The 57,352-nt window shown below is 46.3% G+C and overlaps 6 protein-coding genes across 6 annotated transcripts; 3 read left to right on the top strand and 3 right to left on the bottom strand.

Moving 5' to 3' along the window:
• Positions 1 to 6,852: 6,852 nt before the first annotated feature.
• On the bottom strand, positions 6,853 to 7,726 carry LOC112877415 (putative ripening-related protein 4). The gene has a single exon (XM_025941719.1). The coding sequence runs from the start codon at positions 7,526 to 7,528 to the stop codon at positions 6,968 to 6,970; it is 561 nt and encodes a 186-aa protein (XP_025797504.1). The 5' UTR covers positions 7,529 to 7,726; the 3' UTR covers positions 6,853 to 6,967.
• A 5,602-nt stretch (positions 7,727 to 13,328) lies between these two features.
• LOC112872803 (putative ripening-related protein 4) lies at positions 13,329 to 13,907 on the bottom strand. The gene has a single exon (XM_025935847.1). It carries the CDS (start codon positions 13,905 to 13,907, stop codon positions 13,329 to 13,331), a length of 579 nt encoding a protein of 192 aa, XP_025791632.1.
• A 2,410-nt stretch (positions 13,908 to 16,317) lies between these two features.
• On the bottom strand, positions 16,318 to 17,234 carry LOC112877930. The gene is made up of 2 exons (XM_025942307.1): positions 16,890 to 17,234; positions 16,318 to 16,794 (listed from the first exon to the last, which is right to left on the bottom strand). Exons 1-2 carry the CDS (start codon positions 17,232 to 17,234, stop codon positions 16,459 to 16,461), a joined length of 681 nt encoding a protein of 226 aa, XP_025798092.1. The 3' UTR covers positions 16,318 to 16,458.
• Positions 17,235 to 28,082: 10,848 nt separating this feature from the next.
• On the top strand, positions 28,083 to 29,182 carry LOC112875651. Its single transcript, XM_025939583.1, has one exon. The coding sequence runs from the start codon at positions 28,271 to 28,273 to the stop codon at positions 28,952 to 28,954; it is 684 nt and encodes a 227-aa protein (XP_025795368.1). The 5' UTR covers positions 28,083 to 28,270; the 3' UTR covers positions 28,955 to 29,182.
• A 2,924-nt stretch (positions 29,183 to 32,106) lies between these two features.
• LOC112873913 lies at positions 32,107 to 35,616 on the top strand. Its single transcript, XM_025937008.1, has 9 exons — positions 32,107 to 32,204; positions 33,128 to 33,320; positions 33,447 to 33,717; positions 33,813 to 33,909; positions 33,986 to 34,116; positions 34,291 to 34,360; positions 34,442 to 34,556; positions 34,627 to 34,781; positions 34,875 to 35,616. Exons 2-9 carry the CDS (start codon positions 33,135 to 33,137, stop codon positions 35,458 to 35,460), a joined length of 1,611 nt encoding a protein of 536 aa, XP_025792793.1. The 5' UTR covers positions 32,107 to 32,204; positions 33,128 to 33,134; the 3' UTR covers positions 35,461 to 35,616.
• Positions 35,617 to 42,584: 6,968 nt separating this feature from the next.
• LOC112875798 lies at positions 42,585 to 43,493 on the top strand. The gene has a single exon (XM_025939771.1). It carries the CDS (start codon positions 42,624 to 42,626, stop codon positions 43,305 to 43,307), a length of 684 nt encoding a protein of 227 aa, XP_025795556.1. The 5' UTR covers positions 42,585 to 42,623; the 3' UTR covers positions 43,308 to 43,493.
• The last annotated feature ends 13,859 nt before the right edge of the window (positions 43,494 to 57,352 follow it).

Here is a 57,352-nt window from a genome sequence, read left to right as displayed (position 1 = left end):
ATGCACATGACTCAGATCGACAGCCAATTTATCTCCATTGGCCGGGACTGTTAACAGACCCCAAAGGTGCCACAGCCCGGCTCGCTATTTTTCTGACTAGCACTTGTTTTTTCTTTGAAGAGATACTAGCAGTTGTTTTCCTCTGCCAGGGGTTCCTTCTTAGCATGCACAAGCTTAATGCATCATGTCTCACTCCCCCCCCCCCCCCCCCCCCCAACCAGTACCAAAAGCGTATCAGTTCGATTGCTTGGTGCATGAACTCGGCTATTGAAATGATGTACTCTCGTCGGTTACACTAGATTTGATCACGCCATTGCGAATTATTGTGATAGTATCTGGATCAAGCGCTATCAAATACTAAATTCATTCCAATTATAATATCACAGTCATACTTCGCATAAGGCCAATCACAGGTTTAATTATTACATAAATCCATAGAATTTATAGTACGGAATTCATTACAAGCCTCTCGGCTAGAGCGAACAAGCAGAAAACGGAAAACGATAGCTAGGCTTCTGGCCGTCCTTCATCTTCTGAACCTCCTCCACAGGCAACTCGAGCGTAGCACGGGCTTTAGTCTTACCAACCATTATCGTTGGGGTCGAATTCCGGATCGGATCCTACATCGTACTAGGCTATCCCCAAGGTATGGGATAGATTCACGTCATCATCCGAATGGAAGCTTTAAAGTGGATTATACTAAAGGTATAACAAAGTTCAAGGGATTAAGCTGTGATTTCGTATGCATGTGTAACAACATATATAAGTATATAATTTCTTCCAACTTCGACTCGGGCCCTTCCGGCATTCCGAACTTCCGGTCCAACACACACCTTCGAAAACCATGAAGTTGATGCGAGGACTCCCTCTGCTCGCATCTCAACAGCCCCTGGCAGGAAGTCATCTCTAGAGGGAGGTAGAAATTATGAGTATCACTAACTAATAAGAGCAATGAAAGAGTAGGGTTATCTATGACCGAGGACGCGGCTATACGTACAGTTTTCATCCTGCAGGAGTTATACACCTGGACCCACTCAAATCGACGCCAGCCGGGGATCAGCGGACTGAGCGACGAAACACCAGTCTACTGAAATAGGACTAGGAGCCACAGCACCATCCAGCTTTCCCGGATTTTGGATGTATCCTCCCGCAAGAGATCACCCCGGGACTGTGAAGCCTCCCTTGCGTCTCGGGGAACGTGAGGTCAGCACCTCCTTCCCCTGCATCGATACCCGATACTCCTACCGGCTTGGTACCGCACTTGCTAGCCTCGAAGCGGGTCTACCCTCATAATGAATAAGTGGTGTGCACGCTTAACATAGTCCCACTGATCATAGTTACTCTCACCCGGTCCTCAATTGCCGAAGCGGGCATCTTCATCATATGCGTCTCCACCGCAATGGTCCGCAACTGCGCCCTTTACGGGTGCCCCAACACCTCAACCAAGTAACCAACAAGTTGTACCCGCCACAGGTACTCCATAGAGTGTGCCAAGATACACACCCCAAACCCTCGATCCACGACCGAGTTAAGTTCGTCCGCTCCCGGCTAAAAGCCCTATTCGCCAACTTCTGAAAAAAATGTATCTCCACTCATGGCAAGACTATCCATCCATTCCCACACATATACATGCAAAGCATAGCAAGGCATTTCATATAATATTCAAGTATAATAGGATTGCAAGGAGTACAGGTAAATAAATAGGCTATGTAGGTTCATCTCATAGTAATACATCATGTAGCGGTACCACATCTAGCAAGCAATGCCTATTAGGTAATCAGATCATAGATGGGCATGAACCAGGTGGTTCTTCGAAGTCCTCCTGGACTTCCTGGTGGTCTTGGTCGTCGATCAGCTCCTCGTAGCTGGATCCTATTCGTAAGTACGAGTAAAAGCAAGGAATAAAATGTAAAAGTACACAAAAGATGCCAAATAAGACCCAAATCACCACAAAACCTACTGTAACGCGTAGTTCATGATTTTAGAAGAATTATGGAACTGGTTTTATAATTTTCTGGGGTCCGGTTGATTTATTATGAATTTTCTAAAGAAAAACCTATTTCTAAAATTAATAACAAAAATTTGAAAAAGAAAATCACTCAGCAGTGACACGTGGCAGCACCAGAGCGTGCCATATGGCATGCTGACGTCAGCATGATGTCAGCAGGGGGTCAGTACCAGCTGACCTCAGCAGTGGGCTCTGCTGATGTCAGCGTTGACCGGTCAACGGGCAACGGGGTCAGCGGGTCAGGGGATCCCCTGGCCAGTCTCACCTCGAGGCTGACAGGCGGTGTCCACAGGTCAGGCTGGGAAAACGGAAAGGGAAAAGGGGCTCGGCTCCAATTTTTGGCTGAAAGTGATGGGCCGGCTCGATCTGGCCCATCAACTTGGCTTGGCTCGCAGGCCGGCTCAGTTACGACTAGGCAGGCCGGCTCGGGATGTGGCAGGCTGGCTTGGGCTTTGGATTCGTCACGGGCTGACGCATCTTCAGGCCCGGTAGCACCGTGGGTCATGCCGGGCTGGGCGGCTTCCCCTCCTCCTCCTCTTCTTCTCGCTGACTGGGCGGACCCACGCATTGGTCTCGGTAGAATCCAGTGTGGCAGGAATGTGTGCGCGTGTTCGTGTGTGTACAGCGAGTGTGTGTGTGTGTGTGTGTGCAAACGGACACGACGTCGCGGTGGCGTGCACGGTCACCGTGGCCGCGGCGTGACAACGGCGGCGGTGGCGGTGTGGCAAAAGGGTAGCAGCCTGTAGCAAGGCTTGGCACAGGTCGGTGTTGGGTTTGTGCGTGTGTGCGCGCCCGCGATGTCCTGGTCTCCCAGGGTCGCGGCTTGTCGCCGGTGAGGCAGCACGGCGGCGGGCCAAGGCAAGGGCTCGGTGGCCGATGGTTCGGGTGCGCACACACGCGTGCGAGTCCTGGCATCCCGGGACCGCGGTGTGGCCATGCCGTGCGCAGGGCACCAGCATTTCGGGCCTGTAACATGACGCGGCGTCGGGGAGGTGACGGCGGTTGCGGGGAGGACGAGCGGCGTGACGGGCTTCTGCAACAATGGCGGCACGAAGGCCGGGACAGGAGCTGGGGGTCCTAGAGCTAAGCTAAGGAAGGCTCATCAGCGGTGCCAGCAGCACAAGGGAGATGGGGAGCGGTGGCGGAGCTCACCGGTCAAGGCTGGGGAAGACGTGCTCGGGGCGGCGGAGAGGCGTGGCCGTGGTGAGGCAAAGCAGTGCCGGGGAGCGCGGGGTCGTCGATGTAGTCGATTAGGGCACGGGCTCGGTGAAGACGCTCCTTCGATGGCGGCAGCGTCCTCTTCCCCCGTGCTCTCCTTCTCCTTCCTTCTCCCTCATTCCTTCTCCTCCCTCTTGGTTACGGCGGCGGTGGAAGAGGAAGACACCAAGGCGGCTAGGATTTTGGCGGTGGCCTCGGCGAGGAAGCGGGGGGATTCTTAAGGGGTCGTGCTAGGGCTCGCAGCGCGGGCCCGAACGTCGAGGGCGGCAATGGGACGGCCGCGGAGTGGAGACGCGTGGTGCCATCGCACGGCGTGGCGTGGGCTAGGGTTTCGGTGCGGGCTTAGTGGCCGACACGGGAAGCGCGACGGTTTCGCTCCTGTGTCGCGAAGCGAGGATAGGCGAGGCGCGAGGTGACGCAGGCAAAGGGGGTGCGGCGGTGACGCAGGCGAAAGGGGGCACGGCGGTTTCGCGGTCTTGGCGCGGGGCGGGAGCTGGAGCATCGCGGGGGCGTGGCTGGAGGTAGAAGGGAAAGCTGACAAGTGGGCCCCGCTTGTCAGCTGCCCAGGTGAGGGGGTAATGGGACGAGGCGGAGGCAGCTGGCGGGCTGGGCCGTGCTCGCGTGGGCTGTGCTCGCAGGGAAAGGGGGATAGGTGCTGGGCCGGGCTGTGCTCGTGTGGGCTGGCTTCAGGGTGTTGGCCCAAGTTGGCTTAGGATAGTTAGTATTTGAATTTGAATTTGAATGGCCCATTCAAATTCAAATTCCACTCAATTGAATTAAATAAATTGGAAACAACTCAAATAAGATCCAACAACAATTTTAAACAAGGAAGATTGCAATTAAATCCAAATGACTCCAAAGTTACACATTAACAATATCGTCCTTAGTTCAATTTCGGTTAAATTTGCTAGGAATTTGGGGTAGGAGAGATTATCCTTACATTTTGATCCTAACTAAGAGCACGTACACGAAAAGTTTTTTTAAAATTCACAATTTTTGCAACATTGACATTCTAGGTAAAACCTGGGATGTTACATCCACCATATATTCATATATGATATTATACAATATCTGAAATTGCTATAATGTTCATTTATGATGCAAGTGGTTGGTAGGTTTGTTTTGGGATTTGGTTATACCACGTTCTATGGGAGAGACCGATCAGTTGTCCAGTTTGGTTATAAATAAGTACAAACTGAATGCAATAGAGGCAAACTATCTGCTAGAAAATTACCCATACGCATGTGAGATATACAATGTGCTGTGGATACAGGATACCACTACATTTAAAAGACCCATTCTTGAAATTTCACTTGCTGTGCAGCATTTTTACACAGCTATTTCTTTTCTTTTCTTTTCTTTTTTTGCAAGATAACGATCAACCAGATCTTTTCTGTAACATATGCATAAGTTTTGCAGCAAAATTAGGTGGGAATGACTAAACATCCTGATGTAGTGTTTTGGTATATATTGGGCTGGCAGTAACTGCCGCTACATGATGCAGATAAAAATTCGATTCATTATCATAATGCAACCTTTTGGAGGCTAGCTATTGCTTGGAGCTCATTATATTGTTTAACATATTTTCTAGGTTGGCTTCATAGTTCTCTCTGCTAGTATCCATTCTGGGGAGAATTATTGCAATCTGGTAAATGAGTACTCGTTCTACTTGCTGTAGAAAGCTAGATGCCAAGCAAATAATGCAAAAGCAGAAGGAAACAAGCTTTTTGGTGCCGAACAATATGAGGAAGCACTATCACAATATGAAATGGCATTGCAAATTGCTGCTGAGTTGGAATCTGCTGAGGATATATGCTCCGCATGCCACTCAAATCGTGCTGTATGCTTCTTGAAATTGGTAAGCTGTTTTTTTTCTGATTGCTTACTCCTTACTGTTGTGAAAATCTAGTAGTTCAGGTGTAGTTATGTATTTTTCATGAAGATGGGGCCCGCTTCCCTACTGTCAGTATTGTTATCCCCTTATTGCTATGCTTCCTTTTAACTGTTTTTCACATGCAGTAGCCTTGTCCTTGCATTCTTGTGTAAATTTGGTAGCAAACATACTTTTGAATATGATACCAGACTGGACCAGGTTTATCTGGTGTCTGGTACGAATCTTTGGTCGTTGCTTCTAGTTTTGCTAAAATGTTGTGCTTGATTAGTCTAATTTTCAACTGTATTGCACCATTGACCTTAGTCTCTTAGTTATTTACTTGGATCGGCATATCTATTGCATAAATTCAATCTTTGCCTCATTACAAGCGAACTCCAATGCTGACTCTCGTGTTACTAGGGTAAACATGATGAGGCGATTAAAGAATGCACAAAAGCACTTGAGCTCAATCCATCATACCTGAAAGCCTTGCTCCGGAGGGCAGAAGCACATGAAAAGCTTGAACACTATGATGAAGCTATTACTGGTCAGATGTTTTTCCTCCATAATGTGTTTTCGATGCGTCATGCGCCACGCGGGACGCCGGGGTCGCGCCTTTGCGCGCGGGGTCTGCCCAGCCTCGGCTTCACGGCCCCCAAGGACGCCGTTCCGCGGCTCGCTGACTGCTTTGCGTCGTCGTAGCCCGTCACCGTGCCGAATCGGCCATTTCCCTCAAAGCCCAGTTGCCACTCCACTCCTTTCCTCCTCGGTTTCCTAATTCTTTCCAGCCCACAGAGCCCACGGACCGAGCTCGTTTACGCCTTCCCTTCGCCGATTCGGTCCCTCGGCTGTGCTGCGGCGGCGGTACGGTGCACCCCCCGCGGCCGGAGAATGGAAGATGGAAGCCGGAGACGCGAGACGTAAACCTGCAAGCTCCCGGCGCTACCTCGGCGGATTGACGATCGGGCGGATCGCCGCCGCCCATGATTTGTGAGTGCGCTTCCTTGAGCCCCCTTGTGATAGTCGAGGAAATCGGTCGCCTAATTTTCCAATTTATGCAAGCAATATAAAAATCGATAGTAGTGCTGAAGATTGCTTAGAGGAAAAGGAGATTGTTTCAGCCTTCATTACTTCCCTTGAAATAAGCTTATGGATTAGGTATCAGATAGGGGTGAGCATCCGTGCGTACCATCTGTTTCCATATTTCGTTTGAATTTCTTCTAATCATCTGCAACTTTTGAGTCCCTTCATCATAATTCGAAATGTTCAGAGAAAGTTGTTTGGGGCTTTCGTCCGTGGATCTGCATTCATCTGCTGACATGAACGACTAGGGAACATATTGACTGAATTCTTATCAGCTGCTCTGAAATAAACACTTCGGCACGTATAACTGACAATCTGTGCACTAAGTTTTCATAATATTCATATGGATGAACGAAAGGAGAACAGATTAAGGATTTTAGATTTAATAGGACCATGATAATTAGGCCAATCTCTATTACTCATCAGTAGTTGCTTTTGTTTAACTTTCATAATTTTTTTGAAGAAGAGTACTGACTGAGGCACACCGAAGGTTATCTGAATTGATATATTTTACGGTGATAAAATTGTATGCTGTTGATGTCTTTCTTCAACTATTTGAGCTGCTCAGAACATTTAAACAGATGTCTTTTTCTCAACACAAGATCATAAGCCAGGACTGTATTCCACTTATGGGCTCATGGATTTACAGCAGTTGACAAGGGCCATAATTAAGGCATAATTTTTGGAACAGTGACATATACTGTACCAAGACATGGCTTATATAGAAGCTGCCAGTAGGAGCAGGCGAACTGCAATGCATGTCATGCTCATCACCGTGGCCTAGCTCAGACATCAGACCATGTGACCTTTACCTCTCCAATGCTTGCATTGAGCTTGAGAGCCTTCCACACCCCCGGCGAAGCGTTCAATACGTTGTTGCGGCATGGGGGCTCAAAGGCGTGCTCCTCGTCGCAGCCGTGAAATGAGTCACATTCATCAACGACCTTGGCCAGGACAGACCTTCCATTGGCACGGACACGGATCTTCTTGTTGCAGCGGTTCGTGCCGTCAAGTTTCAGCCAACCAGAGGACAATATGACCAGCAGTTCTTTGTCTCTGTGAAAGCGCATGTCGCAAGATGTGATCCTGGTTGCATCCTCACCACTCTCAAATCTATTGAATGTCAGGATAGCTGGTGTCTTGGCTGACACCAGGGGCGAGCACCTGAACTGCGGATAGCGCTTGCCTGCGACGCAGCATCTGTCCAAACCAATCTCCCTGTCGCAGTTTCGTCCCTTGCCAGGAATGAAGCCACTGGCATGGCAGGTTGCTGCTGAGACATCATGAAAGAGGAAGCAAGTGATCTGCAAGAGGGCAAACACAACCAGCACTCTAGTGTCAACCATATTTCTGCTCTCTTGCTAGCTGCCTCCCTAGTTTATGTGGGAGCTTGGGAGGCTTGGAACTCTTGGTGAGTGGCTGGAAGTATGTAGTCTGTTTAGCTTTATATAGAGCTCTAGCAGCAACCTGTCAGCAATTGCTATGCCTCTTGTTTAACTGGACATGTCATATGACGCCCCTTTCTTGGTTCATCACCTCATGTTTGCCTTGAAAAGCACACCTTTTTTTTTGTCTGTGCACGGCTGATATAACTGCATTACCCACAAATGTTAGGTCCATTATTACTGCTGCGAGCTTTGGTATTAGTGATTCTTTTTTCAAGTAAACGATAGCTGACATAAGTTTAACAATCAAATCTGATGCCCTTACGGTTCCTATAAGCTTGTGTTGTTCTGGAACCAAAAATAAATAGAAGACGTCTCCACTTTAAATTGAAAAAAAGTGTTTTCTTAATGGAAAATTGAAAAAAGTGTTACAAGAAATAAAATATGGATAGGAAAATGGAAAGCATGGCAAGCCGAGAGTATTGTGGTAAAATGCTGACCATCCTTTATGTGTTAGCTTGTAATACATCCTTAATATGATATCTAATATCTATAGCAGGGTGATTATCGAGAAATAAGCGTCTGAAATACTTGGGATTCCAATATTGTGCACTTAGGGAAGCTGAAGTGCTGAACTGAAGTGTCTTTCTTATTTGTGGATATGTTTGTGAAGCTAAGATTCCCTTCTTTTTTTTTTCTTTGCCCCAGCTCTTTCAGACTGACATGTGTCTTTGGTCTTGTGCTTTCTAGAAATTGTTACTGTCCCTTTTTAATAGTTTCATCTTTGGAACTCAATTTTCTATCCCAAGTAGCCATTCTGCTGTCTGCTCTGAAGACATGTTTCTTGTGATAAGATTTAAGATATTTTGTCATATGCACTGAAGAAAAAGCAGGCCAAGGCGCATAACACATTGAAATGTACTGTTATATCTTAAACTTCCGAATTTCTGTTTAAGTGATCGTGGATAATTGCAGGTGGTGTACCCTTTTCCTGATCTGTTTAGCATCAGTAAGACAGTAATGGTGTTTTAACGTAGAGATGTATTGTTTCCATGAGTGGCATTCAAAAATAGAGGGAAAGAGCACTAGTCAAGTAACTACATACATATTTATCTCCATGTCTTGCTAATGCTCTGGTCAAGCCCCAGATCATTCCACACTGCCAGTGAAGCATCGAGCTGAGCCATCGACAATGTTGTTGTGGCATGGTGCCTCAAAATTGTGCTCATCCTCGCAGCCATGTACAGAGTATAGAAAGGAAACCATCCATGAACTACACACACAAAAAATTAATGGGGTCATTCTTAAAATAGATTTCGAAAAGGCCTATGATAAAGTAAAATGGTCTTTTCTTCAGCAAACTCTTAGGATGAAGGGGTTCTGCAATAGATGCTGTACATGGATTGAAAATTTTGTTACTGAAGGTAGTGTGGGCATCAAAATTAATGGTGATATTGGGCACTATTCCAAACAAAAAAGGCCCTTAGACAAGGAGATCCAATGTCACCCATCCTCTTCAATATTGTTGCAGATATGCTCTCAATATTGATTAAGAGAGCAAAGGATGATGGCCAAATTAGAGGAGTCATACCTCACCTTGTGGATGACGGATTGTCAATCTTGCAATATGCAGATGACACAATTCTATTCATGGACCATGATTTAGAGCAAGCCAAAAATATGAAACTATTGCTCTGCGTCTTTGAACAACTATCAGGTCTAAAGATTAACTTTCATAAAAGTGAGATCTTTTGCTATGGAGAAGCAAAACATCATGAACAGGAATACGCAGAATTATTTGGCTGTGGTTTAGGGCCATACCCTTTTAGATGTTTGGGAATCCCGATGCACCATCATAAACTCCGTAATGTGGATTGGAGCGTTATTGAGGAAAGATTCAAGCGCAAGCTAAGTACATGGAAAGCCAAACATTTATCTTGTGAGGGCAGATTGGTGTTGCTAAATTCAGTTCTAACCAGCCTGCGCATGTTTATAATGTCTTTCTTCGAAATTCCAAAAGGTACCCTCAAAAGATTGGACTTCTATAGGTCTAGATTCTTTTAGCAAGGTAATAATGATAGAAAAAGTATCGCCTAGCTAAGTGGGATATCATGTGTCGTCCTAATGATCAAGGAGGTTTGGGAATAACAAATCTCTGGATTCAAAATAAATGCCTTCTTAGTAAGTGGTTGTTCAGATTATTAAATGAGGAAGGTACTTGGCAGACTTTACTTAGAAATAAATATCCGAGTTCAAAATGTTTGTCTCAAGTTCATATTAGACCTGATGACTCACATTTTTGGAAAGGTCTATTAAAGGCCAGGGAAGATTTTCTAGGATGTGGGACCTTCAAGATAAAAGATGGGTCACGAACCAGGTTTTGGGAGGACACTTGGGTTGGTACTAAACCCCTAAACCCCTAAAGGAGCAATTTCCCAACTTATATAATATAGTCCATTATCCACATGTTACAGTGGTGAATGTGATACATCAAACGCCATTGAATATCTTTTTTTCCGAAGAGCTCTAGTTGGGGATAAATTGATTGCTTGGTACAACCTAGTAGCTCAAATTTCCGGTCAACAGTTTTTGAATGGAAGGGATACTTTTACCTGGGACTTACATAGACATGATCATTTCACAGTTCGGTCCATGTGTCAATTCTTAATAAACCAGGATACGCCCTTTAGAAATAAATTTATTTGGAAGCTCAAGATTTCACTAAAAATAAAGATTTTCATTTGGTACCTCCAGCGATGTGTTATTTTAACCAAGGATAATTTAGCAAAAAGGAATTGGACTGGGAGTCAAAAATGTTGCTTCTGCAATTGCAATGAAACAATTAAGCACCTCTTTTTTGATTGTCAACATGCTAAAATTATTTGGCGTATTGTTCATATAGCTACTAGGTTAATCCCACCTAAGTCAATATCTCATATGTTTGGACACTAGTTAACTGGCATAAACCAGAAAGATAGATTACTGATTTCTGTAGGGGTTACTACTTTTATATGAGCGATTTGGTGTACACGTAATGACTTGATTTTTGAGAAAAAATAGGTTACCTCTTTTATGCAGGCTATTTTTAGGTGAGCATATTGGCTACGATTTTGATCCCTGCTGCAGCTTAAGGAATCAAGAGAGACTGTCCATTTGGCAAGCAAAACGCTAAAGGTCATTGCTTTGGATATCTTCGCCAACAATGGATGAAGAAGCAATAAGAGAATTTACTTTTAGTTACTTTCTTTAGTTGGTGTACATTTTTACTTATTATTTGCGATCAGCTTTGGAACTGAGATTGATGTAAAAATTGGTTGTGTGCGATTGCAGAGACCAGAAACTCTCCCTTTTCTAAAAAAATGTACAGAGTCACACCCATCTATCACCTTGCCGTACAGAGTTATGTGGTTGAACCATAGCTTTTGAACCAGCCAGTGGATAGCGCGCCCACCATCTCCCTGTCTCCGTGGTAGGAGTTGTGGAACTCTGGCCCAGGGTCCTTGCCGTTCTCGAAGCTCAGCGTCGGCACTGCTCTGCTGTTTGACATCACGGGCGGGGAGCTATGGTACCGAGGGAACTGCTTGCATGGACACAGCACTTTGGGTCGTTGCTCTTCTTGTAGTTGCCTAACTCGCCAGGAGGTAGCCACTGGTATGGCAGACAACCAAGGCTAGTCTGAAGTGAGAATGCAACATGGAAGTTGGACAGAGCGACCATAAATATGATCACCGTGACAGCCAAAGCTCCGATGGTGGCCATTTTAGGTATATTCTCCCCCTCTCTTTACTTGACGACGTATCTTCTTCTATGTTTTGGCTTTGTTGCACATGTGCTTGGGGGTAGTTGTGCGGCATTTACATTGCCATCTCGTCCCTAGTTATGAATATGAATTTATTTGTTGTTTGCCACAGCAATCTGTTATTGTGTTCAGATTAAGTATAATCTAAACTTGATCTGTTGACATGCTGTTCCGAATGGATTTCTGATGATCCTTCCAAATGATTATCTTGTTGATTAAGCTATAAAAATGTAATCAAGAATTCTAATATTAGTACGGGTATATTTATTCTACGAGTTAAATTTCAGCAGTTCTTTCATAAGAGGGAGGATTTCTAAACTTTGGACACTAGAATTCCATTGTACGGAAATCATAACTTTAGATGTTAATGCTCCAACTAAAATTTTACAATGCATGTCTGTACTTATTCCAGAATACAAGTCACTGGAGTTATTAGTACGGCTAGTTAAAATTTAATAGCACATGTGAATGGTGGCTTGAAATCTGTGCAATAACATGTGCTTGTGCAAGTTAGTTATAGTTTTTAGAAAAGGCTGCGAATTTCTGGATTTCACAGTTTGGAATATCAAACAAGTATCTAAGAATGCATGACTGTTCAACTTATTCCCACGAATAAGTGAAGAATCTTAGCCTTTTATATCGATAATCATGATGAGGTAGCTAGATGCAGCCATTGGTAATTGCTAGATGACCTATCACTGTTTATTGCAGGAGAAATATTACGGTGACAGTATGCTACATATCTCTGGATCGACTGCTGTTGTATGCCTGCTACTGCTGGAGAAGCATCCACAATGTTGTTGTCGCAGGACACTTCAAAGTTGTGCTCATCATCAAAGCCATGTCCGGAGTCTCACCAAGCTTTGGTGTTTGATGTCACAGGCGGGGAGCAGTGGTACCGAGGGTACTGCTTGCCATCGACGCAGCAGTCATGATTGTTGCTCTTCTCAGAATTGCTGGACTTGCCAGGGGGGTGTCGGTAGCCGCTGCTCGCTGACACCGAAGCTGGGCCGATGTGCGAATGCTATTGGGAGGTGGAGGGAGTGATTGTCACTGGCTCACTGCTGGGGAGGAAACTGTGAAGGAGAAGAAGGCGGAAAAGGGAAATACTCCGATCCAGTGGCGTCTGAAGACAGAGAATGAAGCAACTGTGTAGGTGTTAGGGAGTCCGGGTTGTGGACCACACTTGCCAGTGGCGGGTGTGAGTTTATATGCCATGGGTTGTAACTGAATGTTCAGACTATCTGTTTCGACGATCCAGAAACTGAGAATGAGGTCATGAAGGCATTCTTCCACCTCTCTACCCGGGGACCTTTCTGTTTAATCTTGATTTGCTCATGTCCTGGCTAGGATCTTGCAGGTCGGCTGGTGGCCTAGGGTGATCACAGTGATCATGAAGACGATGGTCATGGTGGCCACTGGTCAGGGATGGTAGCCATTTCATGTACCCTCGCTTATGCTCTCAATCTCACCTTCTCTTTGCTCTTTTACTTTTTTGTTTGGCCTTTGCTGCTTGTGTGCTCAGAGTTAGTTCTTAGCCCGTTAGCCGTGCATCAGTTTATATAGTCATCTTCACCACACAAGCAAAGGTCTAGCTGCATCAATAACAAGTTCTATATATGCCTAAACCGCCACCTATACAGGAATGGTAGACACAAGAATAATAGATCACAATATCATTACCAACAGTAGTACATTGAACATATGCATGAGTTACTTTGGGAGAAACATGAACTATATCAACGAACACATATAGCAGTGGTCACAATTTTTGGACAATGAAAAATGCTAAATGATGGGTTTATTTAGTAGCTACTCCATCACTAATACTTGCGTAACTGCATCGCAAATCCCATGAGCACGCATGCAAGTGAGAAGAACACACTCCTATGTGTGCACCTTCTTCCTCTCTCCTTGCTGAAGAAGCAGGCAACATCAGGCAGCTAGTGCGCGTTGCCCGGCTCAGACATCGGACCAGGTGACCTTGACCTCTCCGAGGCTCTCCTTGAGCCCCAGCGCCTTCCACACTGCCGGCGACCCGTCGACGACGTTGTTGGCGCACGGCGGCTCGAAGTTGTGCTCCTCGTCGCAGCCGGCCACCGAGTCGCACTCGTCGACGACCTTGGCCAGCACGGAGCGCCCGTTGGCGGTGATGCGGACCATCTTGCCGCAGCGGCGCGTGCCGTCGAGCTGCAGCCACCCGGAGGACAGCGCGACCACCATCGCGCTGTCCTTGTAGAAGCGGTGGTCGCAGAAGGTGGCGCCGCCGCCGTCCTTGCCCTTCTCGAAGCTGTTGAGCGTCAGCGTCGCCGGCGTCCTGGCGGACACGGGGGGCGAGCACCGGAACTGCGGGTACTTGTGGCCCGCGACGCAGCAGTCGGAGCCGTTGAGCTTCTTGCACTTGCCGGCCTTGCCCTGGAGCACGCCGCTGGCGCGGCAGGTGCCGCCCCCGCCGGCGCCGGGCTTGTGCTTGGCGGCATGGGCGTGGAGGGACAGGACCTGCAGGAGCACGAGCGCCGCCAGTAGCTTCGTGCTGGCCATGCTAGCTAGCTGCTCCGCTGAACCTGAACGGTGATCGCAGTGAACTACTCCTGCTGGTGCATGAGGTGCGTGGGATCCATGGGGTGCTTTATATAGAGCTCGAGGAACGTCGATTGCTAGGGAGTTTGATCGATTTTACTGGACAAGTTAACACAGACCCGCTCCTCGGTTTTGCTACCGGCTGTGTTGTTTGCATTGATTGGTTGGTTTGATAGTAGACTCTGAATTTTGGCGGTGAAAGCAGACTGGAACTGTCGTGGATTGTTGAATGCTGCCACATCTGAATTTTGTCTTTGCCTGCACGGGGAATAATACTGTGCTAATTAATAAACATCTAACATTTGGATGCAGAAAAAAACTTGCATTATTTTTTTTCTGAACAAACTCTGGATAGTTCTTGCTTAATTGGAGCTATGCTTGTTAGTCGAAGGACTCCGTTGGTAAACTCGAGCCTACATGTTGTTCCTTTTGCATTAAGTTGGCGCAAGCTGTCTTGTACAACTGGTGCAAATTGAAAGAACAGTTGCGAGATCATGTGTGATGAAAAATTGGCTAGATCAGAGGGCTTCGATCCTACAACGATGTTGAACACGTACAGCTATTTCAAATTGGGTGGTAGAAGCTTAAGATGGTGCTTTGGACCGTAAGATCATCATATATATTTTCTGCGCTGCTTCATGCTTCCGGTCCTACCGGAAAATTAAACTTCCCTGAAGTACTCCCATCCATCGCCCTTGTCTGAATATCCGAGTGAATGAGATTCCAAGGTATATGCACCTTGATCTCCCTCCCGAGACGACACGCGAATCCAAGTAGCGTCTCTCTTATCCGCGCAGCGATGTAGTATAGGAATCCAAGTTAGCTCGTTTGTCTTCTCCGGCTCGTTGGTGATTCATTCCATCCATGGCAATGGCATTGGCCATTTGGCTTGCGCCAGCTGTCCCAGGCGTTTCTCTACGTTTTTTTTTCCTTTTTTGGCTGGCTGTGGAAGTTTCTAGGACACTGCAAGGCGTACCAATAAACAAGGATCATCTGTTCGTGTACACGTCAGCAATTACCTCGCTGCAATTTTAGCCTTCTAGAGAGCTTATCAGAGAGGGCGAGAGGCAACAACAGGAGCTACGAGAAGTCGAGAAAAAGAAAAGAAAAGGCGTGGGCGAAAATACGTTGAGGGAGATTGCAAGGTGGTCTGCCGGGTCGGTATTCCATTTGCCGGCGCTGCGACCTGCAGATTCTCTGGGCTGCAGCGTGTGGGGCGGCCGCATCGTTTGTGCAGTCACAGTCTGATTGGTTTGATATCAAAATATAGGTATGCTAATTTTTTACCAAGATCTTGACAAGTTTAGAATAACACTTGGTTATGCGGACTACTTTTTTGATCTTCAATTAAACGGAGTGCTAAAATCTATAGACTTGCCCACATTTTGACACGGCATATTTTGAAAGCAAACCAATCAAATCCTCAGTTCGCGTACGCAACTATGCACGACATAGTCTAGCGTGGTCTTGGGCGACACCACACAGCTGATCGCTATGGGCAGCGGCGTCGCTGGGCAACATGACATGCTGCGATCTCTTCCTAGCTGTGGTGGGTGTATGCTCTGTGCAGGGGATGGTTGCTATTGGGGGCCTGATCCACGGCCTCCCAAACGAAGCCTAAAGGTGAATGGTAGCTTGCTCAGTTGGCTGCGCTACGATATGCTCTCTTCAGTATCATGCTCACCTTGCCACAGATCTAGCTGGCACTTGGGGTTGTGCGGAGGGGCAGGGCCCCCTTATGCTGTCGCCTGTCGCCCAGTTGACGCGCGCACCGAACTGATCCCGTCCGAGTCCGAACCATCCGCCCATAACGCTGTGTGCGCGCGCATCAAGCCCCGCCCTCGGCCCCTGCGGTTGCACCGGCGCCGGCGCGCCGTGGCGGGTTCGCTGCCGTACTTGCTCGCAGCACGTATTGGCTGAGCTCGTCCACGCCACGCGCGGCGCGGTGCGGCGCGCGGGAGAGCTCGGCGGCGGCATGGCCTGACCGCGTGAGGGAGCGAGTGGCGCACCTGCCACGGCCCATGCGGGCAAGATCTGGGCGAGAATCAGCACCGGCCCCAGGTTTGGGCCTGATATGAGGAATTATGAGGCCATAGCTTCTTGGGGCAAGTGTCAGGTCCAGTCCTCGTTTTCGGCTTTTGCGTGCTGATGATCGTCTTCTCATTGGAACACACTTCTTCACTGCTCAATTTTGTAAAGGAGGACGTGTTGGCCCATAAGCCATTGAGTAGCTTTTCTCTTAAATTATGGAGAGTAGTGAGTCATGCGTACTAGCAATTAGCAAATGAACTAGCAAGAAGAGCTCCACCACTTGTCCACTTGGACTAGCAAGGAAACATGATACTAATATTGCAAAAGCTCAAGCGGACAAACTTTGCTAGCTTGCCATGACGTCAATGCATGACTTAGCTCTGAATAAATTGGTACGCAGCACGCACTACAGTTTCGTCTGCTAATCCACAAAAACAAAGCAGTTTATTTTTTTAAAAAAGTAAACAAGCAGTTTATCGATTCACTCGTATTTGGCCTTGTAGTCCTGCCACAGCTGCTGCACGCTCTTCCCCAGGATCTGCGCGAAGAAGTCATCGCTGTACCCGTCCTTCATCTTGGCGTTGAGCTGCGCCACGAACCCCGGCCTGAGCAAGTCGCAGTAGTCCAGGAACCACGCCGTGACGTCGTAGCCCTGGTCCCACCGGTCGCCCTGCCCCGGCTTCACCCAGTGCCCCGGCGCGTACCCCGCCTTGAGCCGCACGAAGTCGGCGATGCCCTCGATGAGGCCGCCGTTCGCCTGGCCCTGCCCGTCCCACTGCCACACGTGCGCCATCTCGTGGTACAGCACGCCGGTCACCTGCAGAACATTCAGTAGCCGTCAGGCATTCGTTTGCCTGCCCGGCCGGCCTCGACAACACATTGGATGCCCGTGCCCCTCATCAGCCACGTCACCTCTGTTTTGACGTCGCCGGAGTAGTTGCCGACGTACGGGGCGCTGAGGGTGATGACGTCGCCGCTGGCGAAGGCCGGCGCGCCTCCGACGTCCGCGACGACGAGGGTCACCGCGTCGACGGGCTTGCGGTCGGCGGGGCTGGTCTGGTTAAAGGCGCTCCAGATGAAGGTGGACGCGTTGGAGAGCACCTGGCTCGCGTAGGCGAGGCCCACGGCCTGGTCGAACCGCTGGCCGCCGGCGGTGCCGGACGCCGCGTCCGTCGCGTTGAACGTGACGGCGCCGGCCGTCGTCGCGGCCAGGGCGATGAGCAGGAGGGAAGCGGCTGCGACGACGTGAGGCTTCATCGTTGTGCTAGTGCTGTAGCGCTCAACTACTTTATTTGCATAACAGGTAGGCATGGACTTGCATACATATATAGGAGAAGTGTATATATAACTCGCATGTTGTTTTAATTATTTTCAACAGCCGGCAGCCCTGCGATCCAGTTCCTCCACTGGGCAAAACTTTGTTGCTACTGCTGGAAAACAATGGGGTGAAGCCAAAGGAGTGCGGACAAATCAGCCTCGTATACGCTTTACAACCCATAATATGTAATTGTATATATCGAGTTCTGTCAAAATGCCGGTTCAGGTCGGGTCAAAGAAAAATTTGGTTTTTTCTGCTCAAGCCTAACCTGATCCGACCACCAGGCTAGATTTTTTGGCTCGAGCCCAACGCGACACATGGTCAAGTCGGTCGGGTTCGGGCTAGGTCGAATTAAATTCGAAATTTTATAGGTAACTTTTGGGTTGGGTTGGACTTTTTTTGAGTTTCCGGTCAAAATATTCAGCCTGTGCCCGACCTGATTTTTGTGATGGGTCCAAAACTTCAATCCAAGCCCGGCCCGCATGTTGATCGGGTTGGATCGTGGTTTTCTGGGCAGGTCAGGTTTGGCGGCCCATGATGATGAAATGGTGAATCCGTTGCCAATCATTGGGTATTCCTGTTATCAGCGTTGTATTTTTTTTTCGAGGAGATTTAGACGTGGATGAGATCTTCAGGCCATATAAAGATAATCTAAACCACCGAAGGCTTGGAGCTTGATCCACTGTCGACTACATCTCTGGCTTCTTGTAGCAAGAGGACCAACAACAAGGTATCACTGATTAATTGCTTAGTGACTAATCCTTTAGCCAAGAAATCCAAGTATTCAAAAAAGGACTTCTAATTTTGCAATTCAAAATATTTCTTAACTAAACTCAATTCTTCGAGCAGGCAGAAAACAGACTAGCATTTGGAATTAGATACTCAAATGATCACAATCGACAATGATCCGCTTGTGAGCATTATGGTGATGAGAAAATAGAGTAGCATTTGGAAACAATAAAGTCCTGAAAGGCAGTACGTAGTGTCATATTAGTTTCCAAATCTAAACTCTCCGAGAAGAAGCTAAGATCTGACCAAAATATGGTCGGTACATCTATACTATTAATCGAAATTCTTTCTCACCAAAATTAGATCTATCATACTCCTCACGGATGTCCTACTTGACATGCCTAAAAGTTTGACGAAAAAGGGTGGAGACCCATTTTTTGACAGAAGAAAAATAATTCCACCCAAAAGCTAAATTTTTTTTCATCAAAGCCTTCTACATACCCACTCGGTGTATCCGCCGCATGGAGCGCCCTCACACGCACAATTAAGGAAGAAAACTGATCCCCGCGTATTTATTTTCTTATGCACAAATAGGAAATAGGAAATAGAGTAGTATAAATGGAAGGGTATAAATTAAGTACTATAAATTCTTTCCATACTAATATCCCTATCAATCAATCAAGGGGCTAAATGTAACATCAAGATGCGCATAATTAAGAGAGAAAATTAATCCCCATATATTTCTTTCCTTATGCACAAATTCGACTTATGAATATTTCTTTTCTTACTTATGAATCACTCATACGGTCAAATAGAAAATATAGTAGTATAAATGAAGGGGTATAAATTAAGTAGTATAAATTATTTCCATACTAAATTAAGATATACCTATCAATCAATCAAGAGGCTAATTGCAGATGTCCTTATTGCCGCAGGAAGCCTTTCCAAAAGCATGACATCTTCATGTCTTCCATCTATGCACCTATAAAGCTATACACCTCTAGGGTTAATCATTCACCTCATTGTTGCCGCTGCCACGTCAAGAGGCTGGTACCAACTAATTTTTTCTTACAAAATAGGACCTCTCCACCGATCGGAAGACACCCAAGAGGACGTCGCTTCCAACGCCAAGATCTGCCTCCTACCCATGTTGCAATATTTGTTGTAATAGCAGTTTTATGTTGTTGGTTAGGTAGAAGGTGTTGTTCATCATGGTATTGAAATCATATCTTAAATCACCGGCGTAACACATCGTCCGCGTTTCTCTGGTCGTCTGACGTTCCCCATTCTCCCTGTCCCTCCTAACGTCGCACATTGCATGGTCGTCAGCACCAGCGCTCGTTATCCTGAAGGTCACTGGCACCCATTTCCTTGGAGGTCACTGGCGCCCCTATCCCGCTAGAAGCCAGCCCTAGAGGTGCGAATTAAGCTGCACCGGTCATTTCGTCATTGGATGCAATGGTGCACAGAAGTTTGTAGAGGTAAGATTCTATTATCCATTCAAATATTTTATTGATTTTTTTTTCTTATCTACATTCATGCATTCGAATGTTTACTTGATCACCCTATGTGGATCCTCATGATCAGCGTCACTAGCGTGCTACTCGCCACCGTTGCACCAGAACACCAATCAACATGCCCTGTATTTCATGCTGACAACGAAACATCGAGCTCTTTGCTAAAACCGCTAGAGGTAAGATGTTGTTCTCATTTAACTTTTGATATATTTTTTAATATGTTGCTTATAGGAAACCATGTATTTTAGGTTTATGTGTTTATAGAGATCCATGATCCATGTAGTTTTTTTATTATAGCTCTATGCAAACTGTATATTTTGATCAATTGAATATTTCCTAACAATGGATGGCTATCGACCATTTGGAGATATCACAAACACGTTGAATCATCATAAGTGACAATTACATGAGGAGCCTGTTATCTATGATGTTGACGAAATATTTTTTTCTTATATCTTCTTTTAGTAAATTATTATTATAAGCTTCGTGCTTCATGGTTATGATTAATAAACAAATGATCTATTCATAGTTCTTTTACAATTGTAGGTGATTCCACTGATCAAAGGGGAGCTAAGCGGCAAAGGGCAAGGGAGAAGTACGCAAGCCTGTCGGCTGATAAAAAAGAAAAGTTGAATGCAAATATATGGAAAAGTTACCATCGTAAAAAGGCTGAGAGAGAAGCTGCTCCAAATAAACTCATGTAAACTCCTATTGGTAACAAACCAGGCTAGGCATTTCTTCCTATTAGCGCTGGCTCACCACGTCTCTGGCCAATTTGTTGACTAATTAATTCCATAAATATCCACTGAAAAAAATATGCTTTTATATTTAATCAAGAGTTGTCTTATATACGTACTAAATGTTGCTTCCCTTTTAGATTTTTAGATAGCAAATATAATTGGTTATTCCATCACGCAACAAATAAGATTTTTTAAATAGTAGTTCGATGCAATAATTATTTTTAAACAATTTGTACATCTTCACTAGTTATTCAAAACACCCCACAAACAAGGTATTATGAAAACACTATATATGCTAAATCATGGGCCCAGGTACCTCCAGTGTATTACCGCAGTAAATTACGTTTCAGTACGTAGTACATGTACAATAATGCTCTACTGTACTCCCAGTGTCCCAATATTAGTAAATTTGACATTGGACTTAGTTAATACATATTTATATTTTAACAGAATGCATAAACAGCTCTGCAGCAAGCAGCAACGAACGTAAGCTGTATCTAGTAACCAGGTCAGTGTCTTCCATTCGACCCCGTCAAGGCGGGCAACCGCTGCCGCCGTCCTGGACAACTCCGGAAACCCGGAGCTGTCACGAGGTGCCCGGCCGGGTGCTGCGGTCGAGACTGGACGGCGAGCGACCCAACAATCCGAACCCTAAAGTCGGCAGCAATGGCGCAGCGGCGGCGCGTGAGGAAGACGACGGCGAGCGACGCTTCCTTCTGCGATGGCTCTCCTCGCAGCCGTGCGCGGCATAAATATATTTCGGCCCGAAGGCTTGGAGCTTGATCTGCTGTCGACTACATCTCTGGCTTCTTGTAGCAAGAGGACCAACAATAACAAGGCATCACTGGTTAATTGCTTAATGATTAGTCCTTTAGCCAAGAAATCCAAGTATTCAAAAAGGAACTTCTGATTTTGTAATTCAAATTACTTCTGAACTAAACTCAATTCTTCCAAGTAGTCAGCCATAGCCGAGCAGGCAGAAAATTAGACTAGCATTTGGAAATAGATACTCAAATGATCACAATCGACAATGATCCTTGTGAGCATTATGGTGATGAGAAAATAGAGTAGCATTTGGAAACAAAGAAATCCTGAAAGGCAGTACGCAGTGTCATGTTAGTTTTGAAATCTAAATTCTCTTAGAAGAAGCAAGCATCTCCAAGAGGCTCCGTATCTCAGCTCGCCTCGGAAAAAAAGCGAATCACCGCCGAAATCGGCATCCAACGGCTTCGGCATCCTCCTCACCAAGCTATCCGGCTCGGCAAAGGCTCCCCTTCCCTCGGCAAAGTTGCCGAGCGAGTCGGACTCGCCCTCCCGCACACGCGTGTCCTGCCTCGCTTCGCCGGCTGCCTCCCTGCCTACCCTGCCTCCTGCTATGGCGGAGCCACCAGCAAAGAAACGGAGCTTCTTGTGGGGCGGCTTGCTCCAGCCGACCCGCTCACCGACGACGATGACGAGGACTTGGAAGAACGGCCCGGAGACAGCCACCGCCGCCGCGGCCGGCGGATGCAAGGCCACCCTCTCCTCCTTGTAGAATTTGAAGTTGCCGCTGGCGTCGCCATTCTCGGCCCCGCTGTCGCAACCGCTGCCACTCCTGCCGCCGTTGCGCGCAGCCCTGCCGTGGCTGGCGCCGGAGCGCGACCGGGACAAGCCTCGACGGTGACGCTCGCAACGACTTGCGAATGGCCTCGTCCTTTTTGTCGCCGCCGCCATGGAGGGGGAGGAGAGGGGAGGCGGGGAGGAAGAGAAGGGAGGGAGGGGCTGGCCGCCATCGAGGGGTGGGGGGGGGGAGGAGAGCGCGAGGGGCTAGGGCGGAGGGGAGGGGAGCGGAGAGGAGAAGATGATAAAGAAGGGGAAAGGAAGGGGATGGCGCGTGGGACCAACACGTCAGTGTGTGTGGAGGAGGAGAATTGAAGGAGCTGTTGGGATTGGGATTTGAAGAGTGGGAAATGGAGAGTCTGTTAGAGCAGGGACCTCAATATGAGAGGAATCTTTTTAGAGAGTCAAATTGAGAGTTAAATAGAGAGCTAAAAACGACTAGACTCTTGATGATGCTCGGAGGTCTCACCAACATTATTCAAAACACCACCACAAACAAGGCATTATGGAAACACTATGCTAAATCATGGGCCCAGGTACCTAGCTAGAGTGTATTGCCGCAGTAAATTACGTTTCAGCATGTAGTATTACGTGTACAATAATGCTCTACTATACTCCCAATATCACAATACATTAGTAAATGTGGAATTGGACTTAGTTACATATTTATATTTTAACAGAATGCAAAAACAGCTCCGCAGCAAGCAGCAACGCACGGAAGCTGCATCTAGTAACCAAGGCCAGTAGTGTCTTCCAGGGAATACAAAACCGCTCGATAATCGCGATTATCGGTGAAATTTATCGTTACTGATGCTAGCTGAGAACGTAAACCGACTGAAATTTCGCTAGATTTCAATGGAAAATTCAAAAATTTAAAAAATTTTATAAAAAGTAGAGAACTTATTTTTATAAAAAACTAGACCTTCTCTTGATTTCAGAATGTTGTCACATATTAAAAGCAATAATTGTTTGCTTAGGGAAAAAATATTTTTATCTAACTACCTGTTACGATCCACTAACCCGTTAACCCGTTAACCCTTCCACCACACTGTAGCCTCACGAGGACCACGGTCACTCTCTCTCCAACCTTCTGTCCAACCTCCTATCCCTTATTCCTTTCCAGTTCACTTTCCCCTGCCTCTCACTTTCCTCACATGCGCGCAAGCACGGAGCATCCCTTGTCCCTTTCCAGTTCACTTTCCCCTGCCTCTCACTTCCCTCACACGCGCTCCAGTTCACTTTCCCCTGCCTCTCACTTTCCCCACACGCGCGCAAGCACAGAGCAAGAGAGCGGGCGATTTCAGCTCCGTTCACTGATTTTCGTGCGATTAAGGCCGATAATCAATGTATGTGCGCCGATTATCGATGATGTTGCAGCTGGGAGCGAGGGAGCTGTGATCGTGGCGTCGATAATCGAGGTAAATCGTTGATTAGCGATTTGTATCGGATGATTTTCAGTTCAGTTTAGCTTCTTATTTATCTGTACTCATTGATTTGGCTAAATATATTATAGTGGTATAGAATATTTCTTGAATGGTTGGTTGTATCACAGATTTAATATGCCTTATGTTGTTTGTTAGCACTGTGTTATCCTACTTTTTGTTAGGTTCTCCAAGTTAGCTGTAGGTGTTTTTCTGATATATGTTTGTGAACTCCGCTTGCTGAACTGTGCCACCTTTTGAGAGATTTTCTCATGTTACTGAAGTGAAAACTTCAAGCTCCCATCTGTTGGGAAGAATAGGAAATGAAATCTTGCTCCAGAATAGCGTACTACTAGACGTTTCAGACAGTATTATTCACCCTTTGTCCAAGGTTATTTCCTCCAAAATTTTATTGCTCCATTTTGAGAAGCTAAGCTATATTGCTTTATGATATCTTTGGCCCATTTGCTGAAAATAGTACACATATTGTACTATTATACTAAAACAGAAGAGCCTTAGTTAGTTACTTTACATGTCCGAACGATATATGCACTTTAATTTTCGTAAAATGTAAACTGCAGTGTTAGATATTAGTTCTGGGGAAAAGTTTATTGTTGTACAAAATGCTATGTTAAATAGGAAAACAAGGTGCATGCCTTTACTTTATTTTGTATGCCTAAATGGTACAAATTAAGAGTGAGTATCATTTATTCGTAGCATAATTTTGACACAGACATTGTTCGATTTCCCTCTTGTAGGTGAATGTCTGATAATCAGGACTTAGTTTGGGAACATGGAGAGAAGATTGGCATTGGCTTCAAGTGCAAGTATTGTCGTGTTGAAAAGGGTGGAGGAGGGGCAACACGGCTAAAGGAGCATTTGGCACACCAACGGAAGAATGTGAGGTATTGTCCCAATATTCCTAAAGAAGTGAAGGAGTACTTCGGGCTTCAGGTCGACAATAACAAGCAAAGAACGAAAGCAAGATATCGTCGAAAGCTAAGAGAAGATGAAGCAGCTAGAACTGAATATGTGGACTTGGAGACTGAGAATGACGACCATGATTTGGAAGCTGCTCTCCGACAGTCAAGAGAAGAGCATGAGTATAGAGAGAGGGCTGGTCAATGATATGAGAGAGGTGGTGGTTCCAGATCGGGGCAAGTGAAAGGTACGCTCCCATCTATGCTCACTAGGAGCAAGACACAAGTGCCAGATCGTGTGAGAGACTACAATCTTGCTTCTGCCTCTAGCCTAAGACAACCACGAATTGATACAGGCCCATGGACGGAGACTACATGATGAAGTTAGCCACTGGAGGTGAACTGGTTAAGTGGAATGCAACAAGGTTTGGAACAAATTACATGTTCCTTCGGAGCTTCATGAGGAAGAAAGATCAATTCATGCAGTGGATGATGACCCCAGAATTTCGGGCTTCTCGCCATTTCAATTCAGAACAGGAAAGGTATGCATACGCAAACTTTACAAATTTAGATTGGTGGGCAAACATGCAGTATGTGTTGGAAGATGTGGAGCCATTGTATGTTTTCTTGCGGTTTGCCTATCAGCTATTGTATGTTTTCTTGCGGTTTGCCGATTAAGATCAGGTTCCAACTTTAGGTGAAGTGCTTGTGCAGTATCAAAATACAAAGCAGACATATGCTGCCAACTTAAGTCAGAAAAATCCGACTCGTTTTCAACATATTATGGAGATAATAGATAGGAGGATGTCTACTGTCATGCTAGGTACTTATGTGCAAGGTGCTTGTGCTTTGAATCCGATGGTGAATTATACCATGGGGACAACAGATTCCTTAATGACAGATCTTCGCAAATGTTTAGCAAGGATGTGTGATACAAACACAGCGGCTGCTGCACTTCAGGAAGCTGTGTTTTTTAAGCAAAAGCGAGGAGATTTTGCTGGAGAGCTAGCTAGGAGGATGGCCACTGATCATGCTACTTCACCGGCTAGTTGGTGGTCTATGTTTGGTAATGATACTCCAACACTTCAACGCCTTGCAATAAAACTTCTCTCCCAATGTGCCTCATCAAGTGGATGTGAGAGGAATTGGAGTACTTTTGCCTTCATCCACACAAAATTGCGAAATCGGTTGGGACACAAGAAGTTGCATCAGTTGGTTTTCATGAACTACAACCTTCGACTTCGTATCCAGCGAGCAGGAAGCAAAGTTGAGCCTAGTGACTTTGATCCTGTGAGTGGAATGATGGATCTTTCATTCTATCACCAACGAAGTGCGATTCAAGATTGGATGGAGCACAGCAGATCTAATGCCCCTCCAACATTGGATGAGGACTCTGATATTAGTGATGTTCCTCTTCCTAATCCAATATTCACTTCTTTAGCAGAGGACAATGAAAATTTAGAGCAATGGGCAGGTGAGAATGTTGGTGATACACATCTTGGCAAGAGGAAGACCAAAGTTCTCCGACCTCAGCGACCAGAAAAGAAGGGAAAAATGATTAGGAGCCCTCCAGAGGAAGAGCTTGCGAGCAATGAGACAACACCTGAGCCTAGTGGTGGTGGTGATGAAGGCAACATTGATGATGACGATGATGATGATGATGACAATGATGATGGAGGGAGTGGTTATCCTGTATCTAGTCAAGCTGGTGGAAGGAGTGATCGTAGTATGTCGCCTATTAGATTTACCGGGGAGACAGATTTCACCCATACCACACAAGATCAAGATCATGGTCAACCCATGTCATAATGGAGGACGACAAGCAACCGACGTCGATATGATCCTCGAGAAGGTGATAGCTCCAGCTCAGTGAGTTCAACCTTCAGCTATCCACGTCCACCCTCCTACCCATATCCATACCCACAACCATACCCATATCCGTACCCACAACCATATTCACACCCACCACCATATCCAAGCCACTTCATTCAACTACCGGTACATCTTGGCATGAGCACTAGTGGTCAGATTGGTGCATTACAGGTATGTATGTACATATATTACAATTTCATCATTATGTGTTCCCCTCTTATTTGAGTTCATTTCAATATTTAGGAATATTATTATGGATATCACACGTACCAGCAAGAAGAGACCGAAGAATGATTAAATTGATATGTCGAATGCCTTCATGTATGGACTATGTGTTTGCTAAGTTTGTATGTGGCTTGTATAGACTATGTACTCTTATTTCTATGCACTATGAGGTTTGTATGAACTATGCACTCTTTTATTTCTGTGAACTATGAAGTTTGTATGGACTATGCACTCGTTTGTTTATATGAACTATACATTTCGTGGTTTGTATATATGTGCAAATTCATGTGTTTTATGCAATTTTATGAGCAAAATATGTAAATATGTTTATTTCTTAGGCAATTCTATATGCAAAATTGTGCATGTATATGTAATTTATCTAATATAATATAATACATAACCTAAAAAATTAAATGATATCAAACCTTTATTTTTTTCCACTGCCAAAACATATTTTCATTAGGCGAAGCGATAAATCGTTCAGTTTGCATCGATTATCGACGATAAATTGTTGAATTTCATTTTTTTGAATTTAGGTCTCTTTACCAATCGGTTTTGACCATTTTTCACCGATTTTCAACATATTATCATTACCGGAGCTCACTGGTAAATGCTGTATCGCCGGTAACGTAGCCGTTGGTGTCTTCCATTCGAACCCCGTCGAGGCGGGCAACCGCTGCCGCCGTCCTGGACAACTCCGGAAGCCCTGTTGTCCAGAAGCCCGGAGCTGTCACGCGGTGCCCGGTCGGGTGCTGCGGTCGAGACTGGAGAGAGGCTCCTCCAATCCATGACCGACGCCGCGATGGTGTCTTTTTGCCCCAAGTAGCAATAATTAGCCATACAGTCACAACCCATCCTACACTGCCAACAATGGCATAGTCGTTGCAGGAGGTTTTCTTTTTGATAAATAATATGTTCCTAATTAGCCATTACGGATGGTTTTTGAAAGATTCGTTTGTAGTATGTACAAAAATTATTCTTTCGTAGCCTTTTAAATACTTTGAGTTTAAAAATAAGTTTTTATAGGGGAACTTTTGCAAACATTTATATAATTTCTATGCATTATGTCAAAATATAGTGGGCAAAATCATGTCCATTCCCACTAATAAAAATTATTAAAATATTTAGGTATAGTGAAAATTCAATTTAGACCATATCTTGGCATTTTCACCTATACATCTCCTATGAACATATCACATCACTGTAGTATCCAAATTCACTAGAACAAAAGTTTTCAAATATTTTATAAATTTTACTAGAGATGAGTATGGATATAATATACTCCTCCATCGAATCTCATTACCAAACCAAACACCTGCATATTGTATTCAGTAGAAGAAAAGCCCGGCATGCAAAAAAAAGAAAAGGTCTAGTTACGTGCCGTGGCAGGGTGGCAGGCCAAGTACAAGAGGGGGAAATCAGGGGAAAAGCTCATTTGCGTTGGTAACAATTTCGCATGCCAGAGACATTTTGTGGTTTGTGCGTTAATCTAACAAGTTGTTCGTTAGCTTATGCCGTGTGGTCACTGGTCAGGCTACAAGATCCACAGATGTAGACGGACGGCAACTAATTGAATAAGGCTACTACCACAAACGTAAGTGCACACGTCAATGTTCTTCATTGACACATTTCTGCAAGCGTACACTTTCAAACATCGACCAACCCATAGTCATAACAACAACGAAGTTACATATAACCGTCCATGGAGAAAAGCGAGACATCATTACCAAACTAGACGAAGTCCAAGTCAGTCCATTTGACCAAACCTAACCCTACATCAGCTTCAATCATTGATTAGTTTGGGAAAAGTGTCAGCTTCTGAAAATTCTCATCTTATCTTCTCCCTGCTCTGCATTTCTTCAGTAATCCCCAACATAAACGCCACCGCAACCATAAGTAGCGATCATTTCCCAGAGCAAGAAGTTCACAGCACCAGCCACCAGCAGCAGAAGATGAAGCTTCACGTCGCCGTGGTCGCTTCCCTCCTAACCCTGGCCGCGGCCGCGCCGGCGGCCGGCGCCGTCACGTTCGACGCGACGAACACGGCGTCCGACACCCCCGGCGGCGAACGGTTCGACCAGGCCGTCGGCCTCGACTACGCCGAGCAGGTCCTTTCCGACGCGTCCACCTTCGTCTGGAACACCTTCAACCAGCCCAGCCCCGCCGACCGCAGGCCGGTGGACGCGGTCACCCTTGTCGTCGAGGACATCGGCGGCGTCGCCTCCACGAGGGCCAACGGCATCCACCTCAGCGCCCGGTACGTCGGCGGCTACTCCGGCGACGTCAGGACCGAGGTGACCGGGGTGCTGTACCACGAGGTGGTGCACGTCTGGCAATGGGGGCTGCAGGACTACGTGGCGCACCCGGGGATCTTCGAGGGCATCGCCGACTACGTCCGCCTCAAGGCCGGGTACGCGCCGGGGCACTGGGTGCAGCCGGGGCAGGGCGACCGGTGGGACCAGGGCTACGACGTCACGGCGAGGTTCCTGGACTACTGCGACTCGCTGCAGCCGGGCTTCGTGGCGCAGCTCAACGCCAAGCTCAAGGACGGGTACAGCGAAGACTACTTCCTGCAGATCCTGGGCAAGAACGTGCAGCAGCTGTGGCAGGACTACAAGGCTAAGTACGGGGGCTGATAGGGATAGGCGGTCCGTGGTCAATGTGGCTAGCTTGGTGTGATGATTGAATAAGGTGTTACGTGTCCGTTGACCACCTCGCAAACTACTATTGCTTACTGAATGATCAATATACATGCCATGTGTTGACGTTTCTAATTTGAAAAAAAGACGTGCATAAAAGGCATATTCTGGGTTGGGTTGTAAACTTGTAATGGAAAATGGAAGTAAAATTTTGAGCTTCAAGTATATGAATTAGATTTGCTCAGCTCACGGTCATTGTTAGGGCGCTAGTCATGCAGGAAAGGGAGAAAAACTTAGAGGCTGATTGGTTCTATGCGGCCGGCAGCCTGGCTCGGACCGACTCCAGCGGGCTTCCCATCCCGTCCCCGCCGCGGTAAATGGGACGCTGGGCGCACTGTTCACGCGCCCAGCGGATTGCCTATTGCGTCTCGAAAAAACGGGGTACCTCCCTCCCGTCCCGCAGATCCGCGCGACCCCCCCCCCCAGCCTCCTATCCCAACTGTCGCTCCCGTCCTCCCCTTCTCCCTCTCTGGCGCGTCTCGGGCGAACGGAGGCATGCTTCTGCTGCGCCGTTCCTCGCCGGCGCCTAGGTCGCATCGGACCACCACCGCCAGATCTGCTGTTCTCGGGCGGACGGAGCACCGCCACCACCACCACTGGCGTGGACGGAGATCCGACGCGGACGGACCACCCCCACCGCTTCTCGGGTGGACGGAGAAGCAGCTACAAGAGCCGGCGGCGCACGAGGTCTTCTTCACCCCCAGCGCTGGATCTTCCACTGCTCCGTCGGGAGTGCTGCAGCGCCAGCGAGATCTTGATTCCGGCTAGGGCCTGTGCGCGCCGGCGCGACGCCGTCATCCATCGGAACCCCTGGTCGCCTTTAAGGTTCACGCGGGAACCAACGGCCGGCGGCGGAGTGGTCGGGGATGCGACGGCCGTTTCGCAAGCCGCTGGAAGGAGGCCGCGTTTCTTCTTTCCCAAAGGGTGGGCCCTACGCTCCGTGTCCCGAGCGAATGCCGATCCGCAGCCGCGAACGGTGGTTGGAGTCCGTCTCACGCCAGCCACCCGGCCCGAGCTGGCCAGGCTCGTGAGCTGCACCATATTTTTGTTTGGTTCACGTTCCCACGCATCCAGGTTTAATCAGAGAAGCTGATTGGTTAGCTGCTCCACTAGCATGCCCAGCTTCTTTCGTTTGTCTGCACGCTGGTCCCACTATTTGCCTCTGCATCGCCTCAGCCAGGTCCGCCTCTGCGTTCCCCAGAGCCAGGCTCGTGGGCGCTTTTTCATCACCGGAGCCGGGCCCAGTACCTCGTGCAGGTAACCAAACAAGCTGAAAGTACGGCCTGTTTGGTTCCGATTAAAATCGGATTCTCGGTGAAAAAAGCGAAAATCCCGCCAAACATCTCGATTCGAGATTCGATTTTTTCCACCACCGCTTCTCTAGAAATCAGAAATACAACTGTGATCCGATTTTTGTGGCCACCACCCTTTCCCTCGATTCCCAGAGAAGCGAACCCAATTGACGTCCGATACCCCTCCCTCAGCTCCCCTCCCCCGTGCTCCCGACCCCCGCTTCTCCTCCCGGCCAGCCTCGTGCCGCCGCCGCCCCTCCCATCCCCGGCCGCCCTGCCGCCGCCCCGCCGCCGCCACCTGCCGCCTCCCCGCCGCCTCTCCCTGCCGCCGCCCCGCCCGCCCCTCTCCCTGCCGCGGCGGGCCGCCTCTCCCTGCCGCCGCCCCGCCCGCCCTTCGCTCTTCGCCCAACCCTCTCCCTGGGCCCCCTCCCCGCCGCCCCTCTCCCTGTGGCGCCTCCATCTCGTGCTCCGGCGGCTCTGCCCTCCCCCCGCCTCTGTAGCACCTCCCTCTGCACCCGCCTCCCCTCCCCTATCCCTGCTGTGCGCCGCCGCCCCCCTGAATCGGGCCGCCCCTACTGTCGCCCCCTGCATCGAGGCCACGCCACGCTTTTATCATTATTATGTGTCTTATGACTATAATTCTACTATAACAAAATTCTGGTACTAGTAATATATTTGGCATTGAAAATATGAGAGAAATCCGATAAAAATGAGCTATTACAGGACTCAGGGGCATACAGGTCATTTTACAGTCAAAACAGACAATCCAGTAGAAATAATCAGGATTGCCAAACGCCCATATTCTTCAGACAGCGGATTCTCCAGATAGCGGATTATCAGAAAATTTTGATTCCCAGATAAGCGATTCTAAGGTAAGCGGAACCAAACAGAGCCTACATCCAGCGGGACTGGCTGGGGACTGATGCGGAAAACCAATCATAGTAATATATACTCTACATGGAAAGAAAAGCGATAAAGAAGAGCATATGAATGGACCCAAACTTGTTGCTGCTAGTACTCCTTTTGTTCCATAATATAACTACTTCTAGAATTTTTCAGATAAATTAAGAATTTTAGATAAATTAAGAATAGAGAGTAAAGTCTATATTATCATACACTAATCAAGAGAATAATTATAATTTTTCTATTTAGCTTGCATGTAGATCCGCATGTCATAATTATTTTGCGAGGGTATTTTACACCTCTCAATCCACCTGAAAACTTAAAAGTAGATATATTATTATAGGATATAATTTAAATGCTAAAAGTAGCTATATATTTTAAGACGGAGGAAGCAGGTCATATGTCCTGCACTTGTTAGAAGAGACAAAAAATAGCATATGGATGGACAATAAAAGTGGAGCCAGGAGCCCAGGAGGAAAAAGGACAGGAGCAGCCCAGGTTGCCCCAGTCGTGGCTTCGCCCCTATTAACTCAGCGCTCCGCCCAAGACCGTCTCTTCCAGTCGGGGGTTGTTTTGGATTCCAGATGCTTATAATATGCTTATATATCGAATATTTTAATACTAATTAGAAAGACTAAATATAAGCTAATTATAAAACTAACTGCATAAACTAGAGTTTACTTGGAACGAATCTATCAAGCCTACTTAATCCATGATTAGCACATGTTTACTGTAGCATCATATGGGCTAATCATGAACTAATTAGACTTAATAGATTCGTCTAAAAAAAATCCTGGAAGTTATGAAATTTATTTTATCATTAATCTATATTTAATACTCCCATCAAATATCTAATATGATGGGACTTATAATAAACCCTAACCAAATCTCACCTTCCTCTTCTTCTCCTGGTCCTTTCCCTTCCGCAGCAAGCTCATTCTTGGCGAGGGGGAGAAGAAAACAGTTAGATCTACACTTCGATCCATCAGGAGGTAAAGTAACCCAGGCCTCTGTTCTCAATCCTCCGAGGGGGCAATGCAAGAGCAGCCTCCTTTGGTTTAGCACTTGGATATTTAGTTATCATCTCGATTCGCGTGTTCTCCCGATCGACTTCTCCGGATGTACACTTGTACGACGCGTCTGCAACTATCCTGATTCCTCGAGTAGCGCTTTCCAGTTCTTGAACAGCTTCAGGTTCTATACGCTGTTGAATTTGTGATCTGAGTTGGGCTCGTTGGGTGGTTGCTGAGTTATAATCTGAACTTTTTTTTGGGATCTTTTTTTTTTGTATTCCACAAAGAGTTGTACTCGAGTCGTTTTATAGTCCGATATGTTTCCATCTTGTAGACGGACAGAAGCCTCATAGTAGCGCTTTTCTTATGGCGATTTTTGTCTTGTGCGGATTTTTCAGCTAGGGTTTTATGATAAAATCAATTTCTTTTTTGCAGCATATTCTAGTTGCTGATGCCATATCGCATTGAGATATAACCACATCTTTGATTGAAAATCATGTTATTCTAGTTTTCTTATACACCACAAAGTAGCGGCAGTATTGGAACGCGCATTAGCATTTCTTATTCCCTTCTCCAAGCTCAGCATTTGATGCAAAATCAATGCCAATATTTGCACGAAAAATAGAAGAAATTTCATCCCGAAATAACTTTACAACTGATTCCGTTTCATCCCGAAAAAACACAAAAACTGAGAAATTTCAGTGAGTTAAAACCTCATGTTTAGTGAGCACTTTATGATGGGAAAGCAACCATAGTCCATAAGGTTTCAGATTTTCAGATTCATGGTGAAAAATATATTATTGAGCATGCTTAAGCTTCTCCGTTTATGGGGTTAATAACATATGTACAATACAAAAGATTGGTCCCTATTCCCTTTTCGTCTCAATGCTAACTTGCAGCAGCACGTATATGCAGCATAAACTTCAGGTGATCAAGGCCAAAATGGGTTCAGCTGATGAGTTCACCCCACTGTCTCAGTTAACCTTAGGAATGAACAAATGTAGAGTCCGTGTGCGCATCTCGCGGCTGTGGGAGTCCTTCAATCCAAAAAATGACATATCATTCAGCCTTGACAGCCTTCTGATCGATGATCAGGTAATACATTCCCTACCTTACGTTCAACACTAAATGGCTGATCACATTGCTTGCTGACTACTAATGTTAAACTTCCATCCTTTGAGTTTTCAATGCATTGATTCTTCTAGTTATTTTCACTTGTAGGGTGAAACTATGCAGGCGCGTGTGCTTCCCGATGATATTGAGCAATTTGAAGATCAGCTAGTTGAAGGGATGGTATATGCCTTGTCGAATTTTACAATTGAGGATACAAGGGAAAGCTACATGACCTGTAGCAATGAGTTGACTATGTACTTTGGAGGGCAGACGGTTGTCAATAAGATAGAAGATACTGATTTGATACCCCTCTACAGCTTTGAGTTCATTAACTTTAAGGACCTCCGTTCTAGGTGTGACGACGTTAGCGTATTGACAGGTAGAATTTTCTGGAACTGAAAATTCGATCAGAATTAGACCTGCCACATGTTTATCTCATTATTTTTCTTACATGCGCTGATATAAATTATGCAGATGTTTTGGGCCACATAGTATATGTTGGGGAGCTAGAGGAGGTCTGGAAAAAATCCCGTCTTATAAAGATTTGCAATGCAAGAATTCAGAACTTGAGGTAATGGAATACAGTTCTCCCTTTCGGATGATTGATGTCCATTGAGTCTCCTCACTGGTGGATTTACCATTTACAGAGGAAGGGAATTGAGTATCACGTTGTATGGAGATACTGCTTGCGCTTTTGCTGAGGATATGCACGAGAAAGGCCAAGAAGCCTCAGTTGTTGCTGTCTTAGCAGGGATGCGCGTTGAATCCTCACATTCAGGTTAGTCCTTGATCCACCCTTCCATCCATCGGCTTCTACCATGTGATACTGTTGAATTATATTTGTTTATTTTCTTGTAAAACGTTAGTCTGTCTATTATTCAATGCAATCATAGTGTGTACTGAAATCATTTGGTGCCATATGTTCTAAAGTGGTGATCTTTTGGTGTTATAGTTTGCTCTACAACGTGTTCAGATTACTATCTAGATTTGGAAATACCAGAGGTGCAAGAATTCTGTGCAAAGTGAGTGAGTTTCATAAGTTCATACCTTACATTGATGTTGATCTAAGCTAGTACATGGCAAACTGGTTTGTGTGCATGCAGTTTGCGCATTCAGCAGGAAAACCCAGTTCCGAAAAAAAGTCCAGCTCAGAAGTTAGCCGAGAGTTGGCGAACAATTGAACAGCTAAAAAGCCTCGATCCAGAGGAGTATGATGAGGTAAATTAAGTTGTTGCTCTTCTCGTGTGCAAAGTTATCTGTTTTACTCACAATTTGTCTTCACTTGTAGGATACCTCGTTTTTGTGCAAAGTCTCCCTGATACATATAGATTGCAGCAATGGCTGGTGTTATCTTGGATGCGACACCTGCCAAAAGTCAATGTACGGGGCCCCAAGGAAATACAAGTGCAGCCGATGTGGCCCGATTAAAAGACCAATTCAATGGTATGCTGCCATTGCCACATTGGTTCTCAGTTTTTTACTTGTTGCTCAATTCATAAGTAGCTAATTACCACGCCGTTATTCTGGGCACATAAGGTACAAGCTGAAGGCGAAGGTGCAAGATGCCACCGGCACAATGAACTTGATGATCTTCTGTGAGGTGGCTGAGGAGCTGGTCGGTGTCTCCGCCGAGGAGCTCGTTGAAGAGATCGAGGATGATGATGAGTGGTACACCCTGCCAGAAGAAATCGAGGATCTTCTTGGATCGACCCACACTTTCCAAGTATTTGACAAGTATGGGAGCAGGAGCTGGTCGGTGAGGTCAATCATGGATGATGTTAGCGTCCCAGTCCCTGCTGGAACCACTGCTCAATGCAAGGAGGAACCTGTCCGTGAGGGTAGCATTAACATAGCAATACCTAGTCCAATCACTACTCAATGCAAGGAGGAGCCTGTCCATGAGGGCAGCATTAACATGGCGATCCCTACTCCAGTCACTGCTCAATGCGAGGAGCCTGTCCATGAGGGCAGCGTTGACATGGCGATCCCTACTCCAGTCACTGCTCAATGCAAGGAGGAGCCTGTCCCTGGGAGCAGCGCTACCACGGCAGAAGATAGGTCGGAGTCCACTCGGCTGCAGAAGCCTAACAAGCGTCTGCGAGGGGATGACTGGGTCAACTAACTCATCGGCCATGCTATGACTAGTTTTAGTGTATCTAGGCTATTGCATCTAGGATTAGGCAGTGGATCCTTCTGTTCTCTTTCTTCTACCTCGGAACTGATGGAAAAAATAAGAGTTTCAGTTTTAAATTAATCCGAAGATAAATCATGACCATGACGAAAATTACGTATAGGAAACGAACATACGTAAATATGCTGATCAAGTGATTTAAGATAAAATACTGCAGCAGCAAGATCAATCCTAACAAGATCATACTAGGTATGAAAGACATAGTTAGCGATAGAAAACAGTACGTTTCTAGGCTGACCGGAATAATCGGGTAAAGAAGACGATGGCGACGATCAGCACCTCCGCGGGCTTGACAACATCGAGTCGCGCCCCACTGACGAGGAGGAAGACGAGTCGTGGTGACGAGGACGTAGAGGACGACGATGTGGAAGCGTTCAAGTAGTCGCGCAGAGTGCTTTCCAAAAACCTTACTCGCCCTCTCCCGGTGCAAGATCGCTGAGAATGAGGTTCCGAAGACCTGCTCTCCCGATCGCCAATGCACGCCGACGAATGAGATGAAGCAGCGTACGCAGCACGCAGGTTGAGGCGTGGCGTGCGTCTTGTGTTGTGTTGTGTTTCTAGCCGGCACCCGTGCGTATTTATAGGAAGGAATCGCTAGGGTTTTTGGCGTCCTAAAAACAAGTCGGTTACGAGTCCTAAAAATTCCGCGCGTAAAATCCGTAACAGAAGTGGCAAAACAAATCTGCAAAAGGAAGCTGCGTTCCCGCAAGGATTGGACCGGATTTTGGCGGATCATTCACGCGCACGTCACGTGCGCGCGCCCTTCGCCCGAAGCCCGAGCCCGTGCCCGGCGAGGTGAGGCGAGCGAGCGCGCGCGTTCTTCCTTCTTTCTCTCATCCACACTTGCAAGAGCATGCAGAACATTCAACTATTTAAGTTGGATTTTCTCCACCTCCACTAGCAAGGTGGGACTAACTTGTTGCCATGCACATTTGCACTAATGGGCCTTTGAGATTTTATTGGAATTATTTGAATTTACATGGTGGGCCTTTAGGGCCCAAATATTCCAACAATCCCCCACCAGATCTCAAAGTCTCGTTATAACTTTACCTCAACCCACTGTTGTTTGATATACCAGTGTTTCAATGGAGACTGTTAAGTTGAACTTCCATCTAGAACAGCAAGTTGCACTCATTCACAACTTGAACAATGGACTAAGCCTTGAATTGCAAGTTTTGTGCGAGTGAGTTTCAATTACAGTCAAACTGATACTTGACCTCCAGTAGGCTACTTCGCGGTTGGAGCATATAAGTCGTACTCCCTGATCTCTTCATGAGCTTAATAGAGATTACCTGAATCTCACAGACTGCGATCGTCCGACAGTCGGGCTCACATAGGTGTATTCTTTCAAGAACGTTCTGCAGGATAACGTCTTTACTAATTAAAGCCAACAGAATACATTAAGGCCAATGCCAACTTGCCATGTAGTAATCAAGAGTATTGCATCCTTCTCGAGTGAGTTAAAAGGTTACTCTCATGCTAACCTCTACGTTGTTCTTCCCAAATCCTAATTCACGTGATCTCCGATCACATAGGTTGGATTATCACTAGGGAATAGTTTATACGGGTCATAAACCCATCTCCTTAGATGCATTGTCTATCACATTGCATGACAGCCCTTTGGTGAACGGATCAGCCAGATTTTTCTCAGTGTGGACATAACCCACAGTGATAACTCCGGAGTTTCTCATTTTTCTGACTGATTTTAACCGTCTCAATGTCTTGAAGACTTCATATTGTCCTTTAAACTGTCTACCTTGACAATCACCGTTTGATTGTCACTGTTCATCATTATTGCTGGCAATAGTTTCTCGACAATAGGTAAGTTCATCAAGAGCTCACGAAGCCAATCAGCTTCCACTGTAGCTGTATCTAGTGCTGTGAGTTCTGCCTCCATAGTAGACCTCGTCAGGATCGTCTGTTTGCATGATCTTCATGAAACAGCAGCACCGCCAAGAGTAAAAACATATCCACTAGTGTCATACAGCTCATTTAGATCCGATATCCAATTAGCATCACTGTATCCTTCTAGTACTACAGGAAAGCCGAAATAGTGAATCTCGTATTCCATGGTTACGCGCTCAAGTGCATGCCAATGATTATCTCCCGGATTACTAGTAAACCGGCTCAACTTGCTTACAGCAAAAGAGATGTCAGGCCTTGTTGCACTCGCAAGATACATGAGTGAGCCAATCATCTGTGAATATCTCAATTGGTCTCTGCCAATTCTTCTGTTCTTTCGAAGGATAAAGCTCGGATCATAAGAAGTTGGAGTAGATTTGCTATCCTTATAGCCAAAGCAATTCAACATTTTCTCCACATAATGGGATTGCGAAAGAGTAATCCTATTCTCTCCCTTGATCAGTTTGATGATAAGAATAACATCAGCCTCACTAAGATCTTTCATATCAAAGTTTTGACAATAAGAATGTCTTGACCTCATTGACTACATCAAGACTAGTGCCAAAGATCAGTATGTCATCGACATACAAACACAATATAACTCCTTGGCCCCCACCATAGCGATAATACACACATCGATCAGCCTCATTGATACTAAAGTCTGCTGATATGAGTGTCCAGTTGAATTTCTCATGCCATTGCTTAGGTGCTTGCTTCAGGCCATACAAAGATTTATACAACTTGCACACCTTGTCGTCATGATCCTCTACTACAAACCCATCAGGCTGTGTCATGTAGATTTCCTCTTCCAGCTCTCCGTTGAGAAAATCTGTCTTAACATCCATCTGATGGATGAGAAGACCATGCGAGGCAGCCAAGGAGAGTAGAACATGAATAGTGGTCAATCTCGCAACAAGTGAGTAAGTATCAAAGAAATCTCCACCTTCTTTCTGGGTATAACCCTTAGCCACAAGACGAGCCTTGTACTTGTCAATAGTACCATCAGGCTTACGGTTCTTCTTGAACACCCACTTGCAACCCACAGGTTTGCAACCATACGGTCTTTCGACCAGCTCCCAAGTTCCATTGGAGAGAATGGAGTCCATCTCGCTACGGTCAACTTCTTTCCAATCATCCGCATCAGGAGATAGAATGCCTCAGTGATTATTTTGGGAGAATTATCTATCAGATAAACAGTGAAATCATCACCAAAAGACTTTGCAGTCTTTTGCCTCTTGCTCCTCCTATGAGCATCAATGTGAATCTCCTTATAATTTGATTCAAGTATGTGTTCATCATGCTCAGAAAATTCAACAGATTCAGAAGTTGTATTCACTGTTTCATTCAGAGGTAATGAAGATATAACATGCGAGTCTTTCATAGGAAAAATATTCTCAAAGAAAGTAGCATCACGAGACTCGAACAGTAAATTTACATGCATATCAGGCACCTCAGATTTAACTACTAGAAATCTATAAGCAATGCTATGATGTGCATAACCTAAAAAGATACAATCCACAGTTTTAGGTCCCAACTTGCGCTTCTTGTTGATTGACACATTCACCTTGCCCAAACAACTCTATGTGCGCAAGTAAGAGAGTGAAAGTTTTCTTCCAATCCACTCCTTGCAAGGAGTTTTATTCTTATTCTTCATGGGAACTTTATTCAGAATATGACATGCTGTCAATATTGCCTCCCCCTACCTTGGTTTAGATAATCTAGCGGTGTCTAACATGGCGTTAACCAAGTCAGACAACGTGCGATTCTTCCTTTCGGCAATTCCGTTTGATTGGGGTGAATAGGGAGGCGTCCTCTCATGAATAATGCCGTGTTCCGCACAGAATAAGTCAAAATCGTTAGAGAAATATTCACCTCCTCGATCGGACCTAAGTCGTTTGATCTTTTTCTCAAGTTGGGTTTCTACTTCAGCCTTATAAATTTTAAAGCAGTTAAGAGCCTCATCTTTCATTTTCAATAAGTACACATAGCAAAATCTAGTTGTATCGTCAATCAAGATCATGAAATATCTTTTTCCACCTTCTGTTAACACGCCATTCATCTCACAGATATCTGAATGGACGAGTTCTATAGGTGCCAAATATCTCTCCTCTGCCACCTTGTGGGGTTTTTGAGATTGCTTAGATTGCACATAAGTATGGCACTTAGAACCTTTGACTATGGAAAAATTCAGAATTAAACTCATGGTGGAAAGTCAAAATATAGAGCTAAAATTCAGATAACATAAACGCGAGTGCCAAACAGATGCATTGCTCTCATTTATACGATCAGAAATTAAGTTCACAGACTTATGGTAATAATCTGAAACTGAAAAATGGAACAAGCCTCCGCACTCATAGCCTTTACCGATAAATTGTCCACACTTAGACACGACAAATTTATTAGACTCAATCACTACTTTAAAACCATCCCTAAATAAAAGGGTGCCACTAACTAGATTCTTGCCGATAGTAGGGACATGCTGCATGTTCTTCAGCTGCACGATCTTTCCCGAAGTAAGCTTCAGATCGATCGTGCCAACACCACGAACAGTAGCGTGCGACCCATTGCCCATCATCACGGTAGAATCCCGAGCGGTCTGGTAAGAAGAAAATAAGATAGCATTAGAACACACATGAACATTTGCACCAGTATCAAGCCACCAACTAGTAGATTGAAATACTAAAAAAATCGAAGGTAAAGAATTATACCCACTGGTTTCCACTCCAATCATGGTGACCGTGTTCACAGTCTTCTGCTTAGGTAAAAGCTTCCTTCCTTTGCGGTGTGAGCACTTCTTTGTCCAATGGTCGGTAGATCCACGCACAAAACAGCCTTGACCTTTCTTGAATTTCTTTTTCTTGAAAGTAGTGGTAAGCTGTGGCTTGATCTTCTTTCCCTTGCTCTTGCCTTTGCCGTGAGACTTTTGCACCATGTTGGCACTAGTCTGGTCCTCCAGCCTTAGATCGCCCCTCCTTGGCCCGAGCTTTTTCCTCAACATCAAGGGATGCTATTAGATCAGACACTGATATCTCTATCCTCTTATGTTTGAGAGTAGTGGCGAAATTCCTCCATGAAGGAGGCAATTTGGCAATGATGCCACCAGCCACAAACTTGTCGGGTAGGTTGATCTTGAGGTGCTCAAGCTCCTTGGCCATGCACTGTATCTCATGAGCGTGCTCGACTACAGATTTCCCATCGGTCATCTTGTAGTCATGGTACTGCTCCATGATGTACAGCTCAGCGCCAGCATCTGTGCCGCCATAGTCGGCCTCTAGGATGTCGCACAACTTTTTAGCATCTATGTAATGGAGGTACACATCCTGTAGACGATCTACAAGTGTACCGATCATAGCGTCCACAAAAAGTGTGTTGGCCTCAGTAAAGGCCTTCTCCTGCTCAGGGGTAAGAGGCCCTTCAGGTTTGCCCTTGGACACTCACCGCACGTTCATGGCAGAGAGCCACAGAATCACTCTCATTTGCCATCCCTTAAAGTGCTCGCCAGAGAACTTCTCGGGTCTCAGAGCATCAACAAATCCAGCCAATTCCTATTATAAGATTTTTTGATTGATGGAAAAATAAGAGTTTCAGTTTTAAATTAATCCGAAGATAAATCATGACCATGATGAAAATTGCGTACAGAAAATGAACATATGTAAACATGCTGGTCAAGTGATTTAAGATAAAATATTACAGCAGCAACATCAACCCTAACCAGATCATACTAGGTATGAAAGACATAGTTAGGACTAGAAAACCATACGTTTCTAGGCTGACCGGAATAACCGGGTAAAGAAGATGACGGCGACGATCAGCACCTCCGCGCGCTTGACGACGCCGAGTCGTGCCCCACTGACGAGGAGGAAGACGAGCCATGGCGACGAGGACGTAGAGGACGGCGATGTGGAAGCGTTCGAGCAGTCGTGCAGAGCGCTTCCCAAAAATTTATAGGATGGCACCGCGCGTGAAATCCGTAACAGATTCAAAGTGGCGGGAAGCCGCGTTCCCGCAAGGATTGGACTGGAGATTTTGACGGACCGTTCACGCATACGTCGCCTGAGCCTGGCGAGGCGAGACAAGCGAGCACGCGCGTTCTTCCTTCTTCTTCTCACCCACACTTGCAAGAGCAAAGAGAACATCCAACTATTTAAGTTGGATTTCCTTCACCTCCACTAGCAAGGTGGGACTAACTTGTTGCCATGCAACTTTGCACTAATGGACCTTTAAGATTTTATTGAAATTATTTGAATTTATATGGTGGGCTTTAGGGCCCAAATATTCCAACAGGAACAACCCAATCTACTGCTGTGACTCGATCTAGTGTTAGTGCTGGGTAACCTGAACTACTCGATCTAGTGTTAGTGCTGGGTGACCTGAACCCATTTAACCCCTTTGAACATTGCTTCTCTTATCATTGTAATGGAAAAGGGAAGTGCTAGCTGGTTCTTCTGCTTTGTTAGCGCCTCTATGTACACGGTGCTCTTGGGTTCAGAAACATGTGTCAAGGAAAATGAGAGGCAGCGCCTGATCAGCCTAGAAGAAACATGTTTTTACCATGCAAACTTTTCCACCCCCAAAATCTGATCAGTACTGTTGGGTAATTACTTTGTGGAATTATTTGCACAGGTAAACCGGTATTTCCAGTACAGTTATGGAAATATTTGAGTCCACACGCTGTTAACACGTAGATCACAAAAGGCAGAGATATTGTGTTTTATGCTAATGGTCAAATGGCTCTATCCATGTGTAGAGGAAATAGCTGAATAAATTGCACGACGGTACATGATGCACACGTCAATGATCTTCATTGCAGCAAACTTGCAATAAAATTTTCTGCTATATATTTTATTGTGTGCCTGCGTTTTTGTTGACTCAACTCGGCAAACATTCAACCAAGCGTGTACTTTTGTGGAGAAATGTGCATGGCCTAACATCTAGAAACTTATCTCTTGCCGCCGATGGAGGAAAAAAGGACACATCTACTGGTCTACGGGCTTTCTTCCACGCAAAAACTCTCCAGATGGCATAACCAAACTGGAACAAGTCCGAGTCAGCCCATCTGACCAGATCAAGTCCTGCATCAGCTTCAATCTGCTTGAGAAATTTCTCACCACTTCTACATCCAACATACGCCCTATATAAACAACCACAAGTAGATAATCACAGCAAGAAGCAGCAGGCAGCACCAGCACAAGATGAAGCTTCATCACGTCGCCACGGTCGCTTCCCTCCTGGCCCTGGCCGCGGCCGCGACGACGGCCGGCGCCGTCACGTTCGACGCGACGAACACGGCGTCCAACACCCCCGGCGGCCGGCGCTTCGACCAGGCCGTCGGCCTCGGCTACGCGAAGCGGGTCCTCTCCGAGGCGTCCACCTTCATCTGGAGCACCTTCAACCAGCGCAGCCCCGCCGACCGCAAGCCGGTGGACGCGGTCACCCTCGTCGTCGAGGACATCGGCGGCGTCGCCTTCACGAGGGCCAACGGCATCCACCTCAGCGCCCGGTACGTCGGCGGCTACTCCGGCGACGTCAGGACCGAGGTGACCGGCGTGCTGTACCACGAGGCGACACACGTGTGGCAGTGGAACGGGCGGGGGAGGGCGAACGGCGGCCTCATCGAGGGCATCGCCGACTACGTTCGCCTGAAGGCTGGGTACGCGCCCGGGCACTGGGTGAAGCCGGGGCAGGGCGACCGGTGGGACCAGGGCTACGACGTCACGGCGAGGTTCCTGGACTACTGCGGCTCGCTGAAGCCGGGGTTTGTGGCGCAGCTCAACGCCAAGATGAAGGACGGGTACAGCGACGACTTCTTCGCGCAGATCCTGGGGAAGAGCGTGCAGCAGTTGTGGCAGGACTACAAGAAGAAGTATGGGAGCTAATGTGGGTAGGTGGTCAGTGGTCAACACTCAACACGTCTAGCGTGACGTGGCAAAAGTGAATAAGGTGTTTGTTGGCCACCTCAGGATACTGTTGCTTACTGTACTGAATAACGTTGAAACTGCCTTGATGCTGTACTGTGAAAAAGAAAGGAAATAAAAGGATATACAAGAAAATAATGTTGAAAATGCCTTGATGCCTTTGGCCATCTCGATCAGCTATTGAAATTAATCGTTAATTAGAACAGTTTGGCCATGTTGCTAGTGAGCGAGTACTTGTATGCATGCATGTGGTATCTTCTCGTGCTCGATGCGCCTGGCTGCTCAAGTTCCTCGCTCACCGTGGTCCTCAAGACCCTCCCGGGCCTCTCCGAGTCCGAGACGATGTTCGAGGTCACCCGCAGGGGACGGAGTAGGAGCGCGTCCAACGGCGACGCGGACCAGGGCGGTTCACCTTCAACTCATCGCCAGCGTAGAGCGCGGTCGCCAGCGCAGCCGCAGAAGGCCTACGCGGCACGCTGTCACGACATGAAAACCCCGCGCTGAATTATATCAGAGCATCTCCAAGAGTACCTGAAAAATAAAAAAATAGTACCTAAAAAATAAAAAAACAGGTTTCGAGACTTTACCAAAAATTATTAAGATTGAAAAATAACACCTCCTCCAACAGTTTCCAAAAAATACTTGCCCAAAAATATTTAAATGATGACATATCATCAAAAGGTGGGCCCAGTCTTGATTATTCTCACGGGAAGATTAACGAACGCTGCTTCCTCTCGCCGATATTTCCTCTCGCTTCATCGTCTTCCATTTTTTACTACGTCCGCATGTATCCTTAACCAATCATGTTGTGCCCTCTAGACTATGCCGCGTAGCCCTCTAGACTGTGCCGCGTAGCTATTGATCGTAGATGTTGTAGGATCTAGTAGATTAATTGGCCAGGTCAGGACTGCTGCTAGCTACGCACATCATCGAAGCAGCCAAGGGCGCAAGTATGTGACCATGGGAATCTCACCAGATGAGTCGCTGTCCATCATTGTTTTATTGGATGAATCATGATCGGACGATGATGATGAACTTATTCTTTCCGCTGCTAAAATTGTGCAAAGTCATTCTCAGTCTGCACCAAAATATGGTGGTTCCATCCCCGGACATGCACTTCTTTATTGGGACAGACAAGGGGGTACTTGAGAATGTATCAAGATTACTTGGCGGATGACTCTACATATGGACCAACTCCATTTCGACGGAGATTCATATGTATTCGATTGGTTCTTTTTAATCTGTGATATATATAATAATATAGATGTATCTTATTTTTCTTATTTTGCAGGTATAGAATGAATCGGGATCTATTTTTACGCATATTGCATGTCGTAGAAGATCATGATGAGTACTTCGTGCAGAAGAGAAATGCAGCTAATACAATTGGATTAAGTTGCTTCCAGAAAGTAGCTGCATCATTCGTTATGCTAACTTTTGGAGTACCAGCGGATGCTACAGATGAGTACGTTTGTATTGCAGAAAGTACTACCATAGAGAGTCTAAGAAGGTTTGTTAGTGCAGTTATTGAAGTTTTTGAAGATTGGTACTTGAGATCACCTAATAAGAATGATATAGCTCGATTGATCGCACTGGGAGAGGAAAGAGGTTTTCCTAGAATGCTAGGTTCAATAGATTGTATACATTGGAAGTGGAAGAATTGCCTTTCGGTATGACAAGTTATGTACTTGGGACACGTGCATGAATTTACAATAATTTTGGAAGCCGCTGCATTTAAGGATCTCTGGATTTGGCATGTTTTTTTTGTTTACCTGGATCTCATAATGATATCAACGTTCTTCATCGTTCTCTACTTTTTGCAAAGTTAGCTGAAGGCGAAGCTCCTCAAGTGAATTATAGCATAAATGGTCACGGTTATACAATGGGTTACTATCTTGCTGACGGCATATATCCATCTTGGGCCACATTAGTGAAGACCATGCAACAACCTCAAGGCAATAAGAGAAAATATTTTGCTGAAGTACAGGAAGCAATAAGGAAGGATGTGGAACACGTTTTTGGAGTTTTGCAATCCCGTTTTGCCATTATTTGTGGTCCAGCTCGGTTTTGGATGAAGAGATACTAGGAGATATTATGAAAGCTTGTGTCATTATGCATAACATGATTATTGAAGATGAGGGAGAAGTGGATCCGGAGGAACATTTCGACTATGGTGGAGAAAATATCATCTTCCCATGAGCATACTACTGATCTTGAAGAATTTATTCAGATGCACAAGAATAATACAAACAATGAAACTTATCACCAGTTACATGAAGACCTGGTGGAGCACCTATGGCAACATCATCCGGATCAATATTAAGTTTTATTTGCTGATATGCACTCCTGCTAAGAATAATTAAGTTTTTCTTTGCAAGAAAAATTGTATTTTTTTCAACAAAGTGTGGCCTTCAGAATAAATAAATAGAATATTGTGACAGCTTGCTTTCAATAACAGAATTTGATATGTGAGACCATGCCACATTAATAGAATCACAACACACACAAGCGATATATCTGTGTAACATTTCTTATGTGGCGACTTGACATAAAATAAATAACATTATTTCACAATAATTGAACTGAGGCCAAAATAAGCGTTCAATTCACAAACAACCAGCACTGATGACACATGGGAAGTCAAAGGAAATAATATTGTAGTTCAACTGGAGACCAACTAATCTGAAAAATAAATATGACACTAGGCCGGTCAAAGGCACTAGTTCTTCCGGGGTCGTCCAATAATTCAAGTGTCCAACCCCCTACAAAGTTACATTGGAGCTGGAGCCAACTATTCCAAATTCCCAACACCTAGCCGACCACTCGTGCAGAAGGTGCAAGGCTACATTCCCCTTTCGCTCCTCCTGTGCAGGTGATGCCGCAACGGTAGTGAGACCACCGACTAGTGGATCGGAGGCGACAAGGACAACGCCATTACCGGCCGCTGGCTCAACTGTTGCCCCCCTCCCAGACGGGACGGGACGGGACGTCTTGGTCAGCCATGAGTGCACGCATCTATTGCTGGTAACATGAGCTGATAGAGCGTGATTGCCCCTTCTAGCTAGCTCGGTCCATTCAACAAAGCTAGCCTAACCTAATGGGGAGGCGCCACTGCCATCAGATCTGATGGGCTGTAGCCTCTAGCTATTGGATGAGGGCCAGACAGAAAGCTGAGAATCTACCGCAGTGAAGTTAGCAATGTGGTTTTTGACTCAACTGTCGCGGCACTCGGCAGTAAGGCTTCCTCCAGCGGCGGTTGAAATCGCCGGCTCACGTCAGATTTTCTCCGACATGGAAGAGAGAGCACGAAAATGCTACGCGCTAGCGAGCCTGCAATCGCCGATCGCGTATGTTTTCCGAAAAGCTTTGTATCTCTGCTGCAGCATGCTGCGTTTAATGCTCCGCGTTTTCTTCTTCTTTTACTGCTTCCATCCTCCACGTGAGCCAGCGATATCGCCGGCAGCTGGCGAAACCTTTGGAGGAGGCCTAAGCAGTGAAGAAAGCAGATAATAATGCATGACGCTTACTCTGAATCTCTGATCAAAGCAGAGATTCTCACTTGCGTGTGGGCGTTTCCTAGGAAATGAAGACAAGCAGATCAAAGTTGCAGCTTGCAGGCATGTGGACGTTTCCTAGAAAATCAAGTGAAGCGTGGTTTCAGATTGGAGGTCTTGACAAGATAAGCAGATCAAAGTTGCCGGCGGCGGGCGAGTTTTTTTTTTAAAAAAAAATAAAAGCAGGAGCATTGCTATATCATATAAGGAGAGGAAGCATGCGAGTTCTTACAAAGTCGATATTACAAAACAACATACAAAACTCAATAAACACTAGATGGTCTAACGTTTAAGATACAAAGGAGATCCCGTCCTCCCCGGTAGCCACCATCCGGAGCTTCATTTCTTCCTTGATCAAATTGAGAACTCGAACTGGCGAAGCTGTTACACCCTCAAATATACGTCGATTTCGCTCCTTCCACAAATTCAATGAAATGTAAATTAGCAGAGCTGCTACCTGCCGTCCCATTTCCTTCGATTGGCCCTGCATCGAGGTGTTCCACCATTCTTCAAGCGTCGATCCTGGGTTAGGTGCCTGCACCAAGCCATTAGACCATCCAGAGACCAGCATCCAAACTTCCCTAGCAAACACACAGTGGAGACACAGATGTTCCGCCGTCTGCTGCTCTTGGTCACAAAGCGGGCACACTGGATCACAGGGCCAATTCCTAGCGATGAGCTTATCGGCTGTCAGTATCTTTTGTTGCACCAATAGCCAGGCAAAAGAGCGATGCTTGCCCTCTGCTTTAGCACGCCAGATGGCCCTTGAGTTGAAAGTACAGTAGGAGCTCTTGAAATGCGCTTCATACACTGATTTTGCCGAATACACACCATCAGGGGTCCATTTCCACCATATCTCATCCGGTTGATCAGTGAGCTGCACCTGTTGGATCAGCCCACAAAGCGGCACCAGTTCAGCCATCTCATCCGTCGTGGTCATGCGCCATAACCCCCGGGTCCAGTTGTTATCCTGTAGCTCCTCTCGGACAGTTCTATTTTTCCTCCAGGCGAGCTTATAAAGGCTTGGTGCCAAGTCCCTTGGAGCGCGCCCGTCAAGCCAAGATGAATCCCAGAATGAAGCCCGAGCTCCATTACCCATTGTTACCCTTGGGCTTGCTCTGAAAAACTGCCTATCAACGTCATTGCAAGGGACTTCACTACCAACCCATGGCCGATCCGGGTCAGTCCATTGAAACCACATCCATCGCAAGCGAAGTGCCCGGCTGAAATACTCCATGTCGAGCACTCCCAGCCCCCCAATCCGCTTTGGCCGCATACCTTTGTCCATCTTGCAGAACATGGTCTCGTTGGGTTATAATTGTGATTTTAGCCATTGTGTGATACTAACAAGTTTGTTCGTGAGTTCAAGTTTGCAGGATTTATAGGTCTCATAGATGGAGTCCAGTCCATATACAACATGGTCTAAGATGTCCAAATGACAACAAAGATGATTTGGACAAGGTTCAACATGATTATATGTGTCGGTTAAACCGATGGCAGGAACTCATAATGGGTTGATGCTTTGGTGAATTGATAAGGCGATCAGGTGAAGAAATCACATTAGCACCGGTTGAACCGACGATATAAGAATGGAGGCGCCAGTGCAACGAGGAGATGATATGACAATCAAGTGAAGAAAATGACAGAGGCACTGGTTAAACCGACGGTGCAAAAGAAGGCATCAGCGCAAGTGTGCTGTGGTTACTCAGTACGCATGTTTTAGTTCTAGAAGGGTTTCTAAGCAAATTCTTCAGCACCGGTTGAACCAACGGTCGTTGGTGCAAGACGTCAGTGCAATGACATTAGTAGAAGATGGCAGTTGGAGTTCAATGGCTAGTGGGTAGGCTGCGTGTGACCGGTTAAACCGACGATGGCGACCGGTTTACCGACGCTTTATGCTTTTTAGGGAAAAAATATGTAATGGATAGGAGTGGATCTCTAGCCTATATAAGGCCTCACCCCGGGTCATTTGAGACTGCTGGAGTTCGTGATAAGCTACACCGAAGAAGTTCTCCAAGCCATCTAAGTGCACATTGATCAAATTCTTAGGTTTAGCACAAGCTTTGTGAGGTGCAGTGCTAGGCTAGCTCTAGGAAGAGTATGAGAGTAAGGTGCTGTGATCTTGTGCTGGTTCTTGAGTGAAGCTCAAACTTGTATCTCGATGTGTCGGTCCCTTAGAGTCTTCGTGGCTCGTCGGCAATTCTTTGACCCTCCGACTTGGTGTGGAGTGGCGATGACGGCTTTGTGCGGGGGACGAGGAGACCCCTCCTTCGTGGGAAGCTCCGTAGTGAAGGCAGCATCAAGGTGACCAGGGACTTGGCATGAGCCTTAGTGGCCGAGCCTTTGTGGCAAGTTAAAGAAGAATCCTAGAAGGAACTTGGTGATCGGGAAGCAATACTCTTAGTGAGTGCTTTGACAACGTGGACTGAGGGTAGCTTAGTGCCTACCGATACCACATGATAAATCCTCATGTCAAGAGTTTGCTTCCTCTCATCCCCTTCTTTATATTTCCGCATTTCATACTTGCAACTTGTGTGTATTTACTTTTTTAGTGTAGTATCTTGCTAGATTTAACTATAGGTTGCAAAATTTGTTTTAGGATGAGTGTTTCACACTAGATGAACCATAGTTGCACATCTAGATAGCATGCTTTAGTTTATATTTTGTGCAAAGTAGTTTGAGTTATAGGTTAAGGTTTTAAAATTATCTAATTCACCCCTCGCTCTCTTAGACTACGAGCACCAATTCTTTTCACATCTCACCAAACAGTGTCCCCCTTTAGCATTTTCTGAACCTTTCCGTAGGAAACCCCTTCTTATTTTATCGATCCGTTTGACAGCCCATTTTTTCGGCGCAAAGACTATTAGGAAGTAAGTCGGCATTGAGGAAAGCACTGTATTCATTAGCTTCAACCTCCCAGCTCTGTTCAAGAATTTCTCCTTCCAAGATGACATTCTATTAGATAGCTTGTCAATCAGCGGTTGGACCTCTACTCTTCTGAGTTGTTTATAGTGCAGCGGCAGGCCAAGGTAATTGCACGGGAAGTTCTGAATTGGACACTGAAATCCCTCCATGGCATGCATCAAATCAACGTTTTCACACCGGATTGGGTACACTGCACATTCCCCCCTATTAGTGATCAGCCCTGACGCACTGCCAAAAAGCTCTAGTGTTTCTGCCACCAAGTAAACATCTTCTCGGAGTGGATTCAGGAACACTGCGGCGTCATCAGCATACAAACTAGCTCGAAGGGTAGCGGCTCTATTGTTCAGTAGAGAGAGCAAACCATCGCGAGTAGCCAGTTCCAGTAATCTCTGCAGCGGCTCCATCGCCCAAATGAACAGCATTGGGGAGAGAGAGGATCCCCTGCCGCAGCCCTGTGTAGTGCTTACACCACTTCCCTCTTGTGCCATTGAGGAGCACAGCCGTTAACCTCGAGGCCAACAGAATAGACACCCATCTCCTCCACTTAGCACCAAACCCAAACTCCTCCAATACTTCCATCAAATAGTCCCATCGAACGCTGTCAAACGCCTTAGCAATGAGCGAGTTGCATATATATGCCACCCATAGTTTACGGCCGTGGCTCTTGTCTTCTCGGTGCTAAAATGCCTCACCCGTGAGTTCACCAACAGCCCATGCATCCTGCGTACTAGTAATAAGGTTGATCCTTTATAGTTCCAAGGAGCTGCTGGGCTAGGCTAGCCTAGTTGTACGATGTTTCTATCTGTGGATACGTATGTGCCAGCCCAGCACACAGTGCAGCCAAGAACACTGACCACTACGCTGCTGGTCTAGATGCCATGGTATATGATGTTATGGGGAGTTGGACCATGCATGCATCCTGACCAATACTTAAACCTGCCGTTCAAGACCCTTTTTTTTTTACCCGCTGGTAGTAACAATAATGTAGCATGCATGGCACGAGCGGAACGAAGAACAACATCATCATTTTTGCCTTTTTTTTACAGCAAGAGATTCATCTCGTTTTTCATTTCAGAAGTATATTGGCACTAGCACGTCATGTTCTGGGATTGGTACGTTTTTGATAGTACAGTGTGCAAAGGAAGGCATTAACGTCGCATGGTGGTTCTTCCTTCTCCCGTTCTCTGTTATACCAAGAGTCCCGGCAGCGCCATATGCATGCATGCATTGAAAAACACTACCGGAAATGAGGACTTTGCTGAGGGTCAAAATCTTTGCCAAGTGCAAAAAATCGGGCACTCGGCAAAGAGCAACTTTGCCGAGTGCAACACTCGGCAAAGTAAAACACACGGTAAATTCACCCTTTCCGAGTGTCCGGCACTCGGCAAAGATTATTTTACCGAGTGTCGAACACTCGGCAAAGAATCACACTCGGCAAACGCGCAACAGGACCTAACGGTAGTTACCGGCGTGAGTCTTTGCCGAGTGTCTACTCCAGGACACTCGGCAAAGATAAATTTTGCCGAGCGCCAAGGCAAGACACTCGGCAAAATTAACATAATTTTTTTCTTTATTTTGTCTAAAATTTTTTCTATAACCATCCTACATTCTCCTTAAGAAGATATGTAATTTAGGTTCATTTATCGAAGTGTTTGCTATATTTTAACAATTTATTTCATTTTATTGAATTTCTTGAATAATTCAAATTTGAACTGCGTGGTCATTCAAATAGTGGAAAAAATGAATGAAAAGTTATTATTCATGTTAATGAGCATGCTTTGAGGTCTTATCGAAGAAAGGACCAGAAATTTCAATAAATACAAGAAATAAAATAAATTGACAAAGTGGGTTATGTGAATTCTTTGGCTTTGCCGAGTGCCAGATCAGAGGCACTCCGCAAAGAGAGGGGCCTTTGCCGAGTGCCTCTTATCAGGCACTCGGCAAAGCCAAAGAGAGGGGCCTTTGCCGAGTGCCAGATCAGCGGCGCTCAGCAAAGAGGATCCTTTGCCGAGTGCCGCTGATCCGGCACTCGGCAAATATTTTGAATGAGGCCCGCGCTGCCTCCGGCCCCGCAGTCCACACACGCGCCACACTTAGCTTATCCCCCGACAGCGCCCCGCCGCCTCCGCGCCCCCGCCGCCGCCGGCCCGCGCCCCCGCCGCCGCCGGCCGCGCCCCCGCCCCCGCCCGCGCCCCCGCCGCCTCCGCGCCCCCGCCGCCTGCCGCCCCCGCCGCCGGCCCGCGCCCCCGCCCCGGCGCAGGCTGCGCCCCCGCCCCCACCTGCATCCCGCCGCCGGCCCACGCCCCCGCCGCCCCCGCCGCAGGCCACGCCCCTGCCGGCGCCCCTGCCCGGTGATTGCAGGTGATTGAACGTCTTGTTTATCTGTACTTGTTACTTTACTCTTCTTAATTGCTGGTGATTGAACAAAGATGGTAGGCAGTGGGTTGAGGAGCGTTAGGTCGCTTTACCAGAGGGCTAGGTCAACTACATCTGGGTCGTCTGAGAGGAGAAGGGGGAGGAGGAGGGGGACGACGCAGGTGCCCCCGCAGGAGGCGGAGGAGGAGGAGGCGCAGGTGGGGCAGCCAGATGCTACGGAGGAGGAGGTGCATGTGGCGCAGGAGGGGGAGGAGGAGGTGCAGGAGGAGGACGAGGCGCAGCAGACCACCTCTGCTTCTGGTGCCTCTGGTTCGTCGAGCGTCTACTTGCGAGGTAAGAACCTTTATATGTTTTCATTGCTTCTTTATGTTATACGTTCAAATGTAAAGTTGAAACTAATAATTTTCTTAATCACATGTGCAGGTCCCGCCAGTCTCCCTAATTGACCCATACCTCGTGAGAGGCGCCCGTTGATTCGACCCGAAGGGGAAAAGTAAGTAACTTTTCATATTTTCATTTCTTCTTCTTGTTATATGTTCAAATTCAAATTTGAAACTATTAAGAGGTCTTAATCATTTGTGCAGGTCCTGGACGATTGTGGAGAGTGCAGGTGCTGCTCACAAACGCTCCATCAATGGCATCCTGGGTCTTCTGTGCAGGGAACACTTCCCTAGCGTAGTTGAGTACGGTGGAGTGATGGAGCCGGCCTATACGTTCGACCACTACGCCGCCGCCCCTGATGCTGAAGATCGGGATGGCAGAGTATTCAACAACAAGGCGGAGCGGGTGAAACAAGAGAGGTGGGTAAGTGCTAAATACATTGCATTCATTTCACATTCTTAAAAAAATAAATGGTATACATCGTGTTTGCATGCAGGATTTCTTCAGATGTGAGGATGGATTTCAGGACAAAGCTGATGTGGTGGCTACCAAAGTCTGTAAGAAACGAGTCGTGGATATGCACTATGAGGCGCATATCCAAGCCATTATTAGTTTTCACGGCTCCGTTCTTGGAGAGAAGGTCACCAAAACGGAAGCAAGAACCATATCTTTGACTGCGGAGCAGTACTTGCAGGTAAATAAAGAAAATTAATATGCATTCTTCTTTTCATTAAGCAGGCTTAATTTCATCTTCAAATATGTCAAATACTTGATGCCCTGTTGACGACTCCTGCCTCGGGCATCAAGAGTGCTGGCGACAGATGGTGCAGAAGTGGTGCTCCGATAAGTGGGAGGAGTCGCACAACGCTTGTCGGGAGTGGCGTTTGATGATGCCAGGTGTAACACACCATCAAGGCAGTCGCGGCCTCAGCAGATACGCAGAAGCATGGGTACGCGAATGAATTTATTTAATGTAACACTCAATTATGCATGATTTCTAATCGTCTTGCTTGTTTTCTTGCAGTCGTCGTCACATGGTGGCCAGCCTTGCTCCCTCTTGAAGGCATATGCTATGTCCCATAAGGGCAAGGCGACATCTGACGTCAACTACAATTCGGAGGATGGGCCCGAGGAATATAGCAACCCGATGTTCCATACCCGCCTCAGTGCGTACACAATGATGGCAAGGGAGGTCCATGGTCCAGAGTTTGATCCGGCCACCAAGGACCTTGACGGAGAAGTCATCATGAGGGTTGGAGGAGGTAAGAATCATGGGCGGTATTGGATTGCCGACGGCGTAATTGACTCGTCCTCTACTCCTACTCTATCTCAGATTAGAGCAAGGAGCACGAGTGCGAGCCCAAGCATACGACCTCGGCAAGACACTTCACAGTACCGGATACAGGCACTCCAGGTCATTTCTTCTTTATTCGTCGTTCATTGATTATTGTATACCATTTCTTTGTATTATCATAACATTGGAGTGAAAATTTTGCAGGCCCAATTAGAAGAAGAGAGGAGGCTACGTGTGGAGAACGAGCACAGGATGAGGGATATGTTTCCTACATGCAGACTCTTGGTGCCGCAGCGGGTGTAGCTCCACCACCTTCGTTGTTCGCTTCACCTCGACCTCCTGCTGAGTTTTCTACTCCTGTGAGTATGGATAAGTTTTAGCCATGTCTGACCTTTACTTATCTTGTCTCACACATGCGATCGCTTCTCCTCTTTGCAGAATCAATCGGCGGCCTCAAATGACCCTCATGTTTCTCCAACTACGCCGGTATGGAGGTCGCCGGGTTGGAGGTCTTGATCATGATTCTTATCACTTATCCTGTTTCTGTAGACTTCTCTTGTTTTTTGACATCTATGGACTATATTGTGAGACATGCATATTTGTGGTCTGTAATGATAATATGTTTGTGAACCTATCAGACCCGGGGCCACCGGGCTGGGTACGTAACGTAGTTTAAGGTGGTCTAAGAGATTAAGTCCGTCTTATCTCTTATTCTTCTTGTTTATCTCTTATTTATCCCGTTTAAATAAGAGATAAGGCTAATCGAAATAGGGGGAATCTACTCAAGATATGTTCTGGTATGATTCCTTAGCTGGTGTTGGTTAGTATCTTTGTAACCCTGGCCTCTCGGATATATAAGGGAGGTCAGGGATCCCTCTCAAAACAGAAGATCATTAGGTCATTCTACACCAAAGGGAATACAAATCACTATACAGGACGTAGAGTGTTACGCTCCGTGTGGCCCGAACCTGTCTAAGTCTTGTGTTCCTTGCACCTTTGAGTTCCTGATCTCGGCGTCTCCTCATCCAAAACTTACCACCTTGGGTATACCCCTCGGTGGGCAGCCGGTTAAACACCGACAGCTGGCGCGTGTGACACTCAGGTAAATAGCATGGTCACACCCTAGAGTTTTGGCATGTTTTTATGTGCAAAATATGGCAAAGGTGTGCTTAATATGTGCAATGTTAAGGAAAAAGTGTTATTTATGTAATTAAATTTAACTAGAGGTCCTTTTATGTAAAATGGGTGGAAATGGAGGGAAAAGTTTAAAAACCTGAGGGTTGTTTTGCAAAAGATGTTAACCTGTGGTTAAATTGCAAAAAATATGAGAAATTACTCTTGGGTATATATGTAAAAGTAATTTTATCTATAGGATTTACATAAAGTTTGGAAATATTACTAAGTCTATAATATTTTCAAAACTGTTGCTCAACTGCAGATGAACTTTAAAGAGAAGTTGTAGAGTTTGAAAAACTATACACTTTTGCTTTTTGGACCATCTCCATTTGAGCACTGGTTTAAAAGTTGCAGGTTCTTTACAGTGAGGTCCCTGCTTTTCTCTGATATTGCAAATCAGTCCCCGGCTCAAATTCTTACCCCCTTCTTCCTCCTGGCGCCTCTGCTCTCTGCTCTGCCTTCTGGTTCCTCCTGCCGCCGGCGCAGTACCCCGTTCCTGGCCGCCGCCGGCCACCTCCTGCTCTCCCCCGCCCACGTGTCACTTCCCTGCCCACCCACTGCTCTATTTTCCCCCTGTTGGCGCCTTGCCCGCGCGCCACGGCGCCCGCGCGTTGCCAGCGCCGCCCGCCCGCCGGCGTCTCTGCCGCCGCCGCACTTCTGTGGTTCACCCCCCCCCCCCCCCCCGTAGCGACGCACAACCGAAGTTCAGCTCGTCCTGGCTTCCCTCCTTCACTCAATTGCCTATAAAAGGGCGCCCCGGACCTCCACGCGCGCGTAAGAACCTCGCCGCCTCCTCCATTAGCGTCGCCGAGCTTCGGGTGACCGTGGAGCTCTCCTCTCCGCCCTCTCCCTTCCTAAACCAGCAGCGCCATTAGCTCCCCCATCCCCCACCGCACCTCCCCAGCCCGGCTCTTTCCTCCCGTGGACGCCGGAGCCCCACCGCCGCCGCACACCTCCGGCCGCCGGTTCGGCCTCCCGTGGGCAGCTCATCTCCGGCCACCTCGAGCCCCTCCAAGACCACCAATAGGTAGCTTAAGGTTCCCTCATGCTCTCCCTCCCCTTGCCCCTCACCGCCGTCGACCCCATGGCCGGAATTTTGGCCGGACCCGAGCCCCCACCGCCGGCCATGGCTGTTGGACTCGATTGCAGCGATTGAGTTCTTTCCGAGGGGTTATCTGTTAAATGTAGGGGCTGGTTTGTAAAAGAGTGGCTGTTATTTCATGTGTGTACATATTCTGTCTTGTAAAATTCATAGCAATTCACAGAAAATTTCAAAAATGGCAAAACTAGTTTTGTTAGAAACTAGATTTCAAACTCTATAACTTCTGTTAATGAAGTTTAGTTTGAGACAAAATACTTTTACCTCCATTTTAAACCTAAGATTAAGGGGTAGTTTATGCTTAACCCTAATATTTCATGCTTTGTTGCTTATGAAGTTTGGCATGAATATTCTATAAGCTCTAGGTAACTTTGTGGAAAGTTTCAAACTCAAATTTGATTTAAACTTAACTTCTTTTAATTTGAACTTTTAAATTTGAAATATTAACTAAACTTATTGTATAACCTTTTCTAATTGAGATCTATTGTCATTCTCTAATGTGTTATTATTTAATGTTTAATATATAACCGAATTTCTAAAACCTATGATCTTTTATTTAAAGTTTTGAATTTAAATTTTGGTTCATTTCAAATTTAATTTAAATATTTTAGTTCTTGTTTGCAACAAACCCCACAATATCTTTGTGATTCCTTTATAAATAGTGTTTTAAACCTAAACTCTCTCTTTATTTTATGAATTCTTGTGTGTTAATTGGGTAAGTTATAACATTTGAAATGTAAAATCTTAAATTTAAATCTTACCTTACTTAATTTATTGCATCTCATATAGAATCAACGACGCTCGACGACGGGGACTATGAGTTGGTCTTCGGACAAGACCAAGGCTTTCCAGAAGACCCAGCGCAAGTCGTCGAGGGACTAACTGAAGCCCCGAACCCGAGTTCGGAAGCCTCTGACACTCCTGCCCTCAACCCCACTCAAGAAGGCAAGCCCCGGACATATCCCACTACTTTATTTACGCTGCAATCTATGTCTATTTATCTATACTTATGCATTAAGTCTAGGAGTTGAGATGAAACCCTAGTTGCATAAGACCTTAGGAATCCAATGTATTGAACCCGAGTCCTTCCCATTTAGATGCTCTGCTAAATAGGACCGGTAAAAGTCGAGTGATTTCCTGTCACTCGCGCGATATAGGAGTTGCTTGTTTACGATTCCGCAAACATCATAAGGATGATGGA

The sequence above is a fragment of the Panicum hallii genome, chromosome 9 (genome assembly GCF_002211085.1).
Source record: "Panicum hallii strain FIL2 chromosome 9, PHallii_v3.1, whole genome shotgun sequence".
Classification (NCBI taxonomy): Eukaryota; Viridiplantae; Streptophyta; class Magnoliopsida; order Poales; family Poaceae; genus Panicum; species Panicum hallii.
This window is presented reverse-complemented; position numbering and strand designations above follow the sequence as displayed.

Bases quoted from the DNA above. Each gene is read 5' to 3' on its own strand.
- LOC112877415 (XM_025941719.1), bottom strand. From the start codon at position 7,528: ATGGTTGACACTAGAGTGCTGGTTGTGTTTGCCCTCTTGCAGATCACT.
- LOC112875651 (XM_025939583.1), top strand. From the start codon at position 28,271: ATGAAGCTTCACGTCGCCGTGGTCGCTTCCCTCCTAACCCTGGCCGCG.
- LOC112875798 (XM_025939771.1), top strand. From the start codon at position 42,624: ATGAAGCTTCATCACGTCGCCACGGTCGCTTCCCTCCTGGCCCTGGCC.
- LOC112877930 (XM_025942307.1), bottom strand. From the start codon at position 17,234: ATGAAGCCTCACGTCGTCGCAGCCGCTTCCCTCCTGCTCATCGCCCTG. The intron at 16,795-16,889 runs GTGACGTGGCTG...AATGTTCTGCAG, and splicing joins CCGGCGACGTCAAAACAGAG to GTGACCGGCGTGCTGTACCA.
- LOC112873913 (XM_025937008.1), top strand. From the start codon at position 33,135: ATGCAGCATAAACTTCAGGTGATCAAGGCCAAAATGGGTTCAGCTGAT. The intron at 33,910-33,985 runs GTAATGGAATAC...TACCATTTACAG, and splicing joins GCAAGAATTCAGAACTTGAG to AGGAAGGGAATTGAGTATCA. The intron at 34,361-34,441 runs GTGAGTGAGTTT...GTGTGCATGCAG, and splicing joins GTGCAAGAATTCTGTGCAAA to TTTGCGCATTCAGCAGGAAA.
- LOC112872803 (XM_025935847.1), bottom strand. From the start codon at position 13,907: ATGGCCAGCACGAAGCTACTGGCGGCGCTCGTGCTCCTGCAGGTCCTG.